At 33.6% G+C, this 72,089-nt stretch overlaps 3 protein-coding genes and 2 long non-coding RNA genes across 5 annotated transcripts; 3 read left to right on the top strand and 2 right to left on the bottom strand.

Moving 5' to 3' along the window:
- Positions 1-14,803: 14,803 nt before the first annotated feature.
- LOC140888196 (V-type proton ATPase 16 kDa proteolipid subunit-like) lies at positions 14,804-15,273 on the bottom strand. Its single transcript, XM_073295884.1, has 2 exons — positions 15,105-15,273; positions 14,804-14,940 (listed from the first exon to the last, which is right to left on the bottom strand). Exons 1-2 carry the CDS (start codon positions 15,271-15,273, stop codon positions 14,804-14,806), a joined length of 306 nt encoding a protein of 101 aa, XP_073151985.1.
- A 335-nt stretch (positions 15,274-15,608) lies between these two features.
- On the top strand, positions 15,609-18,713 carry LOC140893083 (uncharacterized). Its single transcript, XR_012153011.1, has 3 exons — positions 15,609-15,758; positions 15,847-15,997; positions 16,593-18,713. It is a non-coding gene; the product is annotated as an uncharacterized lncRNA (long non-coding RNA).
- A 14,281-nt stretch (positions 18,714-32,994) lies between these two features.
- LOC140892438 (uncharacterized) lies at positions 32,995-35,671 on the top strand. Its single transcript, XR_012152830.1, has 3 exons — positions 32,995-33,144; positions 33,233-33,383; positions 33,975-35,671. It is a non-coding gene; the product is annotated as an uncharacterized lncRNA (long non-coding RNA).
- Positions 35,672-45,808: 10,137 nt separating this feature from the next.
- Positions 45,809-48,279, top strand: LOC140888197 (uncharacterized). Its single transcript, XM_073295885.1, has 4 exons — positions 45,809-45,938; positions 46,326-46,489; positions 46,947-47,586; positions 47,645-48,279. Exons 1-4 carry the CDS (start codon positions 45,809-45,811, stop codon positions 48,277-48,279), a joined length of 1,569 nt encoding a protein of 522 aa, XP_073151986.1.
- A 21,590-nt stretch (positions 48,280-69,869) lies between these two features.
- Positions 69,870-70,445, bottom strand: LOC140888201 (uncharacterized). Its single transcript, XM_073295889.1, has one exon. The coding sequence runs from the start codon at positions 70,443-70,445 to the stop codon at positions 69,870-69,872; it is 576 nt and encodes a 191-aa protein (XP_073151990.1).
- Between the last annotated feature and the right edge of the window lie 1,644 nt (positions 70,446-72,089).

The following is a 72,089-nucleotide window of genomic DNA, read 5'->3' on the forward strand; positions in this document are numbered from 1 at the left end:
GAGTAATCCAGGAGATGAACACTGGAAAGCAATTGTCAGATTGCTAAGGTACTTAAGGTACACTCGTGACCATGGGCTGCACTATACCAGATATCCTGCTGTTATTGAAGGATACGGCGATGCAAACTAGATATCTGACATGAAAGACTCAAAATCTACAAGTGGATTTGTGTTCACTTTAGGAGGTGCAGCAATTGCATGGAAATCTTCTAAACAAACTGTAATAGTCAGATCCACGATGGAATCTGAGTTTATAGCACTTGATAAGTATGCTGAAGAGGCTGAATTGTTGCGTCTATTCTTAGAAGATGTTTCAGGATGGGTAAAACCTGTACCGGCTATTTGTATTCATTGTGATAGCCAATCTGCAATCGGAAGAGCACAAAGCAATATGTATAATGGTAAGTCTAGACATATACGTCGTAGACACAATATCATTCGACAACTACTCTCAACTGGAGTTATCTCTATTGACTATGTAAAGTCAAAGGATAATGTAGCGGATCCGTTAACCAAAGGGTTAAACAGAGAGTTAGTTGCAAAATCGTCAAAAGGAATGGGACTGAAGCCTAAAGAATAAATTGGTGCGAAGGAAAATCCAACCTAACCTGATTGGAGATCCCAAGAACTAGGTTCAATGGAAAAACCTAATCGCACTGGTTTGGTAGATCACTATGGGGTTTAATCCCAGTCTATTCTTATTTCAAAACAGTGAGTGTAGAGGATAAGAATATAGCTTTTAATGATTCTGATGAAATTAAACATAGAATCACCTATGTGATAGAGAAGTGGGGCCGCTTTGAAGGAATTGCAAGGCACAATTCTAGACCCTCTCACAGAACCAGGCAAGTGTTCGTATCAAGAAGATTCCTGTGTGAAGTATATCCTAATTTACATGAACGGATGTACAGTTCAAAGACATCGCGTCTACTGTCAACCAGTGAATTGCTATACTTTCACAAGGGAAGGTTCAAAGGGTAACACCTACCTATCCTATGCAGGATTTCAACTGTTGAACGTTATCACATCTATCTTAGTTTATCTTTCAATTTCCATTCATGTGGGAGATTGTTGAAATAATTGAATGGAATTTAATGTTGTAGGTCACCGCCTTCCTTGAATATATACATGTTCACACGTTTTTGCTACTCAAACAATTCATGGAACATGGCCCTCCATATTTATTATGCTCAACTAATTTGATAGAACAAATGTCTGGCTGCTATTTGAGCTGTTGTTTTCTTTTGTGCATGTGCATGTACCCAAATTTCTATATGATGGAAGTTTTATGTCTTAATATAAATATACGCCTTTGAACTCTCATCAGATTCATTGAAATATATTCTCTCTCGTTTCTAACTACTGCACTTCTGGTCCATCATAAGTTGTTGTGTTCTTGCTCATGCATGCTTCTCAATTTTATGCTCGTGCATGCTATACCTTGTCTCACCTCTGAGTTTGTTCTCTGTTTATTTCTGAGCTACTGATTTTCCTACTCTTGCTCGGATTTTGAGAGTTTACGTGATATCGTTACGGTACAATCTCAGTTCGCCGGTGTAGTACCTTCGTGCTAGGTGACTACAGGGTTTTATCGTTGTATCCTGGAAAACAGACGTCCTTCGTGATCCTCCGAGCACATCCGGGAGGGGACGAATCTGTTTTAAGGAAACTTTAATTTTACAGGCCTCGGTTATGTTATTCTTGATCTGAAGGAAATTCACGTAATAGTTTTGATCTACAAAAATCTCAAAGAAAAAAAAAATTGTTCATCACCATCTCCAATACATGACTTGTTCTCGATTTCTTCGACTTGATCTTCATTCCTATCTGGGGAAGAAAGTAAGGGGTGAGTGTTTTGGGAAACACTCAGCAAGTGGGGGCCGATCGATCATACAAAAAAATAGATACATGTATAATTATTTGAAAATTCATACTTGGATTACAAGCATAGCATAATTCAAAACATAATCATAATCATCTGATCATATCATGTCTCCTTATAGCATATCATAATCATCATAACAAAATCGACATGATTTAACATATTTTGACCAGACACTGAAATTTCTCTCATTATTCGTGACTAACTGATCAGTCTCCTATATGTAATCCCTCTAAAGGGTGAGGCCATTGGTCGGTTATTCTTACCCACCGCATCAGAGTCATAACATAACATAGTTTGGAAATTTCCTTCCCACTCCTAATTTGAGTCATAACATTGTCAAAACATACTCTTAACAAAGTTTCATCAAGAAAATAATTACATAACAAAATTCCAACGATTAACATGAACGATCGAAATTTTTCAAACATACGTAAGGTTTTAAAACAAAGCCCACTTACAGAATATGTTGGTGTAAGAATCAACCACTTAACAGATGAAGCTTGGATTGAAAACTTTGAGAAGCAAATATTTGAAAATTCTACTGTTTGCTTTCTCGAAAAATTGGCAGCTTATAAATTCTTTGGCTTTGCATTTAAATCCCTATTAACGGTTATTTAAATCATATTCCTAATATGATTGAAAAATTTGTTGGTTGATTTACCATTTTATATATGTAGATATTTAAACAAATTGTGTTTGGTTTTTTATAATTATCTATATTTGGCTACTGATTCACAATTAAGGGACAACCAAATCCTTGCAGCTCGACCTATTCAAGAGCAGATTCATAATGGTATCGGTTTATTTGAAATAAGAAATACAAATACAATACAATATAAAAATTAATATTATATTAATTCTTGCATCTACATTCGATTACATTTGTTGTTCTCGGTCCATTTGCTATGAAATTTATTTCAATTTATATTGACTAAAGAAAAATAACAGCCAGAAAAATTTAAAAAACTAACAAACTAATTTTTTCTTTGAGTATTCACAAACACAAATCACTTTTGTTGCTTGCATGTTCATTGTGTACTTGATTTATGTTATTGGTTTTATGATCACATCAAACCAATTTCAATTGTTTTTAATGAACATCATTTGAAATTTGTTAAATTTTTTATAAATGTGATTTAAAATTTGCTTATATAATATGAGTCCACTGAATTCTTTTATTTGATTTCAACTTTATTGTTAATATTGTTTAATTTAATGTTTTGACTTTATTTGAGATTATACATTCTTTCTGCATTATATGGTTTTGTTGGCAATTTCAATTTATGTAGATTTTGCATTATCATTGTATAATATGATATGTCAATCTCTATTTTTATGGGCAAGCTACAACTTTTTAATTTTCTCTATTTCGAGTTTATCATAAACTTTTTGACTCATGTATTCATGACACACGCAACGCGTGTGCTTTGCTTGCTAGTACTATATTAAACATGAGGGAGGTTTTGGTACGTTAGTATGGTCTCCCTCATGTTTTTTGCCCTTTGATGAGTTATGTAATTACAAAAATTTCATTTTCACTGTATTCTTTTGCATAAAAATGTTATTTCTTTTATTTCACTATATATTATTATTATTATTATTACAGTTTAAAAAATATAAATAGAAGTCACGCATCGCGTGCATCCGAATACTAATATAGATTAAAAATTGCTCCCACAATTCCACATATACATTTTACCTTCCAAAATAAATCCAATTATCACTTATTTTTTCCTAGAAACATTTCATCAATATTATTATTTTTTTCCTTTTCAGGTGCCATCGAAAAAGTTCACAAATTCCATAAAATATGATGACAACAACATACAGTTAACTAACTCACTTATCCATTATTTCCTTCAAATATCAATCTTAGGCAGTGGGTGACAACTTCTAGAAAGTAATTCTCAATTTTTTCTTAATACATTTTGAAAATTACTTTTTAAAAATCATCTCAAACACTATTTTATACAGCTGAAATACATCCAAAAGGGACTGAAATTCAATGAAAATGAAAGTGGTCACAGAGAACATGACCAAAGAAAATTAGTTTCAACAGTGTTGGGAATAGGAAGAAGATGACCTACAAAAAATTTGTAGTTTCATCAAATCAATTGGAAAACGTCTGGACAAAAATGCACATGATTATATGACGATCGAGAGGCCTAAAGATGATTGATAATTTATATCGAAAATTTTCGTTCATAATTTTTTTTTGAAATTATTTTTTTCGGATATAATTATGGTAAATAAAATCTATGTACCTAAACTCAGAAGTGGGAATTTAATCCATGGAGCCTCACTCTTGTCATTAGATTAAGAGATCCTCGGTCAAAATTTAAAAAACAACTAAATAAATAACTTATTGTTCAATATAAGATAAACTATTTATAATTAACCAATAGGGGTTCAAAACATGTTGCACAAATATTGTACGTACTTTAAATTCAAAAAATAAAGAGATGGCAAGTACTTAACACAGAAAATTAAATAATCTCTAACACTGACCAATACTAAATTTTTGTATAGACTAAACTTTAATGAAGAATTGTTGAAACAGGAAAGAGGAGGTGAGGTACTGATGGATGAAATGGATCGAATTGAAGGACAACGAATAATAAATTGGAAGAAGAATTATTTTATATCTTATTATATTATTAAATTAGAGACCCTCATTAACAAACTTTCAATTAATTGGTGAAACTTGATTTAAAATTACCATTATCTCCTAACTTAATTTTCAATAAAGGGGTAAATGTCATTTGTCACCCCTGTGAAAAGGTAAAAAAGCACAGAACATCCCGTGTAAAATAAATGATCATTCACAACCCTGTGTTTTTAAAATTAAAACATAAAACCCCTCACTTTTTTGCATGCATTTGCACGCGCTTTGAGTGCAAGTGTTATTGTTTTTAATGGATTTTAAAATACATAATTTACGAATGTGTCCTTGATTTGATGGATTCTCTTTCTTTTCTTTTTTTATTTTCTGTAATTTTTATTTTGAATTGTTTTTTAAACAGTATTTTCTATAATTTAAACAGAGAGTTTATGGATTTTCTTTTCCTTTTTTTCTTTCCTTTTGAAATGAAGAGGATGTGGGTTCACGTTGATGATTTTATCGAAAGCAAGCAATTTTTTTCCCAATTTGTAGAAAACATTTTAAAATTTAAAATATTTAGGAAATTCATAAAAACAAAAAATAAAATAATAATTTGTTTAAATCTTTGCATATATGTGGGTTTCACGTGGTATATTATATTCAAATCAAGCATTTTTTAAAAAATAAATTGTAGAAAACATTTTAAAATTTATAATCTTTATTACCGTAAAAAAAAATTTATAATCTTTAGGAAATTCATAAAAATATAAAATAAAATAATTTTTTAATATAACATATTAATGGGGCAAGTTTGTTTTAATTTTAAGAACACGGGTTGTGAATGATCATTTATTTTACACGGGGTGTTCTGTGCTCTTTTACCTTTTCACAGGGGTGATAAATGGCATTTTCCCTTCAATAAAATCAAAATTATTGGATAAAATAGTCATTTTATACGATTTTCTCTTTTTTAGCCATTAGATGCTCACTTTGTGCTCTTTGATATTCTTTTATTTACAAAAATGACATTCACTTTATAAGATATATATTTTTTTTTTGAATATTTGTTTAAGAAAATGTTATATTTTTATTATTTTTTAATTTTACAATTTATTATTTAATGTCTTTGTTAAAAAAACGAAATGTATGAGCACGCAACGCGTGCAGCGGAATACTAGTATATATATATAGATACTTACGAATGAATAGGGTTATAATCAGATAAATGTTTTTGTGAATATTTGTTAAAGAAAACGTTATATTTTTATTATTTTTTAATTTTACAATTTATTATTTAATGTCTTCGTTAAAAAAACGAAATGTATGAGCACGCAACGCGTGCAGCAAAATACTAGTATATATATATATATATACTTACGAATGAATAGGGTTATAGTTAGATAAATGTTTCACTAATTTATTTTGCTAGAAATAAATTCCAATGATCCCATCAAATCTTTCTTGAAAACTGTGCGTTTGGTGGGCAATTTATGTGCATGTGCATTAAAATCCATTAATTGAAAATATTTGTAGATTTTCAAAATATATATATGTAGATTAATTTATGGCTCGTACGGGAGTTTGCTAGCTCAATTAGAGCTGTTGCGGCTATAAACATTAGCTCTTCGTGAGCTCCAGAGGATTCTGCCGAGAAATTTGTGTTGTTCATTGTTGTTTTTACCCGCTTCTCATTTTCACAAATCAAATATCAAATAATTAAGAGGGTTCGAAAAAAAATTCATAAATATAAAGTTAACAAGAAACGTATATTATAAATTATATCAGAAATTAATGATAACCACTCTATGTGCAAAAACTGTGTGCATTGTATTCAACTTATGTGCATCAAATTAATAATCATATGACTACTTCTTTAAAAATCTGCTCCTTATACAAGAATAACTAATTTTATTCTTAAAATAATATGAAAATTCATTAGCATAAACAAATTATTTTATTACAAATATATATATATCATGCAAGAGTCGCTGGTACGAATGACAGATCGATCGTTCAACTTGACTTGAACTTGAAATGCATGCAGCATGCTAGAGTTGTCTCTAATTTTTTTTTTTTAAAAGGTCTAGTAATAAAAATATTTGTAGTTTTTGAAAAAGAAAAAAGAAATATATATATATATATATATATATATATATATATATATATTTATATTCTAACACGTATGTGCTTGTATAGTAAAAAAAAAATAGAACTTATAAATGTATAGAATTAATAAAGCAATAATTAAAATTAGATTACGAAAGAATGATTTTCCCAATTAAAAATGAATAATTCTCTATAAACATATAAATTATAAGTATCCCATTGACATATTCCAAATTATATAATCACATTCGCTATTATACATATGCCAATAATGTAATGTTAATTTTTTTTCCTTTAAGTACAACAATTAGAGTCAAATGGGATATCACCTTATATTTGAGCATTCTTAAAAAATAAACGTGTTGTTATTAGCTAATTTTCTGGGAATTAAAAATTTTAAATTTAATAAATTAGTAATTCATTGAAATCATAAAGAAATGCAAATATCTGCTTTAGCTACAAATTTTTAACAACCGTCTCTAAGCTTTGCAACAAAGAAAATTGAGACGAGATTGAAATTTGTTGCCAAACCATCGCTAGCTAATTTTAAATTAGCAACGGTTTCGACCGCCGCTTTTAAACCGTCTCTAAGCTTTACAAAAAAGAAAATAAAGACGAGATTGAAATTTGTTTGCTAAAATGTCGCTAATATATATTGATATTTTTAATTTAATTTACCTTGAATTGATGGTTGAAACTTCTAAAATCTTGTATCAGCTAAACTTCAATAAAAAAAACTGCTGAAACAAGAAAGAGGAGGTGATGAATGAAATTGATATTAGAATATTTTATACTCTTGTAATTATCTCTTATGATTTGTTTCCTTATTCATAGATCAGATTGTGATCTTTTTACTTGTATTTCATATCTAAGATTAGTTGGTTATTTTGTATTTATCTTTACAATATTCTAGGATTGTAAATTGTATTTATACCTCTTGAGTGATCAATAAAATTAGAGTAATTTTTACACAATTCTACATGGTATCAAAGCCACAAGGCTAAACGCTACAAATCAATATTTTTTCTCTACCACGCCCATGGCCACCACTGACTCCACCACAGCGCCGCCTCCTCCACCAACACACGACAAATCCCCTCCCTTAATTTCCTTCAATATTACTGCACAAGCACCATTGAAGCTTACCTCTACTAATTACTCTGCATGGCGTCTTCAATTTCAATCCCTCTTGATTGGCTATCTCCTCGGTTTCGTCGATGGCACCAAACCGTGCCCTCCTCCTATCATCACTCAAAACGAAGCCTCCATTCCCAACTGTTGCGTAATTTTGTGCCCGCAAGTGCACGCGTGGTGTCAAGTTTTAATATAGAGTAAGTAGAGTATCGTTTCCACGAGGATTGAAAATTTATATTCACACTAAATACTGTAATTAGAATAATCTCAAGTTTGTTTAGAAAATCAAAGTTTGAAATTCAATAAACTAAAATTAAATAAAATAAAGAATCCATAATTTCAATGATGGCTTTGGGTACACGATCCGAGACAGGTTCTAGATACAAGATATCACTCGATTTTCATTCATGTAAATCATATCAATTGATTATACCATCTATTCCAATTTATAGGCCAAGAACCCTTAATTTTTATTTACTGCATTTCTCGAGTGCCGAGTAAATGTTATTATTCTAATGCTAATTTCGATATCCCTATCAGAAATCAAAAAACAAAATAATTTAATCAAGTTCTATGGTTCTCTTTCAATGACCTCAAAGGAACTTGTAAGCCTCTCGAACTCTAAAAAAATCCTAGGTTGTGTTTTTCTATGATCCTATTCAAAATCGCCTCTCTCGAGTGCTAGATTTCAAATAAATATAACAATTCAATTGTTGATTAAGTAATTGAAAGATAATCAAAACAGGAATACACAAATAAATTGTTAAGAATAAATAATAGTAGGTAAAATAATAGTCAAAACATGAAACTCCAATCAAGATCCGTCAATCTCTAGAAACAACTAATAAGTTTATAATGAAATAAATAAACACATAGACATATTCAAAAATCTCATAATAAATCAAGGCAGATAATAAAAATCACAGTCCGTCCCCAGATGAATTTCCTCTGTCGTGTGATTTGATTATCCCTTGTCTTCGTTCCCACGTCTCAAATTCGTGTCCCAAGCCTACTTGAATGTGTAGTTATGTATGGTTCTCTTGTTTGGGTGCCACTTTTTCTCCTCTCGATTCTCTCCAAAACGTGCGGCTGATTTGTGCGGCTCCCCCTCTCCCTCGTTGTGTTCTCTCCTTTTATTGCTCCTCGAAGCCCGTCAAATAAAACCCGACAATCGAGTCTTTTAAATTTTCGAAATTCTGCACTTTCTATCTCGCAGCAGCAGCAGCGCTGGAGCACCTATTTAGGGCGCTGGGGCGCTGCTCGGCATAAAAAATTCTCGGAAATGAAACGTCGGGCGCTGGAGCGCCAGGTTTATGGCGTCGGGGCGCTGCAGCTTGTGTCCAGCGCGCAGCATTATTTAAAAAAATCAATACCAAAGTTCTAGCCATCGGATCAAGCTGAAATTTTGACATCAGCTTTAAAACATCCTAAACTTTATTATGAACGGTGAAGATCGGATTTGAATGTCTCAAAAATCCCAGTCAATTTCTGAAGTTGCTGCTCCATAATTCATCATTCCCCCTTCTTCTCAATACTTTTCTTCTAAATTTTTAATTCTTTCGTCTCACAAAAACAACAACAAATATGCATAAAATCCACTCGATACATGACAAAAGTCAAGTAAAATCATATATAAATTAAGTGCATAAATTGCACTTATCACCAACCTGGATTATTCACCATGGATTCGGCAGGACCAGCTGCTGCTCAACGCCATCATTGGCGCTCTCTCCCCCAACATCATCCCCTTCATCGCTTGTTCTCGCACGTCTCTTGACGCCTGGTCCATCCTTGACAAAACTTCTGCTGCCCCTAGCCGTGGCTGCATCATGCAACTTAAATCTCATCTTTCCAATCCGGTTAAGGGCTCCAAAACTATTCTGAGTATCTCCAAGGCATCAAAACCCATGTTGATGCGCTTGCACTCATGAACGTTGCAGTCGACATTGAGGATCTAACTCTCAAAATCCTCCATGGACTCGATGACAGCTACAAAGAGTTGTCACTTGCAATTCAAGATCGTGAGAGTTCAATCACCTTTGATGAACTCCATGAGAAACTGGTCAATTTTGAGGCACAACTTATGATCTGCAACTCTCTTCCTAGCAGCCCGGCCACCGCACTTGCCACCGCTCGCTCTGCCAAGTCCGCTGCCCCTGGCTTCTCATCGGGTTTCTCTCGGTTTTCTGCCCCTCAACGCCACCGTGAGCTCCAGCCCCATGGCATCCTCGTCCACCTGATGCATCTGCTCCTAAACCATATTTGGGGCGTTGCCAGTTATGTGGCGTCCAAGGTCACTCCGCCAAGCGGTGTCCAGATTTTCAATACATTCCATGGTATCCCTCGTCTCCAACCGCTTTCGCCCCTCCAGTCTACCATGGGCCGCAGGCTCACACTGCTTCTCGACCAGTTACTGCTTCGGTCTCTTCAGAGTGGGTTCTTGACTCGGGTGCCTCCCATCATGTTACTACTGACCTCGCCAATCTGTCTCTCCACTACCCATACGGCGGCTCTGACTCCATTGTCGTTGGCAATGGCTCTGGTTTGTTTATTTCACACATTGGCTCACTCACCTTGTCAACTTCGCTATTTTACTTTTCTCTACATAATGTCCTTTGTGTTCCCTCTATGGCTAAAAATCTAATATCTGTTGCCCAATTATGTCTAACCCATAATATTTCTATTATCTTTCTTCCTACTTGTTTCCAGGTGAAGGATATTAGCACGGGCGATCTGCTCCTCACGGGACCGTGTAAGAATGGCATCTACATCTGGCTCTCTTCCACCTCCAAAGCCTCATCTCCATTGGCCTTCTCCTCTGCCCTTGAGTTGATGCCCTTGTGGCACTCTCGCCTGGGCCATCCTTCGTCTAGCATTGTCAGTAATTTAGTGTCTTCTAGGGTTTTATCAGTGTCTCCTAGTTTGCTTGGTAATTTTCATTGTAATTCTTGCAACATTAATAAAAGTCATAAACTTCCCTTTTTTGAGTCCACTCTTATATCCACTGCTCCTCTTGAATTAATTTTCTCTGATTTTTGGACCTCCCCGGTCCTCTCTATGGATGGATACAAGTATTATGTTATTTTTGTGGATCACTTTACAAAATACATATGGTTATATCCTCTCCAACGCAAATCCGATGTCCTCTCTGTCTTCACTGGCTACAAATCCCTCGTTGAAAATAAGTTCAATCGTAAAATTATTACCCTCTACACCGACAATGGTGGCGAATTCCTGGCCCTCAAGTCATTCTTGGTGACTCATGGAATTTCCCATCTAACCACACCCCCACATACTCCTGAACACAATGGCTACTCTGAGTGTCGTCATCGACACATTGTCGAAATTGGTCTTACACTTCTTCATCAAGCATCCCTTCCCCTTAGCCTTTGGCCCTTTGCGTTTGCCACTGCCACCTATCTTATCAACCGCATGCCTAAGAAAAATCTAGAAATGATATACTCTTTCAAAAAGCTATTCCATCACCCTCCCAATCTTCTTAAGCTTCGTGTGTTTGGTTGTCTCTTTTATCCCTGGCTTCGCCCTTATACTCATCACAAATTAGATCCTAAATCACAACCCTGCATTTTCCTTGGGTATTCCCTCACCCAGAGTGCTTATATTTGTCTAGATGTCTCTTCTAACAAGTTTTTCATCTCCCGCCATGTTAGATTTTTTGAACAAATTTTACCTCCCTACCCTCCTACCGACACGTGTCCACCCTTCCCTGTTCCCTCCTCGGATCCTCCTATATTTCTTGTTCCTCAGTCAGTGGATGCCTCCTCTGACACTATCTTGGCTGATGACCAGCTGATCGCACGTACTGCTCCCTCATCACACGCCTCAAGATGCTCTTTACACACCGCCTCTAATATTTCTCTGGATTGTGAGCCCACATGTGTGACTGCTGCCGTCGGGGACCCTCGCTGGCGTGCCGCGATGTCCGATGAATTCGATGCGCTCTTACGCAATGGCACTTGGGATCTTTTCCCTTCTCATCACTCTCAAAATATTATTGGCTGCAAGTGGTTCTTCCACATTAAGCGCAAATATGATGGCTCTGTGGACCGTTTAAATGCACGTTTGGTTTCCAAGGGCTTTCATCAGCGTCCTGGCCTTGATTATCATGACACCTACATCCCTTTCGTCAAGCCTACAATTGTTCGTGTCATAATAAGTCTTGCAGTTCATCTTCGGTGGTCATTGCGTCAATTGGACGTAAATAATGTCTTCCTTCAGGGGACTCTTGACGAGGACGTGTTTATGGCACAAACTCCTGGTTTTATTGATCCCAACTTTCCGGATTATGTTTGCAAACTCCGCAAAGCTATTTATGGCCTCAAACAGGAGCCCCGCGCCTGGTATCAGGAACTGCGTGCTTATTTGCTTAAACTTGGATTTTTTAATTCTCGGTCTGATGCTTCTCTGTTTATTCTCCGCAGCCATGGTCACACTATATATTTTCTGGTGTATGTTGATGATTTAATTATTACTAGTGATAATGCTTCATTGATTCCATTATTGGGAAACTAACAAACAGGTTCTCTATCAAAGACTTGGGTTCTCTGTCTTTTTTTCTTGGAGTCAAAGTTATTCCCAATTCGAGTGGGCTCAATCCGTCTCAAAGGCAATATATCATTGATATTTTATCTCGCTTCAATATGCAACACTTCAAGCCTGTCCAGACTCCTCTTGCCACCAGCACTACTCTCTCGGTTAATGATGGGGCTCCACCTGCCGACGCCACCCTTTACCGTCAGGTCATTGGGAGTCTTCAGTATTTACTTCTCACTCGTCCTGACATTGCCTTCGTCTCAACCTCCTCTCTCAGTTTATGCATGCTCCATCTGAACATCATTGGGGTGCGGTTAAACGGTTACTTTGATATTTAAATGGGTCTCTTCATTATGGTCTTCACATTCGGTCACATGACTCTCTCTCTCTCGCTGCATGGTTATACTGACTCCGACTGGGCTGGCAATCCGGAAGATCGCTGTTCCACGGTTGCTTATGTTATATTTCTTGGATCGAATCCTATATCGTGGAGCTCTAAGAAGCAGCGATCGGTTTCTCGTTCATCCACTGAGGCCAAATATCGTGTCATTGCCTCCGGTGCTGCTGAACTATCTTGGCTAAGCTCTCTTCTTCTTGAGCTTGGAGTTTCTATCCCTGGAGTTCCGGTTCTTTACAGTGACAATATTGGCGCCACCTACTTATGTGTGAACCCTGTTTTTCATTCTCGTATGAAGCACATCGCTTTGGACTATCACTTTGTTCGAGAATTTGTGTAGGCTTCGAAGTTATGCATCTCGCATGTTTCTTCCGATGATCAGTTAGCTGATGCTCTTACCAAACCATTATCTGGATCCCGGCTTCGATCTCTGTCTTTCAAGATTGGTGTTTCTCCAGAACCTCCATCTTGAGGGGGCCTATTAGAATATTTTATACTCTTGTAATTATCTCTTATGATTTGTTTCCTTATTCATAGATCAGATTGTGATTTTTTTACTTGTATTTCATATCTAAGATTAGTTGGTTATTTTGTATTTATCTGTACAATATTCTACGATTGTAAATTGTATTTATACCTCTTGAATGATCAATAAAATTAGAGTCATTTTTACGCAATTCTACAATTGATCGAATTGAAGGGAAACAAAAGTTATATGAAGAATAAATTGGAGGAAGAATTATTATATAGAAATATTTACGAATGCATGGGGTTACAATTAGATAACGATAATTTCGTTAATTTCTTTTGCTAGAAATAAATTCTAGTGATCCCCTTTTATTTATCAAATATTTTTTCTTGGTAATTAATAACATTCAGAGTAATTAAAGCTGATTTCACTTTATAATAAATTTGAATGCATATAATCTAAATATTGCTAGATTTGTGGATAAGATAATGAAGAATATATAATATAAAGATAACAAATAAATATACTATGTTACTATCTTTGTAGAGTTGAGTCAAACATTAGAGTTTAGATAAAACAAATATATGTGTAATCAATTAATATTTTATTCTACGTATTTAGTTGTTATGGATGATTGTAACTCCTCTATTGATGATTAATAAATTGTTCGAAAGTTGGTTTTAAAAAAAATGGACAAATCTATATTTAGGAATTTTTCAATTTTAATCTTATCTCAAAATATAGTGATACATGTTTGGTGAATACCGAGATATTACAATAATGCAGTTAGATATTAATGTAATTCAAATTATTGTTTTAAATTCCAACGTAATTCAAATTTAATGCTTATATAAATATTATAAACATGGAATGATTTAATTTTAATGATGTTTAATCATTTACTACTCAATGGTATTTTTAATTAAATGATGGTTAGAATCAAACGCTTACCACTAGGTCAAAACCTATAGTTATTAGCCAAGGTTCAACTTTATTTTCTTATATTTGTGACAGCGCAGATGAGTTGGAAGAGGGGTGTCTGACTTAACAAATTCCTATGAGAAAATTAAATAATCTCTAGAGTTGCATAAAAAGAAATTAATGTATAATGACCAATCCAACACTGACCAATACTAATTAATGCTTAAACTATACTGCACGAATAGTGCACTTAAAAAATTACATCAAGAAAACTTATATAAAAATAATAATAAGAGTATCGATTTTAATGGAATGAGCATGGTCCAGCTAAAGTCGGAAGTTCACGTTGGGAGAGCTTTAAAAATGGGATGCCGGGTAATTGAATCTTCCACGTGGGATCACTAAAGTTTTCTTGGATTTCATCTTTAAACCCGTGAAAATAATAGTAATAAACATCGAAAGCTATAGTAATAAATTCACTTCCAATTCATGATCTAGTAACTTACTCGGTACACTGGAGGAAGTCATTGAAAATGCTAAAGATAAATAATGAAAAACAACTAATTCATAATTAGATACAAAAAACACATGAACAAATTTAAGGAAGAGTGGAAGGGAGCAGCCTATGAAACATTGATCAAATAGCAGATGGAAATCAATAACAAATCCACAATCTTTTGTCAGTGTTAATAAATTACAATGCCATGGATTCCAGGTAGGCTTGATACAGCAAAATCAGAGACAATATATCAATTTATCAATTACCAGTAAAAGGCCATTACTAACAATTGTCAAAGCCAACGACCACACACCCTCTGCATCCAAGATCTTATCAAATATCAAATTTTCAATAACAAAATCACGTTCATTCACTATCACATTTACACCAGTTCATCATAAAAAATTAGTCCCAGTGTCCCACTCTAATTAACTGAGAGTAGCACAGATCTCTAATCATTCACAAAAAACAGAGAAGCATAAAATTACATTAGAAAAAGAAAACTTTTTTATTTGGGGAAAAAATTTCACCTAACACCAGCATCTCCGACGATTCCGATGGCCATACCGGCAGCAATACCACAAGAGAGACCAGAAGAAAGGTGTGCATATCCATCAAAAAAGTAGTAGGACTTGGCCTTAGGGTTAATTCCAGTGCTAATGATAACGGCAATAATCAATCCATAAATACCCAAAACACCAGCCATCACTACAAGAATAATGGTGATAGACAACACCTAAAACACAACGGACAACGGTTTTTCATAAAACCGTTGTCTATGAGCTGTTTTTTAAAACCAAAGACAACGGTTGTTCAAAAACCGTTGTCTATTAGCTAATTTTTAGGGTCAAAGACAGCGGTTTTTTAAAACCGTTGTCTTTGATTAAAAAAACCCGCTTATAGACAACGGTTTCTTTGAGTTTTTTTAAAAAAAAATTTGGGAGATGAGTTTTTTAAAATAAATATTATTTATTTATTTTTTAAATAAATATTTATGTACTACATGTGTTTACGCATTCTCTCAACAAAATGAAACCCAGATCCCCAATCGTTCCCATCAAAGTTCAAACCCTAGCCCCATCCCAATTTCGCCAACATCTTCGTCGATACGTCGTCTGAGAAAGGGCAAGGTATCTAACATGTAGCCCAGCCATAGATGACCTCAACCATGGCTTGAATCGAGCTTCAAAGGTAAAGAACTACAGGATGGAAACCTTGTCGCGAACAGAAAATGCGATATTCGATTTGCGAATTCCATTCACTTCTTCTTGGATTTCAGGTTGAGTTGCTTCATTTTGAGCTTAGGATGGAATTCGACAGCAACTTTATCATTTTCCCGGACCTTTGTTTCTTCTCTGCGCACGCGAAGTTATCATTTTCCCGCGGCGTCGTGCTCCTTTTTTTTCTCTCAGTCGGTCACTAAGTTTCAGGTATTCCGATAATCTTTCTACTGTTTATTTCATATTTTTAATTGATTGTGCGTATGTCTTCTTAATTTTTCATCTTTTCTTTGCCAATTTTTTTTTGGATTAAATTAATTGGGTTTTCTTTTGCTGTTGGGGTTTTTGAAAATGAAACAAGATTAGCGATTTTATTTTTTTGTCCAAGTTTAAAAAAGTTCAATTTCAGAGCGTGTGCCAGCTTGAACCAGGTTCTTGTGATTTTTTCTTACGGTAATGCATTTCGCTGTTTTTTTCAATGTGTCTGTACGTGGAATTTGCTTCGAAGTTTATGATTTGGATTCACTGTTTCTTTTCTGGGTTCTTCAAGAATTAATCTGCAATTTAGAGTTGAATTTGAAGAGTAGCTGAAGGATTAGAGTGAGATTCCGGTCGTTTTGGCAAAGTAAATTAACAAAATGGAGTTGATACAATCAATATATATATATATATATATATATATATATAATATTAATCATTATGATGATCATGATACAATCACTATGAATGCATTGCTTGCCTACCTACATGGGTGTTTATTTACTTTTTTATAGACTAGTCGGTTTCTTGGTACCATTTTTGGCAGGATTTGAAATGATGTCGTATAGAGGTTTGAAGATGTCGAAAATAACAAGTTTGAGGCCTTGAAGTTGTTTCTGCTGCTGTGTTGCTCTGGAACAAATGACATTTACGAAGTTTGATCGCCGTTCGGGGACACGACGTTTACGAAGGTGTTCGTGGGAGGGCTGGCCTGGGAGACTCCCACGGACGTAATGCAGACTTATTTCAAGCACTTCTAAGTGGAGATTTAGAAGAAGAAATTTACATGAAACAACCTGAGGGTTTTCTGCACATGGGCAAGAAAATAAGGTTTGTAAATTGGTGAAGTCTTTGTATGGCTTAAAGCAAGCACCAAAACAATGACATGAAAAATTTGATAAAGTCATGATAGGAAGTGGATTTAAAATCAATGAATGTGATAAATGTGTATACGTTAAAGACACTGAAAATGGATATATCATTTTATGTCTTTACGTAGATGACATGCTTATCATCGGGAGTAATGATAAGATGATTCAATCCACTAAGAAATTGTTGAACTCAAAATTCGACATGAAAGATTTGGGATTATCCGAAGTCATCCTTGGAATTTAAATCCATAGAACATACGAAGGAATGGTTCTAAGTCAATCACATTATGTGGATAAAATTCTTTAGAAATTTAATAAGGATGATTCTGCATTGGCTAGAACCCCGATAGATACAAGCCAACATCTATCGAAGAATCGGGGTGAGAGTATCTCTCAATTAGAATACTCTCGAGTCATTGGAAGTCTGATGTACTTAATGAGTTGTACACGACCAGACATAACCTATGTTGTAAGCAAATTGAGCAGATTCACGAGTAATCCAGGAGATGAACACTGGAAAGCAATTGTCAGATTGCTAAGGTACTTAAGGTACACTCGTGACCATGGGTTGCACTATACCAGATATCCTGCTGTTATTGAAGGATACGGCGATGCAAACTAGATATCTGACATGAAAGACTCAAAATCTACAAGTGGATTTGTGTTCACTTTAGGAGGTGCAGCAATTGCATGGAAATCTTCTAAACAAACTGTAATAGTCAGATCCACGATGGAATCTGAGTTTATAGCACTTGATAAGTATGCTGAAGAGGCTGAATTGTTGCGTCTATTCTTAGAAGATGTTTCAGGATGGGTAAAACCTGTACCGGCTATTTGTATTCATTGTGATAGCCAATCTGCAATCGGAAGAGCACAAAGCAATATGTATAATGGTAAGTCTAGACATATACGTCGTAGACACAATACCATTCGACAACTACTCTCAACTGGAGTTATCTCTATTGACTATGTAAAGTCAAAGGATAATGTAGCGGATCCGTTAACCAAAGGGTTAAACAGAGAGTTAGTTGCAAAATCGTCAAAAGGAATGGGACTGAAGCCTAAAGAATAAATTGGTGCGAAGGAAAATCCAACCTAACCTGATTGGAGATCCCAAGAACTAGGTTCAATGGAAAAACCTAATCGCACTGGTTTGGTAGATCACTATGGGGTTTAATCCCAGTCTATTCTTATTTCAAAACAGTGAGTGTAGAGGATAAGAATATAGCTTTTAATGATTCTGATGAAATTAAACATAGAATCACCTATGTGATAGAGAAGTGGGGCCGCTTTGAAGGAATTGCAAGGCACAATTCTAGACCCTCTCACAGAACCAGGCAAGTGTTCGTATCAAGAAGATTCCTGTGTGAAGTATATCCTAATTTACATGAACGGATGTACAGTTCAAAGACATCGCGTCTACTGTCAACCAGTGAATTGCTATACTTTCACAAGGGAAGGTTCAAAGGGTAACACCTACCTATCCTATGCAGGATTTCAACTGTTGAACGTTATCACATCTATCTTAGTTTATCTTTCAATTTCCATTCATGTGGGAGATTGTTGAAATAATTGAATGGAATTTAATGTTGTAGGTCACCGCCTTCCTTGAATATATACATGTTCACACGTTTTTGCTACTCAAACAATTCATGGAACATGGCCCTCCATATTTATTATGCTCAACTAATTTGATAGAACAAATGTCTGGCTGCTATTTGAGCTGTCGTTTTCTTTTGTGCATGTGCATGTACCCAAATTTCTATATGATGGAAGTTTGATGTCTTAATATAAATATACGCCTTTGAACTCTCATCAGATTCATTGAAATATATTCTCTCTCGTTTCTAACTACTGCACTTCTGGTCCTTCATAAGTTGTTGTGTTCTTGCTCATGCATGCTTCTCAATTTTATGCTCGTGCATGCTATACCTTGTCTCACCTCTGAGTTTGTTCTCTGTTTATTTCTGAGCTACTGATTTTCCTACTCTTGCTCGGATTTTGAGAGTTTACGTGATATTGTTACGGTACAATCTCAGTTCGCCGGTGTAGTACCTTCGTGCTAGGTGACTACAGGGTTTTATCGTTGTATCCTGGAAAACAGACGTCCTTCGTGATCTCCGAGCACATCCGGGAGGGGACGAATCTGTTTTAAGGAAACTTTAATTTTACAGGCCTCGGTTATGTTATTCTTGATCTGAAGGAAATTCACGTAATAGTTTTGATCTACAAAAATCTCAAAGAAAAAAAAAATTGTTCATCACCATCTCCAATACATGACTTGTTCTCGATTTCTTCGACTTGATCTTCATTCCTATCTGGGGAAGAAAGTAAGGGGTGAGTGTTTTGGGAAACACTCAGCAAGTGGGGGCCGATCGATCATACAAAAAAATAGATACATGTATAATTATTTGAAAATTCATACTTGGATTACAAGCATAGCATAATTCAAAACATAATCATAATCATCTGATCATATCATGTCTCCTTATAGCATATCATAATCATCATAACAAAATCGACATGATTTAACATATTTTGACCAGACACTGAAATTTCTCTCATTATTCGTGACTAACTGATCAGTCTCCTATATGTAATCCCTCTAAAGGGTGAGGTCATTGGTCGGTTATTCTTACCCACCGCATCAGGGTCATAACATAACATAGTTTGGAAATTTCCTTCCCACTCCTAATTTGAGTCATAACATTGTCAAAACATACTCTTAACAAAGTTTCATCAAGAAAATAATTACATAACAAAATTCCAACGATTAACATGAACGATCGAGATTTTTCAAACATACGTAAGGTTTTAAAACAAAGCCCACTTACAGAATATGTTGGTGTAAGAATCAACCACTTAACAGATGAAGCTTGGATTGAAAACTTTGAGAAGCAAATATTTGAAAATTCTACTGTTTGCTTTCTCGAAAAATTGGCAGCTTATAAATTCTTTGGCTTTGCATTTAAATCCCTATTAACGGTTATTTAAATCATATTCCTAATATGATTGAAAAATTTGTTGGTTGATTTACCATTTTATATATGTAGATATTTAAACAAATTGTGTTTGGTTTTTTATAATTATCTATATTTGGCTACTGATTCACAATTAAGGGACAACCAAATCCTTGCAGCTCGACCTATTCAAGAGCAGATTCATAATGGTATCGGTTTATTTGAAATAAGAAATACAAATACAATACAATATAAAAATTAATATTATATTAATTCTTGCATCTACATTCGATTACATTTGTTGTTCTCGGTCCATTTGCTATGAAATTTATTTCAATTTATATTGACTAAAGAAAAATAACAGCCAGAAAAATTTAAAAAACTAACAAACTAATTTTTTCTTTGAGTATTCACAAACATAAATCACTTTTGTTGCTTGCATGTTCATTGTGTACTTGATTTATGTTATTGGTTTTATGATCACATCAAACCAATTTCAATTGTTTTTAATGAACATCATTTGAAATTTGTTAAATTTTTTATAAATGTGATTTAAAATTTGCTTATATAATATGAGTCCACTGAATTCTTTTATTTGATTTCAACTTTATTGTTAATATTGTTTAATTTAATGTTTTGACTTTATTTGAGATTATACATTCTTTCTGCATTATATGGTTTTGTTGGCAATTTCAATTTATGTAGATTTTGCATTATCATTGTATAATATGATATGTCAATCTCTATTTTTATGGGCAAGCTACAACTTTTTAATTTTCTCTATTTCGAGTTTATCATAAACTTTTTGACTCATGTATTCATGACACACGCAACGCGTGTGCTTTGCTTGCTAGTACTATATTAAACATGAGGGAGGTTTTGGTACGTTAGTATGGTCTCCCTCGTGTTTTTTGCCCTTTGATGAGTTATGTAATTACAAAAATTTCATTTTCACTGTATTCTTTTGCATAAAAATGTTATTTCTTTTATTTCACTATATATTATTATTATTATTATTACAGTTTAAAAAATATAAATAGAAGTCACGCATCGCGTGCATCCGGATACTAATATAGATTAAAAATTGCTCCCACAATTCCACATATACATTTTACCTTCCAAAATAAATCCAATTATCACTTATTTTTTCCTAGAAACATTTCATCAATATTATTATTTTTTTCCTTTCCATCGAAAAAGTTCACAAATTCCATAAAATATGATGACAACAACATACAGTTAACTAACTCACTTATCCATTATTTCCTTCAAATATCAATCTTAGGCAGTGGGTGACAACTTCTAGAAAGTAATTCTCAATTTTTCCTTAATACATTTTGAAAATTACTTTTTAAAAATCATCTCAAACACTATTTTATACAGCTGAAATACATCCAAAAGGGACTGAAATTCAATGAAAATGAAAGTGGTCACAGAGAACAATGACCAAAGAAAATTAGTTTCAATAGTGTTGGGAATAGGAAGAAGATGACCTACAAAAAATTTGTAGTTTCATCAAATCAATTGGAAAACGTCTGGACAAAAATGCACATGATTATATGACGATCGAGAGGCCTAAAGATGATTGATAATTTATATCGAAAATTTTCGTTCATAATTTTTTTTTGAAATTATTTTTTTCGGATATAATTATGGTAAATAAAATCTATCTACCTAAACTCAGAAGTGGGAATTTAATCCATGGAGCCTCACTCTTGTCATTAGATTAAGAGATCCTCGGTCAAAATTTAAAAAACAACTAAATAAATAACTTATTGTTCAATATAAGATAAACTATTTATAATTAACCAATAGGGGTTCAAAACATGTTGCACAAATATTGTACGTACTTTAAATTCAAAAAATAAAGAGATGGCAAGTACTTAACACAGAAAATTAAATAATCTCTAACACTGACCAATACTAAATTTTTGTATAGACTAAACTTTAATGAAGAATTCTTGAAACAAGAAAGAGGAGGTGAGGTACTGATGGATGAAATGGATCGAATTGAAGGACAACGAATAATAAATTGGAAGAAGAATTATTTTATATCTTATTATATTATTAAATTAGAGACCCTCATTAACAAACTTTCAATTAATTGGTGAAACTTGATTTAAAATTACCATTATCTCCTAACTTAATTTTCAATAAAGGGGTAAATGCCATTTGTCACCCCTGTGAAAAGGTAAAAAAGCACAGAACATTCCGTGTAAAATAAATGATCATTCACAACCCTGTGTTTTTAAAATTAAAACATAAAACCCCTCACTTTTTTGCACGCGCTTTGAGTGCAAGTGTTATTGTTTTTAATGGATTTTAAAATACATAATTTACGAATGAGTCCTTGATTTGATGGATTCTCTTTCTTTTCTTTTTTTATTTTCTGTAATTTTTATTTTGATTTGTTTTTTAAACAGTCTTTTCTATAATTTAAACAGAGAGTTTATGGATTTTCTTTTCCTTTTTTTCTTTCCTTTTGAAATGAAGAGGATGTGGGTTCACGTTGATGATTTTATCGAAAGCAAGCAATTTTTTTCCCAATTTGTAGAAAACATTTTAAAATTTAAAATATTTAGGAAATTCATAAAAACAAAAAATAAAATAATAATTTGTTTAAATCTTTGCATATATGTGGGTTTCACGTGGTATATTATATTCAAATCAAGCATTTTTTAAAAAATAAATTGTAGAAAACATTTTAAAATTTATAATCTTTATTACCGTAAAACAAAATTTATAATCTTTAGGAAATTCATAAAACTATAAAATAAAATAATTTTTTAATATAACATATTAATGGGGCAAGTTTGTTTTAATTTTAAGAACACGGGTTGTGAATGATCATTTATTTTACACGGGGTGTTCTGTGCTCTTTTACCTTTTCACAGGGGTGATAAGTGGCATTTTCCCTTCAATAAAACCAAAATTATTGGATAAAATAGTCATTTTATACGATTTTCTCTTTTTTAGCCATTAGATGCTCACTTTGTGCTCTTTGATATTCTTTTATTTACAAAAATGACATTCACTTTATAAGATATATATATTTTTTGTGAATATTTGTTTAAGAAAATGTTATATTTTTATTATTTTTTAATTTTACAATTTATTATTTAATGTCTTTGTTAAAAAAACGAAATGTATGAGCACGCAACGCGTGCAGCGAAATACTAGTATATATATATAGATACTTACGAATGAATAGGGTTATAATCAGATAAATGTTTTTGTGAATATTTGTTAAAGAAAACGTTATATCTTTATTATTTTTTAATTTTACAATTTATTATTTAATGTCTTCGTTAAAAAAACGAAATGTATGAGCACGCAACGCGTGCAGCAAAATACTAGTATATATATATATATAGATACTTACGAATGAATAGGGTTATAGTTAGATAAATGTTTCACTAATTTATTTTGCTAGAAATAAATTCCAATGATCCCATCAAATCTTTCTTGAAAACTGTGCGTTTGGTGGGCAATTTATGTGCATGTGCATTAAAATCCATTAATTGAAAATATTTGTAGATTTTCAAAAAATATATATGTAGATTAATTTATGGCTCGTACGGGAGTTTGCTAGTTCAATTAGAGCTGTTGCGGCTATAAACATTAGCTCTTCGTGAGCTCCAGAGATTTCTGCCGAGAAATTTGTGTTGTTCATTGTTGTTTTTACCCGCTTCTCATTTTCACAAATCAAATATCAAATAATTAAGAGGGTTCGAAAAAAAATTCATAAATATAAAGTTAACAAGAAACGTATATTATAAATTCTATCAGAAATTAATGATAACCACTCTATGTGCAAAAACTGTGTGCATTGTATTCAACTTATGTGCATCAAATTAATAATCATATGACTACTTCTTTAAAAATCTGCTCCTTATACAAGAATAACTAATTTTATTCTTAAAATAATATGAAAATTCATTAGCATAAACAAATTATTTTATTACAAATATATATATATCATGCAAGAGTCGCTGGTACGAATGACAGATCGATCGTTCAACTTGAACTTGAACTTGAAATGCATGCAGCATGCTAGAGTTGTCTCTAATTTTTTTTTTTTTAAAAAGGTCTAGTAATAAAAATATTTGTTGTTTTTGAAAAAGAAAAAAGAAATATATATATATATATATATATATATATTTATATTCTAACACGTATGTGCTTGTATAGTAAAAAAAAAATAGAACTTATAAATGTATAGAATTAATAAAGCAATAATTAAAATTAGATTACGAAAGAATGATTTTCCCAATTAAAAATGAATAATTCTCTATAAACATATAAATTATAAGTATCCCATTGACATATTCCAAATTATATAATCACATTCGCTATTATACATATGCCAACAATGTAATGTTAATTTTTTTTCCTTTAAGTACAACAATTAGAGTCAAATGGGATATCACCTTATATTTGAGCATTCTTAAAAAATAAACGTGTTGTTATTAGCTAATTTTCTGGGAATTAAAAATTTTAAATTTAATAAATTAGTAATTCATTGAAATCATAAAGAAATGCAAATATCTGCTTTAGCTACAAATTTTTAACAACCGTCTCTAAGCTTTGCAACAAAGAAAATTGAGACGAGATTGAAATTTGTTGCCAAACCATCGCTAGCTAATTTTAAATTAGCAACGGTTTCGACCGCCGCTTTTAAACCGTCTCTAAGCTTTACAAAAAAGAAAATAAAGACGAGATTGAAATTTGTTTGCTAAAATGTCGCTAATATATATTGATATTTTTAATTTAATTTACCTTGAATTGATGGTTGAAACTTCTAAAATCTTGTATCAGCTAAACTTCAATAAAAAAAACTGCTGAAACAAGAAAGAGGAGGTGATGAATGAAATTGATATTAGAATATTTTATACTCTTGTAATTATCTCTTATGATTTGTTTCCTTATTCATAGATCAGATTGTGATCTTTTTACTTGTATTTCATATCTAAGATTAGTTGGTTATTTTGTATTTATCTTTACAATATTCTAGGATTGTAAATTGTATTTATACCTCTTGAGTGATCAATAAAATTAGAGTAATTTTTACACAATTCTACATGGTATCAAAGCCACAAGGCTAAACGCTACAAATCAATATTTTTTCTCTACCACGCCCATGGCCACCACTGACTCCACCACAGCGCCGCCTCCTCCACCAACACACGACAAATCCCCTCCCTTAATTTCCTTCAATATTACTGCACAAGCACCATTGAAGCTTACCTCTACTAATTACTCTGCATGGCGTCTTCAATTTCAATCCCTCTTGATTGGCTACGATCTCCTCGGTTTCGTCGATGGCACCAAACCGTGCCCTCCTCCTATCATCACTCAAAACGAAGCCTCCATTCCCAACTGTTGCGTAATTTTGTGCCCGCAAGTGCACGCGTGGTGTCAAGTTTTAATATAGAGTAAGTAGAGTATCGTTCCCACGAGGATTGAAAATTTATATTCACACTAAATACTGTAATTAGAATAATCTCAAGTTTGTTTAGAAAATCAAAGTTTGAAATTCAATAAACTAAAATTAAATAAAATAAAGAATCCAGAATTTCAATGATGGCTTTGGGTACATGATCCGAGACAGGTTCTAGATACAAGATATCACTCGATTTTCATTCATGTAAATCATATCAATTGATTATACCATCTATTCCAATTTATAGGCCAAGAACCCTTAATTTTTATTTACTGCATCTCTCGAGTGCCGAGTAAATGTTATTATTCTAATGCTAATTTCGATATCCCTATCAGAAATCAAAAAACAAAATAATTTAATCAAGTTCTATGGTTCTCTTTCAATGACCTCAAAGGAACTTGTAAGCCTCTCGAACTCTAAAAAAATCCTAGGTTGTGTTTTTCTATGATCCTATTCAAAATCGCCTCTCTCGAGTGCTAGATTTCAAATAAATATAACAATTCAATTATTGATCAAGTAATTGAAAGATAATCAAAACAGGAATACACAAATAAATTGTTAAGAATAAATAATAGTAGGCAAAATAATAGTCAAAACATGAAACTCCAATCAAGATCCGTCAATCTCTAGAAACAACTAATAAGTTTATAATGAAATAAATAAACACATAGACATATTCAAAAATCTCATAATAAATCAAGGCAGATAATAAAAATCACAGTCCGTCCCCAGATGAATTTCCTCTGTCGTGTGATTTGATTATCCCTTGTCGTTCGTTCCCACGTCTCAAATTCGTGTCCCAAGCCTACTTGAATGTGTAGTTATGTGTGGTTCTCTTGTTTGGGTGCCGCTTTTTCTCCTCTCGATTCTCTCCAAAATGTGCGGCTGATTTGTGCGGCTCCCCCTCTCCCTCGTTGTGTTCTCTCCTTTTATTGCTCCTCGAAGCCCGTCAAATAAAACCCGACAATCGAGTCTTTTAAATTTCCGAAATTCTGCACTTTCTATCTCGCAGCAGCAGCAGCGCTGGAGCACCTATTTAGGGCGCTGGGGCGCTGCTCGGCATAAAAAATTCTCGGAAATGAAACGTCGGGCGCTGGAGCGCCAGTTTTATGGCGTCGGGGCGCTGCAGCTTGTGTCCAGCGCGCAGCATTATTTAAAAAAATCAATACCAAAGTTCTAGCCATCGGATCGAGCTGAAATTTTGACATCAGCTTTAAAACATCCTAAACTTTATTATGAACGGTGAAGATCGGATTTGAATGTCTCAAAAATCCCAGTCAATTTCTGAAGTTGCTGCTCCATAATTCATCATTCCCCCTTCTTCTCAATACTTTTCTTCTAAATTTTTAATTCTTTCATCTCACAAAAACAACAACAAATATGCATAAAATCCACTCGATACATGACAAAAGTCAAGTAAAATCATATATAAATTAAGTGCATAAATTGCACTTATCACCAACCTGGATTATTCACCATGGATTCGGCAGGACCAGCTGCTGCTCAACGCCATCATTGGCGCTCTCTCCCCCAACATCATCCCCTTCATCGCTTGTTCTCGCACGTCTCTTGACGCCTGGTCCATCCTTGACAAAACTTCTGCTGCCCCTAGCCGTGGCTGCATCATGCAACTTAAATCTCATCTTTCCAATCCGGTTAAGGGCTCCAAAACTATTCTGAGTATCTCCAAGGCATCAAAACCCATGTTGATGCGCTTGCACTCATGAACGTTGCAGTCGACATTGAGGATCTAACTCTCAAAATCCTCCATGGACTCGATGACAGCTACAAAGAGTTGTCACTTGCAATTCAAGATCGTGAGAGTTCAATCACCTTTGATGAACTCCATGAGAAACTGGTCAATTTTGAGGCACAACTTATGATCTGCAACTCTCTTCCTAGCAACCCGGCCACCGCACTTGCCACCGCTCGCTCTGCCAAGTCCGCTGCCCCTGGCTTCTCATCGGGTTTCTCTCGGTTTTCTGCCCCTCAACGCCACCGTGAGCTCCAGCCCCATGGCATCCTCGTCCACCTGATGCATCTGCTCCTAAACCATATTTGGGGCGTTGCCAGTTATGTGGCGTCCAAGGTCACTTCGCCAAGCGGTGTCCAGATTTTCAATACATTCCATGGTATCCCTCGTCTCCAACCGCTTTCGCCCCTCCAGTCTACCATGGGCCGCAGGCTCACACTGCTTCTCGACCAGTTACTGCTTCGGTCTCTTCAGAGTGGGTTCTTGACTCGGGTGCCTCCCATCATGTTACTACTGACCTCGCCAATCTGTCTCTCCACTACCCATACGGCGGCTCTGACTCCATTATCGTTGGCAATGGCTCTGGTTTGTTTATTTCACACATTGGCTCACTCACCTTGTCAACTTCGCTATTTTATTTTTCTCTACATAATGTCCTTTGTGTTCCCTCTATGGCTAAAAATCTAATATCTGTTGCCCAATTATGTCTAACCCATAATATTTCTATTATCTTTCTTCCTACTTGTTTCCAAGTGAAGGATATTAGCACGGGTGATCTGCTCCTCACGGGACCGTGTAAGAATGGCATCTACATCTGGCTCTCTTCCACCTCCAAAGCCTCATCTCCATTGGCCTTCTCCTCTGCCCTTGAGTTGATGCCCTTGTGGCACTCTCGCCTGGGCCATCCTTCGTCTAGCATTGTCAGTAATTTAGTGTCTTCTAGGGTTTTATCAGTGTCTCCTAGTTTGCTTGGTAATTTTCATTGTAATTCTTGCAACATTAATAAAAGTGATAAACTTCCCTTTTTTGAGTCCACTCTTATATCCACTGCTCCTCTTGAATTAATTTTCTCTGATTTTTGGACCTCCCCGGTCCTCTCTATGGATGGATACAAGTATTATGTTATTTTTGTGGATCACTTTACAAAATACATATGGTTATATCCTCTCCAACGCAAATCCGATGTCCTCTCTGTCTTCACTGGCTACAAATCCCTCGTTGAAAATAAGTTCAATCGTAAAATTATTACCCTCTACACCGACAATGGTGGCGAATTCCTGGCCCTCAAGTCATTCTTGGTGACTCATGGAATTTCCCATCTAACCACACCCCCACATACTCCTGAACACAATGGCTACTCTGAGTGTCGTCATCGACACATTGTCGAAATTGGTCTTACACTTCTTCATCAAGCATCCCTTCCCCTTAGCCTTTGGCCCTTTGCGTTTGCCACTGCCACCTATCTTATCAACCGCATGCCTAAGAAAAATCTAGAAATGATATACTCTTTCAAAAAGCTATTCCATCACCCTCCCAATCTTCTTAAGCTTCGTGTGTTTGGTTGTCTCTTTTATCCCTGGCTTCGCCCTTATACTCATCACAAATTAGATCCTAAATCACAACCCTGCATTTTCCTTGGGTATTCCCTCACCCAGAGTGCTTATATTTGTCTAGATGTCTCTTCTAACAAGTTTTTCATCTCCCGCCATGTTAGATTTTTTGAACAAATTTTACCTCCCTACCCTCCTACCGACACGTGTCCACCCTTCCCTGTTCCCTCCTCGGATCCTCCTATATTTCTTGTTCCTCAGTCAGTGGATGCCTCCTCTGACACTATCTTGGCTGATGACCAGCTGATCGCACGTACTGCTCCCTCATCACACGCCTCAAGATACTCTTTACACACCGCCTCTAATATTTCTCTGGATTGTGAGCCCACATGTGTGACTGCTGTCGTCGGGGACCCTCGCTGGCGTGCCGCGATGTCCGATGAATTCGATGCGCTCTTACGCAATGGCACTTGGGATCTTTTCCCTTCTCATCACTCTCAAAATATTATTGGCTGCAAGTGGTTCTTCCACATTAAGCGCAAATATGATGGCTCTGTGGACCGTTTAAATGCACGTTTGGTTTCCAAGGGCTTTCATCAGCGTCCTGGCCTTGATTATCATGACACCTACATCCCTTTCGTCAAGCCTACAATTGTTCGTGTCATAATAAGTCTTGCAGTTCATCTTCGGTGGTCATTGCGTCAATTGGACGTAAATAATGTCTTCCTTCAGGGGACTCTTGACGAGGACGTGTTTATGGCACAAACTCCTGGTTTTATTGATCCCAACTTTCCGGATTATGTTTGCAAACTCCGCAAAGCTATTTATGGCCTCAAACAGGAGCCCCGCGCCTGGTATCAGGAACTGCGTGCTTATTTGCTTAAACTTGGATTTTTTAATTCTCGGTCTGATGCTTCTCTGTTTATTCTCCGCAGCCATGGTCACACTATATATTTTCTGGTGTATGTTGATGATTTAATTATTACTAGTGATAATGCTTCATTGATTCCATTATTGGGAAACTAACAAACAGGTTCTCTATCAAAGACTTGGGTTCTCTGTCTTTTTTTCTTGGAGTCAAAGTTATTCCCAATTCGAGTGGGCTCAATCCGTCTCAAAGGCAATATATCATTGATATTTTATCTCGCTTCAATATGCAACACTTCAAGCCTGTCCAGACTCCTCTTGCCACCAGCACTACTCTCTCGGTTAATGATGGGGCTCCACCTGCCGACGCCACCCTTTACCGTCAGGTCATTGGGAGTCTTCAGTATTTACTTCTCACTCGTCCTGACATTGCCTTCGTCTCAACCTCCTCTCTCAGTTTATGCATGCTCCATCTGAACATCATTGGGGTGCGGTTAAACGGTTACTTCGATATTTAAATGGGTCTCTTCATTATGGTCTTCACATTCGGTCACATGACTCTCTCTCTCTCGCTGCATGGTTATACTGACTCCGACTGGGCTGGCAATCCGGAAGATCGCTGTTCCACGGTTGCTTATGTTATATTTCTTGGATCGAATCCTATATCGTGGAGCTCTAAGAAGCAGCGATCGGTTTCTCGTTCATCCACTGAGGCCAAATATCGTGTCATTGCCACCGGTGCTGCTGAACTATCTTGGCTAAGCTCTCTTCTTCTTGAGCTTGGAGTTTCTATCCCTGGAGTTCCGGTTCTTTACAGTGACAATATTGGCGCCACCTACTTATGTGTGAACCCTGTTTTTCATTCTCGTATGAAGCACATCACTTTGGACTATCACTTTGTTCGAGAATTTGTGTAGGCTTCGAAGTTACGCATCTCGCATGTTTCTTCCGATGATCAGTTAGCTGATGCTCTTACCAAACCATTATCTGGATCCCGGCTTCGATCTCTGTCTTTCAAGATTGGTGTTTCTCCAGAACCTCCATCTTGAGGGGCCCTATTAGAATATTTTATACTCTTGTAATTATCTCTTATGATTTGTTTCCTTATTCATAGATCAGATTGTGATTTTTTTACTTGTATTTCATATCTAAGATTAGTTGGTTATTTTGTATTTATCTGTACAATATTCTACGATTGTAAATTGTATTTATACCTCTTGAATGATCAATAAAATTAGAGTCATTTTTACGCAATTCTACAATTGATCAAATTGAAGGGAAACAAAAGTTATATGAAGAATAAATTGGAGGAAGAATTATTATATAGAAATATTTACGAATGCATGGGGTTACAATTAGATAACGATAATTTCGTTAATTTCTTTTGCTAGAAATAAATTCTAGTGATCCCCTTTTATTTATCAAATATTTTTTCTTGGTAATTAATAACATTCAGAGTAATTAAAGCTGATTTCACTTTATAATAAATTTGAATGCATATAATCTAAATATTGCTAGATTTGTGGATAAGATAATGAAGAATATATAATATAAAGATAACAAATAAATATACTATGTTACTATCTTTGTAGAGTTGAGTCAAACATTAGAGTTTAGATAAAACAAATATATGTGTAATCAATTAATATTTTATTCTACGTATTTAGTTGTTATGGATGATTGTAACTCCTCTATTGATGATTAATAAATTGTTCGAAAGTTGGTTTTAAAAAAAATGGACAAATCTATATTTAGGAATTTTTCAATTTTAATCTTATCTCAAAATATAGTGATACATGTTTGGTGAATACCGGGATATTACAATAATGCAGTTAGATATTAATGTAATTCAAATTATTGTTTTAAATTCCAACGTAATTCAAATTTAATGCTTATATAAATATTATAAACATGGAATGATTTAATTTTAATGATGTTTAATCATTTACTACTCAATGGTATTTTTAATTAAATGATGGTTAGAATCAAACGCTTACCACTAGGTCAAAACCTATAGTTATTAGCCAAGGTTCAACTTTATTTTCTTATATTTGTGACAGCGCAGATGAGTTGGAAGAGGGGTGTCTGACTTAACAAATTCCTATGAGAAAATTAAATAATCTCTAGAGTTGCATAAAAAGAAATTAATGTATAATGACCAATCCAACACTGACCAATACTAATTAATGCTTAAACTATACTGCACGAATAGTGCACTTAAAAAATTACATCAAGAAAACTTATATAAAAATAATAATAAGAGTATCGATTTTAATGGAATGAGCATGGTCCAGCTAAAGTCGGAAGTTCACGTTGGGAGAGCTTTAAAAATGGGATGCCGGGTAATTGAATCTTCCACGTGGGATCACTAAAGTTTTCTTGGATTTCATCTTTAAACCCGTGAAAATAATAGTAATAAACATCGAAAGCTATAGTAATAAATTCACTTCCAATTCATGATCTAGTAACTTACTCGGTACACTGGAGGAAGTCATTGAAAATGCTAAAGATAAATAATGAAAAACAACTAATTCATAATTAGATACAAAAAACACATGAACAAATTTAAGGAAGAGTGGAAGGGAGCAGCCTATGAAACATTGATCAAATAGCAGATGGAAATCAATAACAAATCCACAATCTTTTGTCAGTGTTAATAAATTACAATGCCATGGATTCCAGGTAGGCTTGATACAGCAAAATCAGAGACAATATATCAATTTATCAATTACCAGTAAAAGGCCATTACTAACAATTGTCAAAGCCAACGACCACACACCCTCTGCATCCAAGATCTTATCAAATATCAAATTTTCAATAACAAAATCACGTTCATTCACTATCACATTTACACCAGTTCATCATAAAAAATTAGTCCCAGTGTCCCACTCTAATTAACTGAGAGTAGCACAGATCTCTAATCATTCACAAAAAACAGAGAAGCATAAAATTACATTAGAAAAAGAAAACTTTTTTATTTGGGAAAAAATTTCACCTAACACCAGCATCTCCGACGATTCCGATGGCCATACCGGCAGCAATACCACAAGAGACCAGAAGAAAGGTGTGCATATCCATCAAAAAAGTAGTAGGACTTGGCCTTAGGGTTAATTCCAGTGCTAATGATAACGGCAATAATCAATCCATAAATACCCAAAACACCAGCCATCACTACAAGAATAATGGTGATAGACAACACCTAAAACACAACGGACAACGGTTTTTCATAAAACCGTTGTCTATGAGCTGTTTTTTAAAACCAAAGACAACGGTTGTTCAAAAACCGTTGTCTATTAGCTAATTTTTAGGGTCAAAGACAGCGGTTTTTTAAAACCGTTGTCTTTGATTAAAAAAACCCGCTTATAGACAACGGTTTCTTTGAGTTTTTTTAAAAAAAAATTTGGGAGATGAGTTTTTTAAAATAAATATTATTTATTTATTTTTTAAATAAATATTTATGTACTACATGTGTTTACGCATTCTCTCAACAAAATGAAACCCAGATCCCCAATCGTTCCCATCAAAGTTCAAACCCTAGCCCCATCCCAATTTCGCCAACATCTTCGTCGATACGTCGTCTGAGAAAGGGCAAGGTATCTAACATGTAGCCCAGCCATAGATGACCTCAACCATGGCTTGAATCGAGCTTCAAAGGTAAAGAACTACAGGATGGAAACCTTGTCGCGAACAGAAAATGCGATATTCGATTTGCGAATTCCATTCACTTCTTCTTGGATTTCAGGTTGAGTTGCTTCATTTTGAGCTTAGGATGGAATTCGACAGCAACTTTATCATTTTCCCGGACCTTTGTTTCTTCTCTGCGCACGCGAAGTTATCATTTTCCCGCGGCGTCGTGCTCCTTTTTTTTCTCTCAGTCGGTCACTAAGTTTCAGGTATTCCGATAATCTTTCTACTGTTTATTTCATATTTTTAATTGATTGTGCGTATGTCTTCTTAATTTTTCATCTTTTCTTTGCCAATTTTTTTTTGGATTAAATTAATTGGGTTTTCTTTTGCTGTTGGGGTTTTTGAAAATGAAACAAGATTAGCGATTTTATTTTTTTGTCCAAGTTTAAAAAAGTTCAATTTCAGAGCGTGTGCCAGCTTGAACCAGGTTCTTGTGATTTTTTCTTACGGTAATGCATTTCGCTGTTTTTTTCAATGTGTCTGTACGTGGAATTTGCTTCGAAGTTTATGATTTGGATTCACTGTTTCTTTTCTGGGTTCTTCAAGAATTAATCTGCAATTTAGAGTTGAATTTGAAGAGTAGCTGAAGGATTAGAGTGAGATTCCGGTCGTTTTGGCAAAGTAAATTAACAAAATGGAGTTGATACAATCAATATATATATATATATATATATATATAATATTAATCATTATGATGATCATGATACAATCACTATGAATGCATTGCTTGCCTACCTACATGGGTGTTTATTTACTTTTTTATAGACTAGTCGGTTTCTTGGTACCATTTTTGGCAGGATTTGAAATGATGTCGTATAGAGGTTTGAAGATGTCGAAAATAACAAGTTTGAGGCCTTGAAGTTGTTTCTGCTGCTGTGTTGCTCTGGAGTTGAGATTCTTGTTGAATGCTTGAGCATCAGTGTTGAGCCTGGATACACAGCCACTTTGGTGGAAACCGAATAGGGTTCTTGCTGCAGGGAGGCAGCCTATTGGTGGAAGTGAAGTCACCCCAATTCTTCTTGATCCTAGCCCATGTAAACTCTGTTCGTTGGTAACTAAACAACATTAACTTCTTTTTAAACAATTTAAAAAAACAGGGATGCTTCTATTCATATGAAATTGGCCAAGATTTTCATTTTGGTACATTAACTTATGTAATTTGGATTCAAACTCTTCACTTACGGATCCAGGGCTCATTTTTCATTGCCGGACAATTTTTATGTCTTAATTCATGGTATTAATATGCTATATATTTTTTCTTAAATTGATCGTCTTGTGGGCCATTGTTTATTGTTTGTTTTCACTTCTAGTGGTTGTTTTAGACCTTGTAGCAGCTAAGTGGAGCAGTATTCCCATTTTGTATCCCCACTTCATACATAACTTTTACCCGAGTTGTGTCTTGCTAGTTTCCAAATGTTCTTTTTGGGTTATTTTTCATTAATTTTTCCTCCCACTCTAATTTTGGTGCTGATTTGGTTCGAATTTTCAGATTTGGTTCGAATTTCCAGGTTGTTTATTTCAAAGTGGTAGTGTTTCTCCACATTAATGTTATATTTTTTCTTTTTGGTACTGTGGTACGTGGCAGCTTGAGAAACTTTGTTACTAAGATTTCTTCATAAATAACTTTTGCTTTATGTTTCTCTCTGGCCCTAAATATTTTTTAAACTTCTTGAGCACCTAATCTTTGAAATTTTATAGAACAACAATTTATGGTTTCAAAGAATGGAGAGTTCAGTGACAGTTGGAATTTTAATGTTTATTATATCTTATCGAGAAGCAAACTAGAGCAATTTTGTGACGGTAAAATAGATGGCTTGGATGCAGTGTGTTATTTAGTATTGTTTAGTTTTTTTATAACTGTTCGTGCTACCTATAATGAATTGTCACACAATTAATCTCTTGCTCTTTCTGTTTTAATTTATTTTATTGGATTATATTTTTCATGTTTCATATTTTGTTAATTATATCTTTTGTTACTTTCTACCACAATAATGTACAATTTGATAGTATTTTGTTTTTCTTAATTAGATCATTATCTAGACAAAGAGAAGTTGTAGGAGTTAATATTCGAATTTATCTTGGGTTGCGCTAGTCTCCATGGAATAGGAATTCCTTTTGTTATTTTTGCTTGTTTTTCGTAAGTTGTTGAGGAACCGAGTATTAGCTCAAAATGCAAGGGAGAGGAAGAAGGATCTCTTGATCGATTTGGAGGGAAAGGTGAAAGAGTTGGAGAGTAAGAATGCGAAGCTTGAATTAAATCTTTCCACTTGGAAAAATGAGAACCACTAACATGCTTAGACAGGTTAATTTTCATACTAGAATCGAGTTTACTTTGATAATGGGGTCAGTGGATTCATCAAGTTATGTTCATCTGCAACCATTGTCCATTCGTTAAACATTTGAAGAAAGATATTGTAAAGCTTTCAAACTTTTACATGAAGGCAAGTTAATTATGGTTCCTTAATTTTTTGTTTCTCTTTTGTTGCATCATTACAGCAGTTCCACTATATGTGTACACACACATGCACATATGCTCGCACTTTCAGATATAAAACACTCTATACATTTGTTGCAGCACTTTCACATATAATATACTATCTCATATTTTTTAGATTCCTTTGTATCTACCATACCCGCATTTTCATACATTTTTCATTTTTTTATGTTATTTATTTCAGCTTTTTTTTCCTTCAAAAGTAACGCAAAATAAAAATAAAAATATATAACTTATTTCCTTGTCATTTAATCGAAGTAGCTAGCTTAAAATAATAATTTCCATGCTTTGGAACTTGGTAGTGCAAGAGAACAAATATTAACCTCTGCAAATTGAACATTTGTGTGATAAAATAACATGACTGCTTCCATAAAATAAATGTTATTATATATATGGATCACATTTACTGCTCAGGAGTTAGATAATGTTTATATATTCATTATGGGATAGAATTTATATTACCAGATAACTTGTCATTTGAAGAAGCTGAAGTATAGCGTGTATAACATTATAAATTTCGTGCACATTTTCTTTTTTTAGAGGCGCATTTTGAACTTCTATAATTTTACCCAGCTCCATAACATGTTCCCAAGCTTGGAAGTTGGAACACGCCGATGTCCACGGGTTTGGAGTTTTCTTGCTGTCCGGAATAATTTCGTAGAGTTATATTCCGACCAACCAAAAAAAGAGATTATACACTTGTAAGTGAAGCTAAAGTCTTGAAAGTCGTTCTCATCTATTTCAATAATATATTTTCTTTGTTATCCTTTCGAAATTTCTGATTCAACATAGCTTTGTAGCCATTTTAACAAGAACCAACTTTCAGGCCAAATCCCAGAACAACTTTTTAGCTCATCTATGTCATTAATCCACTTGTAAGTCACCAAACAAAGTACTCTCGCTCTCGTCTTCTCCTTTGTTTTGGATAGTTTTAAAAAAATTGACAGATTGTTTGATGGAAACAAATTCGAAGGGAACATTCCATCCACCCTAGGATTGGTTCAATCACTTGAGGTTCTGTGAGTAAACTCTAGTCTTACAAAGATTTCCTAGTTATTGAATAATAGCATCTTTAAATCGGAACCATTTTCTTACTTTTGTGGATTTGATACTAATGTGTGCCAGTCGTCTTGACCGCAAAATTGACGTGTTTGGCCTATTTATTTCAGATGATTCTTTCATATCCCCATATTATAAAATCATTTCTAAAGTTTATCTCATTTGCATCTACATCGATCACTATCTCGATGGTATTTTCATTGCTTATAGACGATATTTTCATCGGCTTATTATTTTTTCTTTTGATTTTCTTCTTCTCGTTTCTTTTTTAGTTGGCAGTAAATTGAGTTCAATGACAAGTCGTTCGTGGTGGATTTGAAGAAGGGAGATTAAAGAAGTCTATGGTTCTTGTTCTCTAGCCGATTCTTTGTTTATTAGTATAGCTCTATTTTCTAGTGTGCATGGAACTAGAATTTTCAAATTTTAATTTTTTAATTTTGAGTCATTTGTAATGCTAAATATTTTATAATAAGTTTTATTTTCGAATTTTGTGTAATTTATAATATTGGATAAATTGTATATAATTTTTTTTTATTTTATAGTTGAAAAAAGACAAGGGTGAAAAAACGTTGTCTATTGCATATTTAAAACCGATGTTAAAAGCAATGTTGTTAAAAGTCCGGTCAAAGACAACGGTTTTTCACCGTTGTATTTTGAGCAAACGACAACGGTGAAAAACCGTTGTATTTGACCGGGCTTTTAACAACATGGCTTTTAACATCGGTTTTAGACCCTCCTTTAACAACGTTTTTTAACCCTTGTCTATTATCTTTTTTGTTGTAGTGCATAACCACCGGAACGATAGACTTCATCACCAGCTCCGGCAGCATGACACCCATCGACGCCACGCCGATGCCGCTCTTCGTCGTACCACACGCCTTTAGGGTTCTATCATTTTCAACTCAATCCAATAAACTGAATCCAATTAGGGTTCTAAAAACTTTCCAAATTCTCAATTCGGCACCCAAGAAAGGGGGATAACATAGAAAAAGAAGCAACAATTGGATTACCAGCGATACTGAGAGCAATGATGGCAACAACGAAAAATAGAAACTGGATCCTCTTCTTCTGAACAATTGTCATCTGTGCCATAAAAATTCCTTTGTGAAAGGCTCCCAACAAAGCCCAATTCAAAGAACATCCATGGGTGGAAAATGTCTAAATAACTCATTTACTTTAAAAAGCAACTAAAATATAAGACTACACATTTAGTATAACTTTTATTCTTCGTTTTGCCTTTGAAAAAAAAATATAGGTTATCCATCAATAAATTAATAGTGATTATTGGATTTGCGTGTATACGTATAATTTTTGAAAATCAGGAAAAGGAAAAAAAAAAAAAAAAAAAAAACAAGAAACAAACACACACAACACAAGTGCCCAAAAATACTCACCTTTGATTCGTGAGCCTATGAGACAGGAGGAGAGTTTCAAGGGACCAAATACCAATTAATGCAATCACGCGTTAGGAGAAATTATCATAAAAAAATCAGGGTGGTGCATGACATTCTCGAAGATCTCATCTTAGCCTCGTCATTTTAAAAAAATAACAAACAAAGAGAAATGCAGAAAATAAAAATGGAATTAATTCTCCGCTACTGAATCTGCCGTGAGATTAACTCCTTTTCGCAAGGGTCATCTTACCAATTTCAGTCTCTACGATGAGGCACATAATCAAATCAATAATATAAATTCAAATGAACCAAGAACCCAAAATTTCATAACCTTAATTTTCAAATATACCTCAAATCTTCAAAATCGAGTTCCCAAGTATTAAACAACCTTCCTCTTAGGCTGAACTTTGATCGACGACGAAAATGGAGTGAAAATCGCACGGCTGAAGAAAATGGGGTCAACGAGGGTGGCGATTAAAGTGGGCAAAATCGGTAGTAAAAGATAACCCTTGTCGAGAGCTTTCCAAATCTACTCTCGGATCTAAATTTCGAGCACCGACGGCGGAGATATGGCCGGTCAAAGGTGGCGGTTTTGGTCGAAGAAAAGAATGGAAGAAATCGGCTGAGAAATTGTGGAGAAGATGAGATGTGAAAAAATGAACTTTATCATATATTTTTTTAAAAAATAATCAAAGACAACGGTTTAAAAAAACCGTTGTGATAGATACATAAAAGCAAGCTTATAGATCGTAGATAAAAAAAAATGCGCTCATACACAACGGTTTGTAAAAACCGTTGTCGTAGATATTAAAAAAACCGCTAATAGACAACGGTTTTTAAAAACCGTTGTCTTTTACCCCTCAAAGACAACGGTTTTTTAAAAACGTTGTCTTTTATTAAGAAAAAAGATCAAAGACAACGGTTTTCATTAAAACCGTTGTGAAAGAGTAAATGACAACGGTTTTGGCAAAAATCCGTTGTCTTTGTAGTGTTGTCTATTACCATATTTGTTGTAGTGAGTTATTAGCCAAGGTTCAACTTTATTTTCTTATATTTGTGACAGCGCAGATGAGTTGGAAGGGGGGTGTCTGACTTAACAAATTCCTATGAGAAAATTAAATAATCTCTAGAGTTGCATAAAAAGAAATTAATGTATAAAGACCAATCCAACACTGACCAATACTAATTAATGCTTAAACTATACTGCACGAATAGTGCACTTAAAAAATTACATCAAGAAAACTTATATAAAAAAAATAATAAGAGTATCGATTTTAATGGAATGAGCATGGTCCAGCTAAAGTCGGAAGTTCACGTTGGGAGAGCTTTAAAAATGGGATGCCGGGTAATTGAATCTTCCACGTGGGATCACTAAAGTTTTCTTGGATTTCATCTTTAAACCCGTGAAAATAATAGTAATAAACATCGAAAGCTATAGCCGGCTGAGCCCAAAGAAGTGCACTTGGGATGTCATGGCTTCGCGCGCCACCTCCGCCGCCCAGGGGATCAGCAGAGTGTAGACCACGCACGTAATGGGTTGGTCTTGCTCCGACGAAGTTTGGATGACATCTTTCATGGTTTTCACGCGATTCCCGTCGTTGTGCAGCTCATACCCGTTCACCGTGCCGTCTGAAAATGTGACGAATTTGAGGGTCTTTTTGGCTTCGGAGCAGGCAGGAGGCTGGACCATGCTCCGCCGTGCGTGCATATTAAAGATGTTAATAGTAGGCGACCAGGTTGAATAGTTGCAACACATATATAAGCGAAATGAATCTATGGCCAATTGCTTAATATGGTGTTTGGGGGGGGGGGGGGGGGGGGGGGTGGTTTAGCCTTAAAAAAAGTGAGAATTGGGATGGAGAAATAACTTGAGTAAAAGTTCATACAATCACACTTATACATACATACATATATATCTTATATCTTCATTGACAAATAATCCTAGATTTGTCACAAGCTATAACGCTCCAAAAAACTTATAATTATATCAAAACCGACGCCATCTATTTCAAACCTGACTGAAATAACATTTGAAAAAACAACTAAAACATATATCTTTTCCGCCAATCATGTTGGACATGTACTCGTTTGACATGGGAATAGAGAGATTTCTTCTTCGTTTTTGAGTCATTTTGCAAACCATGACTCGATTGATTTTGTTCATAGAATGTGTTTTTTCTCCTTTAAAAAAAATAATATTGTGATGATAAGTATGTTTATAACGTGGTGTTGGTGGTATCCACTATATATATCAATGTTAGATATTTGCGAATACGTTGAACTAAAACTAAAATTTGAATGATTTACTGGCCTAAAAATGAAATTGTGATTTGACATACACATATAACATATTCCCTTGGGAGGTACTGACATCAACCAACCTCACCAACAGATGTGCTCCCAACAAAGCAGCAGCCCACCAAACATGAAATTCTAGTGCCCTCTAATATATCTTTTGAGTGTGAAGTCAGTTACGTTGTATGATGTGATTTCTCATAGCTTGACTTACTATGTGCGGCACCAGTTCATTACTAATATAGTAAAAAACATAAAAAAAAATATTTATAATCCTTTTGTTTGTATATCATATCATAAAAGAAAAAAAGAGCAATGAATAGTAAAAATTCATAAGAACCATACAAATCTTTACAAATATGATGGTAATATTCATTTGCAACTAACCCTAAAAAAAAATATAATTCTTACGTTGTAAAAGTTACCGAATCACATTGGGCCGATCTATGGCTAATGGTGTGTTTTCTTAAACCAGGAAAAAAAAAAAAAGCCAAGCCAAGCCAAGCCAAGCCCAGGCTGGATAAAGTGGCTGATTTCTAACCAAAAAAATCTGATCTTACGTTATTTTTCACTCCGTAACCTAAATCCTTCGTCATTTTGCCCGGCTTTCAACTACAGAACCCTTATTTTTCTCGAGTATGCGTGTTTTATTTTTCCTGTGATTGTTTTCGTTAATTTTTTCTAAATCATGAGGTTTTATAAAAACATATGTATACATAATTACTAACGAACTTATTATTTAGAATAAAATGTTATTTTCAAATTCATGGTGAACATATTTTCCTAAAAATATTTTTAAAAATAAAAAATGAACTTGAAATGTTATTAATATTTATTAAGTATCGAACTAATGTGCATTGAGTAAAAATAAATATGTTTGCGTTATTGGAAATTTCAAATAGAAACTAAATTGAAATTAAGTAAATTGGGTGATCTAAAAAGAAGATTAGTGTGATACTCGTGACCTAATTTTAAATACAAGTAAACAAAATTAAGATTGCATTACTTTATATTTAAATTGGCACTTTTGCTTAAACATATATAGTTTACGTTTTGTTTTTATGTATATATATATTTTTTAGATGAAAATTATAATTATTTTCTTAAATGATATAATTATTGATTGGATATTTAATTAGACATTATATCTCATTTAATCAATAAGACATAACTTCTTTTAGAATTCTAAGAGCCCCTATCATAACCAACGTCCTATCATTATTTCATCAGTCTATATCCATAAAATCACATTCCTATTTGATTCTACCTTTATTTTAAAAATCTTTATTTTTTAAATTAGATTATCAATTGATTTCAGATTAATAGATAATATGTCTTAGTTGATTTTATCCAAATTATTTTTATTTTTCGGTCAATTATAATACGTACATGTTCTCTAACGTATTATAATTATTAAATAGCTAGGTAATTAATTGGTCTTTAATAATTTTTATTTAATTAAAAGTACATCTTTGAAATTCCTAACTCTAACTAGGAATGAACCCACGTTCAAGGCTTCATTCTTGTCCATTAAATTATATTCTTTCTTCAAAAGTGTAGGAAACCCATTTGCTTTTGTAGATTAACGTTTTTTATATAATGTAATGTAATGTAATTACTATTGTAACTATTTTTCATAAATTACTATCAATATGAAGAATAAATTCCCCTAATTAATTTGCTAACCTTTCATGTCCCTTGTCTTGTGTATATAAATCTCCAATTACATTCATAACAATCCAAGTAATTTTTCATTCTCTACTTAATCCAAAATTCATCCTCCCTCAAGAATTCCTAATTTGTTGTTGTCACCTTGTTTCTCTAGTTGACAACACAACATAGCTACCGCCTAATTTTATTTCCTTCCATACTAGTGTATGCTCATTCTTTTTATTAGATTAGAGTAGTGACATAAAGATTGAAGACGATAAAAAATAATCATCTTTCAAGTTGAGACATTTGGTATTATGTATTGGTGAATATTTAAGGTTTCTTGAGGTAGATAATTCTTAAGTTATGCCGTGAAGTTGAGGTAGAGGATGATTCACAATAGTCTTCCACTATATGAATATGAGATCGAGGTAAGTGGGCTTCTAACTTTCTTTTGTGTGATATAAGTTTCTACACTTATATTTATTTTTGCGTGTGAGTTAAGTTTTATAACATAAATACTTATACTTTTGAAAATTCGATCGGCATGATAATATTCGTTTCTCTTTGATATATTTTATTTGTTGGCTATTCGTGATATTATTTGAAGCATGTTAGAATTATTTGGAAATATTTGAGATGCACTGTTAATAGTCGATTTAGAAATGATTAAGAAATTTCCGACGATTTAAATTTGATTTGACACAAATTTAATTTTATATGATGCCTACAAACGCATCAATTAAAAGACTTCTACTCCTCGGTCACTAACTCACTATGCAAATAAACAACACTTCAATTCTCGATCATATAATTTTTTTTAATAAAAAAATTGCCATCCATGTAGCTTATAATGAATAGCTCGGTTTTGTGCATCTCAGAGCTGATTTTTCTTCATGGAAATTTGGTTGTTTTTGTGACATGGCAGAGGCGGACCCAGGATTTTCGTTCCGAAGAACTGGATTTTACATTAAAATATTTATTGATAAAAAATTTTGACAAGTCAAGTTACAAGTTTCATTGTGTTATCTTTTATTTTCTTATTTTCTATGTTTTAATCGTTACACAACTCAAAAGATAAATATTCAATCATTTATAAATTTTTACGCAATTCTTTTTTTTAAAGTTTAATTATTAAAATATAATAAAATGTTTTCAATAAAGTTAATGAATAGTAATATTACCCATTATGATTTAATTTTTTCTACCCAATCCAAACGGGCCACGGGTTGAGGCGGGCATGCCCGAGGCGGGACGGGCCAGCCCGCCAGTTTTTTTTAAAAAAATAAAAATTTCAATTTTTTTAAAAAATTATGGCATAAAAGTACTCATTTTAAATATTAATTTTTTGAAAATTTATAACTATTATTTAATTTGTTTTAATATTTTACAATATTATTTTTTATAATTAAATATCTACTTATATTATTTATACTACTTGGATATGTGATTTTTTTATACAAAATATAATAGTTAACATCAAAATTTTATATGTTTATTTGATTGTGATATTTATTATTTATTATCGTGTACAATTGTTAATATTTTTTTTTCCAAATCCAAATACTAGTGTTATTATTTTTATTTTTTATTTTTATTTAATTTTTGACGGGTTTGGCCCACCTAGCCCGCAACCCGCGGCAAGGTGGGTTGGGTTGGGTTTTAGCGGCCCGTTTGAAGGCGGGACTAAACGGGCCAACCCAAACAGGTCGCGGGTTGTGGCGGATTGGGGCGGGCCGGCCCGTTTGACATCTCTACTCTTGGTGACTGGTGTGCATGCTCCGGAGGTTTTTGCCGAGGAATTTGTGCTGCTAATTGTTTAATTTTCATCACAAAGATAAAATATCAAATAAAAGGGTTTGAAAAAAAATTCATAAATTTAAGTTAATGGGAAAATATAAATACAATGAGAAAATAATGATATTCACTCGATGTGCGCAAATTGTGTGCATTTTGTTCGACTTATGTGCATCAAATAATCATTTAACTACTTTAAAAAAATCTAGACCTTATACGGGTGTTCAAACATGGATTCCACAAGTTGAAGGATTCTGTGCATGACGTGAATGAGAGTCGGGGACGACGCCCCTTTCTGGGTTTCGCCGCGCCGCCCCGTTTTTTTAATGCTTTTGATTCATCTCACTTGCTTCCTATTCTTTTAACATGTAATAACTCTTATTTTTCAGTTTGGATTTGTGTTCTTTATGTCTCTATTAGGTGGGATCGATATTGTTCATTTTAAATTTAACGAATTCTTTTGGTGGGATTCAAAAAATCTTAAGTTCTTTGAATAAAATACTTTTCTTTCTTTTTATTTTTCCCTCGAGTTCTTTGGATGGTTTTTTGTTCTGTCGCACACAATCAAGTAATCTAATCGAACATAGGTAAAAACATCTTAAATTCTTGTAGTTGAGAGAATATAAGCTGAAATGCATGCCGATATAGTTCATTTAATCTCCGATAATGCAACAAAAATTCAAAATTTTGAATTGAACATCCATGTTTTCATATTATAAGTTTGAAAATCATTTGATTTTCCAGAATGATTCAAGGTTGCTGCCGCAAATTTTCCAGAATGATGTTGTCTCGTCTTTCTGGTCAAAACAGCAGCTCCATTAGGTTCGATGTATCTTATGTTTTTGAATGATGAAAACTATATAACAATCCGGCCAAGTTCCAACACAAAATCCAATCCATTCATATGGTAGTAGGCATGAAGCCATGTTTACATTTTGTAATTTGTTCCTTGTCCGAAACAGAGCAAGTTATGCCAATCAATTTCGATTTTTATATTCACAATTTACATTATCCTTACACGTAAATATACAATGCAAGAATGTATGTATACACTGCCAAATGCCAATCACAGTGAATAAATAATACTATATACACAAGTAAACAAACAAATCCCATTTGAACTAAAGAATATCATATCCCAGTCAGAACCCTTTCCAGGCAGCAAGAACTTCAGTGAACAATTCACCAATCAGTTCTCTATCAGCACACTGCACAAACGCATTCAAATCATCCCCAATATCAAATAGAAATTACTTAGTTTATTTTAGAAATAATATTTAAAAAATTAATTTGAGAAATCTTAATTAGTGAAATAAACATTAAGTTTCCTGCCCCACGGTACCTCGACGTGTCCCTCTTTTATTCTTGTTATTAGTTTGTTATTATCCATGTTCATTCGTGTTTATGTATTTCCATTTCCAATATCATTTTTCCATCAATATGTTAACATGTCATGTGCATTGCAGTTCTTAATTTAGCTTAAAGGGGAACATTTTGAATTTTATCGGAGCTGTAGGAACTTTACACGAGGTATATTAATTGAAATTATTTTTTGTGATGCACTAATTTAATGTGCAAGATGATTTTATGTTGTTTATCCTTCTTTTTCTTGTACATTCTATGTAAACATATGCAAATCGAATAATTATTTATAAAGTACAGAAATGTATGTCCTCTGCTTTGTGTCCAAAAATCTGTTCGGGCCCTTTTTTCTCTGTTGGCCTAGTTTATTTGGAGTATTACCATGTTATCATCAATGTTAATTAAGAAAATTGGAGATATATGCTACTACTTATTCACTACAAGAATTCGGATAAATAAATTGATTATGATTTTTTTGTTATTATTCTTTACTTGAGATTGTTTTAATATCTTGTTGTATGATGTAAAATTTTTTGAAGGTAGGTGTTGTCTTATTTCTGGCTGCTTGGTTATATCTAAAATGGACAAAGATTGGATGTCTAAGCATAGATTATCAACTGAATATGATATTGGAGTAGAGTCTTTCTTGAAATTTACATTGCAAAATGCCGACGATCCTGATGCAATCCCTTGCCCTTGTGCAAAATGTGGTAATATAAAGAAGAGAAATGTCAAAACTATAAGGGCAGATTTGTACTGTAACGGGATAGATTTGACATATCATACATGGATATGGCATGGGGAAAGATAAACGAGTAAAAGCTCAATGAAGTATGATGATAGAGCTGGGAAAGTTGAACACAAAGATTTTGCTGAAGAACCAATAGATATGGTACATGGTGTATATGATAGTTATTCTGAGAATCCAGATCAATTCACTAAGCTACTAGAAGATGCTGAGAAACCTTTATATCCAGGATGCACTAAATTCACAAAGTTATCTGCAATTGTGAAACTATTTAACTTCAAGGCAAAATATAGTTGAAGTGATAAAAGTTTCACTGATCTGCTTCTTCTGTTTGGAGAAATGCTTTCAGGTAAAAATGAATTGCCTTTGTCATTGTATGATGCAAAGAAAAGCTTACGTGCATTAGGAATGTATTATGTTAGAATTCATGCTTGCCCTAATGATTGTATCTTATACCGAAAGGAGTATGAAGATTTTATCAATTGCCCTACTTGTGGGATGTCAAGGTGGAAGGTGGGTAACAAGTCTAAAGTAAAATAAGGAGTTCCGGCAAAGGTCTTGTGGTATTTCCCACCTATTCCAAGATTTCAAAGAATGTTTCGGAATAAGACGATATCCAAAGAGTTAACTTGGCACTCTGATGAAAGAATTCGTTATGGATACTTGCGGCATCCAGCTGATGCACCGTCTTGGAAATTAGTTGATCGCAAGTGGCCAGACTTTGCATCAAAGAGAAGAAATATTAGATTGGCTATATCAGCTGACGGGGTCAATCCCCATAGTTTGATGAGTTATGCATATAGTTGTTGGCCAATTTTAATGATCACATACAATCTTTCGCCATGGTTGTGTATGAAGAGAAAATTTGTGATGCTTACTTTGTTGATATCTGGACCTAGACAGCCGGGAAATGATATTGATGTGTACTTGGCACCTCTGATTGATGACCTAAAATGCTTATGGGATACAGGTGTTGAAGCATATGATGCATATCGAGAAGAAAGTTTTTCTCTTAATTAAAGCTGTCTTACTATGGATAATCAATGATTTCCCTGCATATGGGAACATGTCGGGTTGTGTTGTGAAAGGATATCATGCATGTCCTATTTGTGCAGAAGAAACATACTCAATAAGGTTGAAGCATAGTAGAAAAATTTCATATACATGGCATAGAAGGTTTCTACCTTTAAGTCATCCTTATCGAAGACAAAAGAAGTCATTCGATGGGAACCAAGAGTTTAATCCAGCACCAAATCCATTGAGTGGCCATGAAGTTTTGGAAAGAGTTGAAAGAATTAATTATCGACCCGAAAAACTTACTGGAAAGCTTCAGTCAAAGAAGGATGATGGAAAACCATGCTGGAAAAAGAAATCAATATTCTTTGAACTTGAGTATTGGAAACATTTGCATGTTCGTCATATTCTTGATGTGATGCACATTGAAAAAAATGATTATGAAAGTCTCATCTGCACATTACTTGACGTTCCGGGAAAAACAAAGGATGGAGTGGCATCAAGATTGGACCTTTTGGAAATGAATATGAGGACTGAATTGGCACCAAATGTGGGAGAGAAAAGGACATTTTTGCCACCAGCCTGTTATACACTAAGTAAGGATGAAAAAAAAAAGTTTTTGCAACTCTTTGGCTGGAATAAGGGTCCCCACAGGCTACTCATCCAATTTTAAAAACCTTGTGTCGATGAAGGACTTGAAACTGGTTGGTCTTAAGTCACATGACTACCACACTTTAATGCAACAATTGCTTCCTGTGGCCATCCGCGGCATTTTGCCAAAAAATGTCAGGGATGTTGTGACTCGGTTGTGTTTCTTCTTCAATGAGTTATATAAGAAAGTAATTAATGTCCCAAAATTGGATGAGCTGCAAAGAGAGATTGTGATGGTATTGTGTTTTCTTGAAAAATATTTTCCCCCTTCCTTTTTTGATATAATGATTCATTTAACTGTTCATCTTGTGAGGGAGATAAAATTGTGTGGACCGGTATGGCCTAGACACATGTACCCATTCGAAAGACACATGAAGATTTTGAAAAGTTATGTGCGCAATCGCAATCGGCCTGAAGGGTGCATGGCAGAAAGTTATATTGCTGAAGAGGCTGTCGAATTTTGCTCAGACTATTTGTCTAATATCCACACAATTGGGATACCATCAACGCATCATGAAGGAGAACTTACTAAGCCTTTATCGGGAGCAGTGGTCCACTCTATAAGTGAAAATGAATTGCAGCAAGCACATCGTTACGTATTGGCAAATGACGTTGAGATTGATCCTTATATCGAGTAATATATCCTACTTATGCCTTTATGCGTTTTGATTACATTCTATTTCATTTACTAGAAAAATTTTCTTTAGGAAACACATGTTGGAGTTGAATGAAAGATTTCCTAATAAAGCTAGGTCGAAGAAGTGGTTACAAGATGAGCATAACCGAACTTTTATCATCTGGTTGCGTGATAGCGTAAGTTATATAAATACTATATGTTGACATAATTGTAACTCTTGATGCATTAAAAATATAACTTTTTATTCTTTTTGTTAAATATAGGTTGCACGGATAGTTGACTATTCCACACATAAAATATCAGAAAGATTGAAATGGATAGCACGTGGTCCTAGCACACAAGTGTTAAAGTATTCTAGTTACATGATTAGTGTGGTCACTTACGCTACAAAAGAGCGTGATGATATTCGAGTTTCTCAAAACTCTGGAGTAAGCTTGGTCGCAAAGACAATGCAAGTTGAGAGTGCAAAGGATAAAAATCCAGTTGTGTCTGATATGGTTTTTTATGGAGTTATTGAAGAAATATGGGAACTAGATTATTGCGCGTGTTGTATTGTTATTGTAAGAATGTTCTTCGTGATGGCAAGAATTTACCACTGCGTTTGGATCATGGGATATTTGGAGATGATTATGAGTTGAATTTGCACATTGACGACATCAGTCCTTTATATCACTTCGAGCCACTTTCAGGAAATTGTGTAGTTGCTTACATGTGGTAAGTCTTTCAGCAACTTAAAATTTTTTTCGTAGCTTAGTAATTAGTGTATAAGATGTATAACTTTAATTGGTATCATATTCAGTATAATGATTTTTGTTTATTCGAAATAATAGGCATCTTTACAAAAGGTTGGTGAAAGAAAAGAAAGACGATAAGTTCATATTTGTAAATCCACACAGCATTCCATGTTTGCAGAAAACTACACAAGACAAAACCAGCAAAATTGAAATGTTGAATCTGAGAGCGAGTGTTTTAGCAGATAGACTGAGTGATGCATCGGTAAATCAATTGGTTTTGATGCCAAGTAGTCTCGGGTAAGCCAGAATTACGTGCAATACCATTTTCTATTGTATTTTTGAAAATTTATTGAATTTTGTGCAGTACTAATTATGTGATTGTGTGTAGTTGTCATTAGATTCTTACCGTCATTGAACCTTACAAAGAGGCTGTCTATTTTCTTGATTCTCTAAGTCATCGCATTCACGACGAAGATTGGAAATATGTGGTGGAAATGTGAGTTCATATTTCTTTTTCTTAAGCATTTGATTTAGTTGTGATTGTTGAATTCTCTTAGCCATATCATACATCAACTTTGATCAATGTACGTTATATACGTATGGCATTGAGATTGTTTAATTCAAATAAGGGAAGAAAAGGAAGAAAAAGTGTGCAATGGGATGTAATACAGGCATGTATATATAATTTTATACCGAGCTGATTTTATTTTATTGGTATATTTCTCATTAATAATTTTACTTTTTTATGATAGGCTCCTAGACAACCAGACGTGAAACAATGCGGTTATTACGTAATGAGATTTATGAAACAGATTACTGAACAAGTGTCAAATATTGGGAGGGATTCAATACGATCAATAGTACTATGATCTCTCTCTTAAACAATTTGAATATTATATATATTTATTTCATTTTAGGAATTCATTAATGGTTGGTTTTAATACTATACCTCATGTGAGTGTTTCCAGTTCACGAAAGCAGAGTACACTATGGAAGAAATTGATGAGGTGCGCTCCGAGATGGCTGAATGCATACAAGATCATATTTATGATTAGGTATATATATGGCTTTCATAATTTTGCGTTTTTAACCATCGGTGTTTGATCATTGGTATATCCAAAAATATAATAGATGGTTGGATGTAGATTTAGATTTCTTTCTAATCTATTTATTGGTCCTTTGTTAGTGATTATTGGTGGTATTTAATCGAGTTCAGGGCATTGATATATCCAAAAATTCCGATTTGAGTGGATCTTGAAAAAGGTTCTATTTAAAGGTTGCTTATTCAAAAAACCGATTCGATCTTTTGTTGGTTTAGAATTTGGAACTTTTTCCGATCTAGTAATTTACTGTTCTTTGGTTTTGGTATAAGAATCAGGTTAATATTACTACCTTTTAGCATTGATTAATTGTCCCTTGATTGTGAATAATCAATTTCTCTTGATACAAAAAAACCATGGCAGCAGCTTTTGATGCATATAGTACTTGTACTTTTCACGTTTTATCCATAAATTTTCTAAGAGAAGAGCTTATATATGCAAGCACTTGCAACCTCTTACGAAAACTGCTCCCTCTTCTAAAATATTTCTAATGTTTTTCCTTTTGATACAACTTAATCTTCTTGCTCGTCTTTCCTTTCTGGGTGTTTAGATATTTTTACATAATCCTTATATTATTGGACTCCGTCTTTAGTTCCATAGTTTTGTTGATATTATAATTACGTTTCTTACTTTTGCATTTGTTTATTTTATATTGTAGGTCTGTCCAAAGAGAAAAAAGGTTTGGATGGAGAGGGGATAAAGATGTTAGTGGGGGAATTGCTTGTGGATGCTTTTGTGATGTCTTGTTCCAGAAAATATTTGACAATGGAAATACAAGGCTTGTAGCACATTAATTTTATCTAAATTGATGTTTTGAACTTAATTTACTCGAAACTAGATAGATTATGATCAATTTTTAAGAATTGTAAGTTGTTTTGTTCAACTAATGCGCATTTTATGATGTTTTAAATATGAGAGCAATTAGTTTTTGTAAATTGATTGTTTATTTAGACTAAAATACAATGGTTTTAATTTTGATAAAAAAAACTGGTGGCTAATTAGACTAAACACAACGGTTTTTTTTCTTTCTAAAAAAACGTTGTCTATGTTGATCAAAGACAACGATTTTAAAACGTTGTAAACACACTAAAAGACAACGGTTAAAAAACGTTGTGAAACTGTTGTCTATTACGATCAAAGACCAGGGTGGAAACTGTTGTAAAACCGATGTTGTTTTTGATATAAGATATCATTTTATTTTCAATAATACAACGCTTATACACCGTTGTGGTTTAACATCTTAGACAACGGTTTTTCATCGTTGTCTATGACCGTGTTTTTAACAGCATAACCATTAACATCGGTTTTAAATCCCCCTTTAACAACGGTTTTTCATCCTTGTCTTTTAGCGTTTTTGTTGTAGTGACAACATTAATAATTTTAAAAGTATATAGTAACTAACTTATTTGTAAAAGAACAACAAAATTAATTAGCATAAAAAAAACTAATTTATTAAAAAAATTATGTATATATGTATGCATCACATTATAAAATGGATAGTACGAATTAAAGATCGTTCGGAGTACTATGAATTTTCTTCAGTCAGTAAATTATTAGCAAGGATTTTTTGTTTGCATGTGCGTGTCTTATATAAAAGTTGAAATATTAGAGTTGTCTCTACATGTTTTTTTTTTCTTCATGTTATAAAAATATTTGCACTTTTTGAAATAATATATATTATAACATGAATTTGCTTATATGGTTAAAAAAATCAGAACTTATAAATGCATGGAATTAATAAAGAAATAAAATTAGATTACGAAAGAAAGATTTTTCCAATTTTAAATGAATAATTCACTAACCATATAAATAAGTATCCCCTTGACTCATTTCAAATAGGGATGAAACGAACCGAACTGTTCGCGAGCTATTTGGAGCTCGGCTCGTGAAAAAGCTCGTTCGGGCTCGTTCGTTAAGCTTATCGAACCGAGCCCGAGCTTAATTTTGAGATCGGCAATTTTCACGAGCCGAGCTTGAGATTAAGGATGTTCGGCTCGTTAGCTCGCGAACATGTTCGTTAATAGGCTTGGAAGCTCGAGCTCGGCTCGTTTAGGTGGCTCGTGGGCTCGAGCTCGGCTCGTTTAGTGGCTAGTTAGCTCGGCTCGTTTAGTGTGTTAGCTTTGGATTCATGCTTTGATAGTAGGTTCAGTCTACATGTAGTTTATTAATCCAGTTGAATGAGCTTGTTTCATGCAAAATTTTAGTGTGCACTACAAAGAAACTTGTTGTGCTTTGTCTTGTCTTCCATTTGGTGCTGGAATCACTTAATTTGATAAACATATAGATTAGATATGATTTTTCTGCTGAAACATGTCAAAACTATATCATGTATTTATTTTTGCGAAGATGCTTATTGTTTTTGAAATTCTGGGAGATTTAAGCTAGGAACTTGTAAATGTGATAAACATAAATGGCAGTTTATTTATTTGAATTTTGGGATAAATCGGTTTGAAATCTCGGTTTGGTATTCAAATGGAAGTAATATAACTTTTTTATTTAACACAAAAAATCACTTTTTGGAGACGTTTTTTTTTTTAAAATTATGTTTGTCATTTTTATTTTATTTTTCTAAAATAAAATTAAAATGTGATTAACATAAATGGAAGTCTGTTTATTTGAATTTTGGGATAAATTGGTTTGGAATTTCGGTTTGGTGTTCAAATGGAAGTTATAGAACTTTTTTATTTAACACAAAAAGTCACTTTTTGGAGACGTTTCTTTTTTAAAAAATTATGTTTGTCATTTTTATTTTATTTAAGAAAAATTTAATTTTAGGCTTCACGAGCTCGAAAATGAGCTCGAGCCCACTTAACGAGCCAGAATACGAGAATGCTTTACTAGCCTGCTAAACGAGCTAACGAGCTTGAAAACGAGCTCATTTAACGATCCAAACTCGAGTCAGGCTCGTTTAATACGATAAATGAGCCGAGCTCGAGCCGAGCCCGAGCCGAGCCCGAGCCTACATAAGTAGTAAACGAGCCGAGCCGAGCTTTATGATAAAATCTCGGTTCGGGCTCGAGCCGAGCCCAAGCCCCCACAAATACCAAACGAGCCGAGCCTGAGCCTGATATTGTTCAGCTTGGCTCGTCTCGTTTACATCCCTAATTTTAAATTATATAATCCCATATTCTATATATATATATATATATGGCAATAATATAATGTTAATTTTCTTCTCTAAAAAAATTAGAGTCAAATGAGATACCGCCTTACATTTGAGTATTCTTGAAAAATAAATTTACAACTATAAGCTAATTGTCTATAATTTAAAAATGTTAAATTTAATTGTTAGAGATCATATATCCGAGTTTTGGTGTTTGACAAACATAATTTTACACATCAACTATTGAAAGCAGTAGTTGCGAAACAGAAGCAGGGGCATAACAAAAGAGCATAATATCATAAAGAGTAGAAGCAGGAGTGTAGTAAATGAAGAAGAGAAGCAGAAGCAGAAGAAGCAGAGCAGATGCTCTCCAGTAACCTGTCAAGCTATTTACCTATGGACCAAAGTCTCCCGTACACTGATACATTTAGAATTGTACAAACCGCAGAAGTGTACTCTCTTACAATAAACTAAAGGATAAAAAACGGCTACAAACCAACGGATGTATTTGAATCTAAGATGACCGTTACCTTATACCTATAAATTTGGAACCACAGCAAGTGAAAGAACTATGCGGCACATATGAACTCACAATCATTCATATTATGCCTTAGAACAACTGAACACTTTCAGTTGTTCACATACAGAGAAGTTTCAAGCTTACATTGCATATCATATCAAGAGCCGAAGAACACTCGGCACACGTTTAAGTTATATCAGATCTTTTAGGATCATATTGTGTTAAGTGTAATGTTGTAAACTTGTTATTCATACAATTGAGGTACTACAAACCTCTGTAACCTAATTTCAGCCGAGGGCTGAAAGTAATAGTAAAGTAGGAGTCTCACTTGTAGGCAGTAGAGTAAGTCCTAGTTGAGGTGGGTTGTTTAGTTAAAGTCTTCTAATGATACCTTTTGGAAACAGAAGAATGAGTGACGTAAGAGCAGTTGAGTCTCCGAACATCCAAAAACAAATTCATGTGTTGATTATTTTCTGTTGAACACAGACACATTTAGTATAGTTATTTGATGCAAGTTCAATCTCTCAGTTGACCTTATTCCGCACAATTCTGTATTTGTTGGTTAATTTTTTTGGAGATTTAAAGTAATGAGGTTCAGTGGCTCACACTACTGAACTCATTACTAAATCAGTAGGCGACTGATTCAGCTAACCAGTAGCAGTAGTAACTCACTACTAGCTAAACTACAGTAGGGTTCTAACCCAGTAGGAACTTGATTTAGTCTATGCAGTCCAATCTCGATCCTAACATTAATGAATTAATAATTCATTAACATCATTAAGAAATGCAGATATCTGTCTTAACTATGAAATTTTAAAACTCTTGCTAAGCTTTGTGACAAAAAAATAAAATGAGATTGAAATTTGTTGACAAACCACCGATAATTTCAAATTGTGGAGGATCTAGCTAGACATTTAATTTAGTATATGTTTCATAAGTATTAATTTAAAACAAGAATCTTGTAATTTTCCATAGATTAAATTAAGTAAACAACGTTAAATGTTAATAATAATCTGGATTTATCGACATGATTTCAATTTAAAGAAAATTATTTCTTCGGGATAAATAAATAATAATAATAATCATTAATGGTTAATATATTTCTTATATATATAATGTTAAACTATAATTCAGAAACAACAAAAAATTAATTAAAATATATTGATTTTTATACACCTTAAATTATATAATTGTCCAGAATCAATTGATTTTAACAAAAAAAAAAAATTTATACCCTAAATCAAAATATCACATATCATTAATTCGATGGAACATACCCCCACAAAAAAAAAACCACGAAAATTTTTATAATTAAACAAGGAGAGTAACAAAAAAAGAATCTATATTGAGATTATTTAATAGGCAACTTGTAGATAACTCCCTAAATCAAACATAAGTTTCAATTTACTCCCTATATTTGTCTTTCCGAAAATGTCCTTGTCTTTATTTTAATCATTATTATTTCTTGAATTATCAAATGTGAAATCGGATTCAAAATCTGATTCACTTGATTCATCAAGATAATAAATATTTTCATCGTCGGATGAAAATTCAATTGTTTCTACTGGATAGAATCCAATAGTATATATTTCTTCAAGAAGTTTAACTTTATTTTTCTTTTCGTTTCATTTTGGATATTCATTTGCATAATGACCTTCTTCATTGCACAACCAACATGTGCAGTTCTTTCCTTTATCTTTTGGGCAAGGTGGTTTTTTGTTATCAAATTTTTTATAAAATTTTCTTTTATAAGGTTTTCTGAAGAAATTCCTTTTAAATTTCTTTTTTTTATAGGAAATAAATTTTCTATTAAAAGATTTATAAGGTTTATTAAATTTATTCTGTTTCTGTCGTTTTAAATGTTTGTGTGATGTTTTGCAACCGTATTCCTTTACTGTGAATTCCATTTTGTCACAACAAAGTTTATTGTTTTGTTTGTAAGATCTGAATATTCTTTTATTTAATGTTACTTCATGACATTTCTTTGTTATAACATCTTTAATGAATTTAATAGCTCCTCCTAGTGTTTTGGCATAAGCGCTAGTTAAGAATTCATCTTTACTATTTATTGGTATATTAGGTATTTTATTAAAAATACTTAATTTATAATGTTTTTTTTATCAGCTTCTATTAACTGATAATAGTTTATTTCATAATCACATATAAATTCTTCTAGATAACATAAATTGCATAGTTTAATATTATCTAGAATAAAAATTGCTCTATTTTGTTCTATGTTCTTAGCTACCAGATTAGCATCATTATTAGAAACTCCTAAAAATTCTTGGTACATGGCATCAACAAATAGTTCGAAATATCGATGTCCTGTCATTCCTTGTGGTAGATTAGTAATTACTAGGTTTTCAGCCCAAGTTCTTACTGCTCCTACCAATGTCATTTTTTATCATCCCATGAGTTAAAACTTGAATATTCTCACTTTTGTCTAATAATGGTGTTAATTGAATTTGAACTGATAGTTCATTTGCCCAATGATCTATCTTTGATTTTCTTTCTTTGGCTGTTGAACAACCTAAATCTAAGATATTCTGTTTCACAAATCCTGATGTTTTTGATTCTCTAAGAATATCTCTAACATCTTTATAAGATCCAGAGTATTGGTCTCTGTTATATTTAAATTCTTCATCATCTCTTCCACCACTACCTTCTACATTCGTTCGTAGATTTAATCGTGGTCTAGAATCATCTTCAGATTCTGATTCTGAAATATCCATATCTCTGTATTGTTCTGATTCCTGATGTGAATGATATAATTCTTCTGTATTTACTCCCATTTGTTCAAAATCAGATGAGTCTGTTTCACTAAACATCTCCATACTTATGTTTGCCATAACTAAGGGGATTTCTATACCATGATTCAATTTTGAATGGTGGTTCTTCTTCCATTTTTCTTTTTCCTTTATCTATTGGAAGAACTTTTTAAGATAGTTTAATATTTCATTATTATGTCTTTCCTGTTCAATTATTAATCTAGTCGTTGCTAAATCAATATATTCTTTGAAATTCTTCTCTAATTCTTGTATTGATAGATTGATCTTATTGATATTATTTTCTAAATCTCCTAGATCTTTTTCTAATTTTATTAAGGACTTCATTGCGATGAGGTTGATTCATTAACAATAGCTTGTTTAATTTTAAGAATATTTTGATTCATAGTTCCAATCTTTTCAAGAATATCTTCATCATTTCTAGCAAATGATAATGATCTTCTTGGTACAGACTGTTTTGTGATTTGGAGGTCATCTGAACTCCATTTTTTATAGGCATTTATTTCTTCAATAAATGCTTTTCGAGGGTGTTCAATTCTTGTAATATTTTCAAACATTCTTTCAACAGAAATAGTTGGTTTTGTTGAAATTATTCCTGTTTGAGAATTATTACTTATTGCTAAACCGACAACATAGTTTATATTGATCGGATGGTTTCCTGTTAACATAAGATTATTTCTATAAAAGTAATAATCTAATGCTAAAACGTCATTTATGTTTTTATCAAAAAGAGATATATTGTATTGTGGATAAATACAAAAAATTTCATCTTTTTGTAACATAAGTTTCCTTCAATTTTTCCAAGGATAGAATCCTCAAAATTACGTATCCTTTTGTCACGAACTGTGATTTCAATTGGTGTATCTATTCCTTCTCGGTAGTGAGCTGATACTATTATTTCGATTCCTCCAATGTGAACATATTTCAGTTCAGATCGTTCTTTTTCACTGGATTTTGCCATGATGGTATCAATATCTTGAGTTGTTAATAACTTCAGAGTATTAGACCTTGATTCGTTATTTATTTTATAAGATCGTTCCTTTGTACGAATCGAATAATAAATTAAATTTTTTCTAGGATTAATAAAATTTGAAATCTTGCTTAATATTCCTGGTTGGTCTATTAGATTTGTTTTTGAATTAGAAAACCTTGTTTTCTGTATCTCAGCAAACTTATTCTGATTAAATATAATATTCAAATTATACTCTTGGTTCTCTTCAGATTCATCAATCTGACTATTTTGATTTAGAATTGTTACTTCTGTCATTTTAACATATGATATAACTTCTTAATTTTCGTAAGGCTATTAAAAGCCTTTTTGTTGAATCTATCTGTTCTAATAAATTCTGAAAATTTTCGAAACTATCAATTGAAGATTGACAGTTTTTAAGATGTTTCAAATTGTTTTCACAATTTTCTATATCAAAATTTATATTTTGAGAATATAAATTAAAGATATTCATTTTTGTATTTTCATACATTTTCCATTTAGTAAAAATTGTTACTTTATTATTTTGTTTTTCTTGATCGGATTTCGATAACAAAGTTTGTTCTTATTCATAATATATTGTTATGTCTTCAATTTCATCGTTTTCAGAAATTTGAATTATCATTTTCCAGTTGCTTGAAAAATGTTCTTTTTTATGATTTTTGAAATAAAAGGTTTGGAGATCTTTTATTTTATTCCATAATTGATCTATTTGACGTAAATCTTTTAGTAAGATTATTTTATCAAATAAATTTTTAATCTCAATATCTAAAGTTAATTCAGGCATTAATAATCTGCTTTATTTAACCGCTCTGACACCAGGTTGCGGAATTCTTCAAATTCTTATGAATTTTCTCATTCATGGCTTTACAGATCTGATTCATTTATAACAGATAAATGTTTTCAGATTAGTTTGGTTCCATTCATAGGTTATAATTACAAATTTTAGTTGATAAATTGATTCGAATATGGTTAAATCAGAAGTATTTAAATGATATTCATGAAATTTATCATATTCATGATCATCTTCTATTTCAAACCAGTTTTTTATTATCAATCTTCCATTTCTTATAAAGGATGATGACATGATTAATGTATTTTGACTATTTCTTTAAATTAAGGGCTGCAGGAGATTTAGGAAGGTTACCTTGTTTGAATGAATCTTGGTTTTGAGCAGAGGCCAAATCCTTGCTTTCCCTTAACGATCACTTGATCAACTGGTACTTGCTCTATGGATCTCCAGGTTTACTCTAACCATGAATCTTCAATGGTTGGTTTCCAACCTTATTCTCCTTACGCCCTGCTTGTTTAGTTATTAGCCATAAGACTTATTTTTGTTTCTGATTTTATGTTTCTTAGTTTCTGATAGTTTTCATACGTCTTGTATGAACCAGATTGTAAGAAACTTGAGAAGAGAGAGATACTCAAACTTCACTTATTCATTTACAACACAAACATCTCCTTTTATAGGCGTGGAGAAACGCATACAGTAATAAAAATAAAGGAAGAGGGGGACCATACTACATAATGGAAAACAGCTCATTTTACATCTGAGTGGATGCCTTTCACATGTGGTGTGGTCCACGATTTCATTTTTTTTTTACATTGTGTCACTTTCTGAATCACTGGTACATTCGGACCATTTCTTTATTGGTTTGTCTTCTTTGACAGCTGGTTTGTCCTCTTTGACAGATGTTTCTTCTGTCTGAATGGGTTGGCAATGTCCACATTTGTGAGTGGAAATCATTGTTCTTAGTTTTTGACATAGCATTTGTTGGGTTTCTTGGGTCATGTCAACTCTTGCTTCATAGATTGGAGCTTCGAATTGAACTAACATGGCTTGTTCTTTCTTTTGGATTGTCTCCTTGTGTCCAGTGGTTAATAAAATTTTACTGGTTGCAAAATTTATTTTAACCTTTGAGTTTCCATCAATCTTTCCTGTCTTTGAGATCATGTCAATCAATGTCTTTATTCTTATCTCAGGAAGTGTTGAGATATCCATTACTGGTTTCTCTTCATTTGATCCTTCGAATAAGAACTTGTCTTTTTGTTTTCGACATTGAATATATACCATTGGTTGATAGAATTTGTTATCATCCCAATCTGGAAGGGTTGAGTGAATAATCAATGTTAATACTGGATCGTCCTTAAAGACTGCTTTCTTGAACTGGATGATACTATTTCTCAACTGATATGAAAATAGTTCTATTTCTTGATTGTTGGGACTGACTTCCAATCCACTTAATAATCCATTTGAAAAGAATCTTGCGACTTCATGCGCTGGAGCACCTTGCAGTGTTCTTGCTCTTGATATGCTCTGTGTGTCACAAGTTTGTAGCAAGATTCTGCAGATGGTTTGGCTATTCTTAAATAGTTTAGTGTTTCAAAGAATTCAGTCTTGAGTTTTTCTGGAAAATTTGTTTTTTCAAAAATTGGTTTTTGTGGTCGTAGATTGACCATCTTTCTTTCTCTTGCTTCAAGGGCACTTTTAAACGTCCTTTCCTTTTTTTCATTTTTCTCGGTGTTGGCTGTGACCACCGGTTCTTTCTTCTTTTCTTTTTCTTGGTTATCAGTGTTGGCTGTGACCACTGACTGTTTTTCATTCATCTCCATTATTTTGTTAAATGGAGTTGCTAACTTGATTGGAGTTTTTGGTGAGGATGATGATGATGATGTTGTCATCTTTTCTTTAATCCTCTGAATTTTTTCTTTTATATTCTTTTTTCTTTGTTGAAAAATCTGAATTTCTTCATCTATGTCAATCAATTGTTCTTCTAATTGATTTAATTGTTCCATCCTGCACAATAAAACATATATATATATATATCTGGTTAGAAATTTAACTCTTTTTCGTGAGTAACTCGGATAGTTTTATTATGCGTATCATTGCATTTATGAAATTCTTTTGCAAGAATTGAATCATTCTTCATAAATGAGATTGATTGTCTTTACTCATAGAGTAATTCATGTTTCTGAATATAAATCTCATTTCATCAATTTATATTTCCCATGCTTTCTGAGGCATGTTCGGATGACTGAAAGTCATAAAATAATTCATGTCTCTGAATATAAATCTCATTTCATCAATTTATATTCTCCATGCTTTCTAAGGCATGTTCGGATGACTCGTGGTCATTTTCTGGATCACTTAGGATCTCTTTTGTTATTCCGTTACTACGGATGGTATAATTTGGATGAAGTTCTCTGGTTAATGCGTCGGGTAATGAATTATCCATTCCTTTGACATGTTGGATCTCGAACTGATAATGGTTCAATTCCAATTGCCATCTAATTAACCTTGTTGCATTTCTCCTTGCATTTCTTGATATTTTTCTTGTCTTGAAATATGTTAAATTCATATTATTTGTTCTTACTAAAAATGGTTTAGGAATAAGATAAATTTCATAAGTCCTAATTGTGAATTTTAAAGCTAATAATTCTTTTTCATTTGAATGATAATTTAATTGTGCACCTTGAAAAGTTCCTGATGTATAATTGCATAATTCTTCATTTTTTCTAGTAGCTGTTTTAGTAAGTTCTTCTAAATTTCTTTCTCCTGTATAAGCTTTTAAACATGCTCCCCAGTATTCATCTGAAGCGTCTGTTTCAATTATTATTATATCTTTATTGGAAGGAAAATATAACTCAGAAAGATTACTAATTATTTTCTTTTTAATAGTATCTATATAATTAGTATCATCTTTAGACCATTTCCACTTGTAGTCTTGTTTAAGTTTTACCTGAAGAGGTTTTCTGATTTCTGCAAGTTTCTTAATGTAATTTCCAGAATAAGTTAATAATCCTAAAAATCTTCTTAATTGATCTTTATCCTTGATTTCACTAGGAAAATCGTGAATTTTCTTAAGTATATGCTGTTGTAAACAATGTTTTCCATCTTCTATTTGTAATCCTAAATAATTTATTTTTGTTTTAAACAATTGTGATTTCTTTTCAGAAAGTATAATTCCATCTTTATGACAAATATCTAATACTGTCATGAGGTCTTTATAATGTTGATCTAGTGTTTTTGAATAAATTAATATGTCATCTATATAAACACAACAAAAATCTACATATGATTTAAAAGATTCATCCATATATCTTTGAAAGATACCTGGTGCTTGTTTAAGTCCGAAAGGTAATACAGTCCATTGATACTGTCCTTTTGGACAACTGAATGATGTAAGTAATTGTGTTTGTGGTTCTAGCTGAATTTGCCAGAATCCTGATTTACAATTTAAACTGGAGAAATATTTCATTCCTCCTATATAAGATAGTAAATCATTTTTGTTTGGGATGTAATATCTATCCATAATTGTTGCATTATTTATTTTTCGATAATCAATTACCATTCTTTTCTTATCAGTGTCTTTCTTACTGACATAAAAGGCTGGTGAAGAGTGTGGACTCTTGCTTGGGATGATTATCTTAAGTTTTAGTAATTCTTGAACCTTTTTTTCGAATATTTTTACATCATCCATGTTGCATCTTCTTGGTGCTTCACGGATTGTGATATTAGGGTCTTTAAGTTTTATTGAAGCAATGAATTATTTTCTTTTCTTAATTTTGTCTTGAGGATTTTCAGAACAAATATCATGAAATTTCTTCATGATTTCTTTTTCACGATTAATTGTTAAAATATTTTCTATTTTTAGTTCTATTGGATTTGTATTTCGTTTATGAAAATTCTTTGTAAATCCTTCATTTCCTACACGAAATGCTGTTCGTATTTTAGGAATATAAATCATTGATGATCCTTTGTTTAAAGTTATGTGATTTTCAAATTGTGTAAAAGGAAGATATTCTCTTAAAAAGTTATTTCCTATTATAATGTCCATTCCTGATTCTATTTGGTATATAATGGGTATTACAAATTTTGTTTTCTCAATTTCTATTTTTAATTTTTCTGCTACTGTATCAAGCATGATTATTGATCCATCTCCTATTCAAACTTTTAATCCTTTATCATATTTCTTCCAATAATGATTTGGAAGTATATGTTTGCTTCCTAAACACATACTTGCTCCTGTATTAACATAAGCATGTATATGATATGGTTTATGTTCTTTGATTTTAATTTAAATTTTTATATATATACTATTTGGATTGGTTTTGTTTTTATTATTATCCATTCTCTCATTTTTTTTTAAGAATAAGGGTATAATTGGTATTTATAAACAAAAGTTTCTCTCTCTAGGGAGTTGAAAGTAAGTTTTATTTATGTAGGGATTTATAAATAAGTTATAAATTGGTTTAGGGAGTGATTGGCAATTAACCCTTATTTAATTTAATTTACCTTGATTGTGATGGTTGAAACTTCTAAAATCTTGTATAAACTAAACTTTAATGAAGAATTGTTGAAACAAGAAAGAGAAGGTGCATGATGAATGAAACTGATGGAATTGAAGGACAACGAAAATTATAATGGAAAATAAATTGGAGGAAGAATTATTATATAGAAGTACTTACGAATAATTAATGGGGTTACAATTATATAAAGATAATTGCATTAATTTCGATCTTTTTTGCAAGAAATAAATTCTAGTGATCCCCTTTTATTTATCAAATAATTTTTTTTGATAATTAATTACATTAGGAGTAACTAAAGCTAATTGAATTTTATGAAAAAGTTAAATATGTTTATGTGTGGTGTGTACACATGCATATATATATTGAAGTTGTATGACCAGTAAAAAAAAAATCTAGAAGCATTGCTTGGTTTGTAGATGAGATAATGAAGGATACATGATATAAGGATAAAAATCAATATTATACTTGGATAAGATATGGTGCACGTCACTAATTGTTTGTAGAACTTGAGCCAAGCATTGGACAAAGTAAGGATGATTGTTGGAGTGCAATAATTTTTCACGCTGAGTAGAGCGATCAAACCATAGCGCAGGGCTGTTATGCGGTTTAAAAGATTTCAGTTGCACAATTACCACAAACTATAATTTTTAGTAAATTAATTACCTGCCCAACCGCTCAATCTTGCAACCGTATCTCACACCAGATTTAGCATTGAAAATTGCGGTGGTCTACTGCCCTTGAACATATGGTGGTATCTAACTGTGACAGGGTTAACCATGGAGCTCTCTTAATAGAGCAACTGCTGAGTTGGTGTCATCTGAGGCAGTATATAAGAAGGGTTAAGTAGGGTTTGCGTACCTCCGAGTTTATTCTTCATGGAAATTTGCTTGTTTTCGAGACATGGAGATCACGATGGTGTCGCACGCCTCCTAAAGCTCGGGGTTCATGTAGGATTTCACCAGTTCGAGTAAAGATGTTGCGGCCCTAAAAAATTTTGGTTTTTGGTGTGTTCTGGATGTTTCTACCGAGGAATTTGTGCTGCTCATTTTCGTTCTTGGTCGCTATTTGATATTCCGAGAAAGTTAACAAGCAACACACACAAGAACAATAATCCCAGATAAGAACACACAACTCAGATCACACACCAACTCACGGGAAATAAAAATAAATGATGCAAGTATTTACGTGGTTCGGCAAGGAATTTGCCTACGTCCACGGGAGAGCAACACAACACTTTTATTAATCACCAACAGAACAAACCAACAATCAATAGAGCTTATTACAGAGATAGACCAGAAAACTCTTAAAGCTAGATACGGACACGATTCAAGCTATTGATACTTGAATCTTCCCGTCACAATCTACGCCCAAGTTTTTCCCTCCGAAATCTCTCCTTCTTCTCTCTCAATATATTCTGAAGAATTTCATTTTCTGTTATGTTCGTTGCGGCCATCTTCCATCTGCTTATATAGAAAATTACACCTACTTTCATCTTGGGCTTTAGGTCAACAGTAACTTACGGCCCAATTATAAATTCAACATGGTCCAACCCGATAAGCCTTCATTCATCAGTCTGATCTTCTCTTGTACTTCGATCTGCCTGCAAGATTCCAGCTTTACGAAAACTCCATCTGACTTCTAACCAAGTCACAATACTCGAGCAATCTATCTGCATGAACTCATCCGAAGACTCATCTGACCATCACATCGATCTGATCCCAGTATTCGATCTGGACCATGAACTCATCTGAACACCGAGCTCATCTGATCTGTACTATTCGATCCGATCTCTTCTCTATTCCCATTCAATCTGATACAAGCATACTTCAACAATCTCCACCTTGATTCTTTCAGGTTGAATGCTGCTCTCCATCTTATCCGCCTTGGCTAATTTCCAATCACCGCATTAACTAAGTCCAAACATTTCTTGAACTTAGCATACGACAGTGACTTCGTCATAACATCTGCAGGATTTTCTTATGATGCTATCTTCACAAGGATCACATCTCCTTTTTCAATCACATCTCTGACGAAATTCATCTTCACATCTATGTGTTTCGATCGTTTATGATATACTTGGTGTTTCGTCAAGTGTGTTGCACTTTGGTTGTCATAGTGTACTACAACTTGATCTTGTTTTACACCCAACTCCGCTATCATCCCTTTTAACCACAATCCTTCCTTTATGGCCTCAGTCACAGCTATGAATTATACCTCAGTGGTAGAAAGGGCAACCACTGATTGTAAATTTGACTTCCAAGTGATCGTTGTGCCATAAAAGGTGAACACATAACCAGTCAACGACTTTCTCGTGTCTAAGTACCCAGCAAAAACTGAATCCACATATCCAACTATCGGATCAATCCCATATTGCTGTTTTTTCAAACTTCAACCCCAGCCCAGTTGTGTTTTGGAGATATTGGAGAATCCACTTTAGAGCTTCCCAATGATATGTACCCGGATTTGCCATAAATCTTGACACAACACTGATTGCGTATGCCAGATCAGGCCTACTACACACCATTCCATATATGAGACTCCCCACTCCACTAGCATATTGAATACCAGCCATCTTCTTCTTGTCTTCCTCATTTTCAGGTGATTGACTCGCAGATAGCTTCAAATGCTATCCCAGAGGGGTCAAGACAGATTTTGCTTGATTCATGTTATACCGCAGAATAACCTTCTTCAAATAGTTCTTCTGACTCAGATGAATCTCCTGCCTTTTCCTGTTTCTCACTATGTCCATGCCCAAAATTCTCTTCGCTTCACCCAGATCTTTCATCTCAAACTCTGAGTTGAGTTGTTGTTTCAAGGATGATATCTTTGTCTTACTTTTACTTGCGATCAAGATATCATCAACATAAATCAGTAGGTACAAGATAACCTGCCCATCATCCTTCTTTAGATAAACACATCTGTCATATTGGCTTCTCACAAAACCAATACCAATCATGAACTCATCAAACCTCTTGTTCCACTGCCTCAGACTCTGCTTTAGCCCATACAATGATTTTCTCAGTAAGAAGACTTTGTTCTGGGTTTTATGATGTATGAAGCCCTTTGGTTGTTCAATATAAATGGTTTCTTCCAGGTCACCATGTAGAAATGTAGTTTTCACATCCATCTGCTCAAGCTCCAAGCTGAGCTGGTTCACCAGTGCTAACATAATCCGGATGGAACAATGTTTGACCATTGGAGAATATACTTCATTAAAATCTATTCTTTCTACTTGACCAAAACCCTTTGCAACCAATCTTACTTTATACTTGATTTGATCTGTACCAGGAGTTCCTTCTTTCTGTTTATAGATCCACTTGCATTCCAATGTCTTTTGATGCTTCGATCTGTCTACTAACGTCCAGGTTTGATTCTTCTCGAGTGAGTTCATCTCTTCATTCATAGCTTCAATCCACTTGTTTTTCTGTTTACTCGCCATAGATTCATCATATGTATTCGGCTCTGAATACTCCACCTCCTCAGCTACTGTAAGTGCATACTAAGCCAGCCAGATCATCTTCACCAAACCTCTTAGGAGCTCGGATCTCCCTTCTGGTTCTGTCCTCTGCAAGATTATAGGTACTAAAGTCCTCTTTTGGATCACTCGCTGTCATATCATTATCTTTCATCTCATCTGACTCTTCATCTGGCACAGAAGACTCCACCTCAATCGGTAGTTTATCATTCACACTGATCTGACTGTCCTTTCCATCTGTATTCATTTTATATCCAAGTTTGGATTCATCAAACTTCACATCCCTGGTGTTGAAGCAATTTGGACCTCTTGACTCCAGGTTCCAAACCTTATAACCCTTCACACCATCTGGATACCCAATGAATATACATCTGACTGCCCTTGCTTCCAACTTGTCTTATTTTAGATGAGCATATGCAAGACATCCGAATACCCTTAAGTTTGAGTAGCCTGTAGGTGTTCTACTCTACTTCTCCATTGGTGTCTTGAAACCAATCACACTGGATGGACACCTATTGACCAAATAGCACGCAGTAGATAATGCTTCTCCCCAGAAGGACTTAGGAAGAGAAGCATTGATTAACATACATCTGACCCTTTCCAGAAGAGTTCTGTTCATTCTCTCTGCCAGGCCATTTTGTTGTGGCGTTCCTGCCACTGTTATGTGTCTGGTAATGTCTTTCTTCTTACATAGCTTGACAAACTTATCTGATAAGTATTCTAGCCCATTATCTGTTCTTAGGTGTTTAACTCTTTTATCACTCTTGTTCTCAACTGCCAGCAACCATTCTCTAAACTTGTCATATGCTTCATCCTTAGTCTTTAAGATGAATATTCATACTCTCCTTGAGTAATCATCTATCAAAGACATGAAGTATCTGCCTTCTCCATGAGTTTCTGTCCGAGAAAGACCCCATAGATCTGAATGAATGTAGGCCAATGGTTGCTCAGTTGTGTGACTTCCTTGACCAAACGATACTCTTTTTGATTTCTCAAGAGCACAGCTATCACACAACTCCAGTGATTCGATCTTATCTCCACCTAACAGACCCTATTTAAACAGATAATGTAATCCTTTCTCACTTACATGTCCAAGCCTCAAATGCCATAGCTTGGTTCTGTCCTGTTGTTCCTGAATACTTGTTGTAATTTAATAATCGTTTCACCTTGTAGTACATATAAGAGGTTTCTTTTGACAGCCTTCATAACAACCAGATATCCTTTAGACACTGAGATACTTCCTGCTCCTGATCTGAATGAGTATCCTTGAGCATCAAGTGTTCCCAATGATATCAAGTTTCTCTTCAACTCGGGCACATACCTCACCTTGGTGAGTACTCTGTCGATCCCATCATGCATCCTTATTCTGATGTTTCCAGAGCCCTTTATCCTGCATGATTGATTATTCCCCAACAGTACCATGCCCTGATCTGATTCCTCCAATTTTTCAAACCAAGATCTTATAGGACACATGTGAAAGGAGCATCATGAATCCAGTATCCACTCGTGGTTTTGATCACCTTTAGAAACCACCAATACTTCTGTTGAGTCATATCCATCTGTAGCTACGGCCAGAGTACTATCATCTTTGGGTTTTTTCTGTTGCTTCCCTTTCCTTTCCGGACAATCTCTTCGCAGATGTCAAACCTTCTTACAAGCATAACACTTCATATTACCCAATTTTCTATTCTAGTATCTCCCTTGACTCTTTGATCTAGATTTTGGCCTGTATTTCCCACTGGATGTCCTCTTATCACTTCTGCCTCTCGCCATAAGACCTTCTCCATGTGATTCAGTATTTGTGTTTTACTTTCTCTGAAGTTCCTTGGATTGAATAGCAGACATAACTTCTTCCAGTGTTATCGTCTGTTCTCTTCCATATAGCAAAGCATCTCTAAAATTTTCATATACTTTTGGAAGAGAATTCAGAAGTATCAAAGCCCGATCTTAATCCTTAAGCTTTACTTCAATATTCTCCAAGTCATACAATATTTTTGTGAATTCTTCGATCTGGTCTTCAAGGTTCTTATCCTTAATCACAAAAGAATACAACCTCTGTTTCATGTACAGACGGTTAGCCAGGGATTTTGTCATGTATAAATTTTCGAGTTTAAGCCACACCGCCGCTGCAGTTCTTCTCTGGCCACCTCCCGAAGAGGTCTATCTCCCAGACAGAGAATAATCGCACTATGTGCTTTCTCGAGCAATTCATCCTTGTTCTTTATCTCATCAGACATCTCCTCATTTTTCTTAAGAGCTTCCACCAATCCTTGTTGTATCAGGATTGCCCGCATCTTAATTCTTCAGAGCGAGAAATCGTTCTTGCCCGTGAACTTCTCAATATCAAACTTCATTGATCCCACCATCTTTGCTTAGTTTCCCACAGACGGCGCCACTTGTTAGGAATCAATCTGAAGATTTGGTATTCCGAGAAAGTTAACAAGCAACACGCACAAGAACAATAATCCCAGATAATAACACACAACTCAGATCACACACCAACTCACGTGAAATCAAAATAAACGACGCAAGTATTTACGTGGTTCGGCAAGAAATTTCCTACGTCCACGGGAGAGCAACACAACACTTTTATTAATCACCAACAGAACAAACCAAGCTCAATCAACAGAGCTTATTACAGAGATAGACCAGAAAACTCTTAATGCTAGATACAGACACGGTTCAAGCTATTGATACTTGAATCTTCCCGTCACAATCTACGCCCAAGTTTTTCTCTCCGAAATCTCTCTTTCTTCTCTCTCAATATATTCTGAAGAATTTGATTTTCTGTTATGTTCGTTGCGGCCATCTTCCATCTGCTTATATAGAGAATTACACCAACTTTCATCTTGGGCTTTAGGTCAACAGTAACTTACGGCCCAATTATAAAGTCAGCATGGTCCCACTCGATAAGCCTTCATTCATCAGTCTGATCTGCTCTTGTACTTCGATCTGCATCGATCTGCCTGCAAGCTTTCAGCTTTACGAAAACTCCATCTGAATTCTAACCAAGACACAATACTCGAGCAATCTATCTGCATGAACTCATCCGAAGACTCATCTGACCATCACATCGATCTGATCTCAGTATTCGATCTAGGCCATGAACTCATCTGAACACCGAGCTCATCTGATCTGTACTATTCGATATGATCTCTTCTCTATTCTCATTCAATCTGATAGAAGCATACTTCAACATATTGAATGAAAGAAATAAATTAAAGTTCATGGGAAGATCATAAATTCGATGTTTGAAACTGTGCGCTTGGTGTGCAACTTATGTGCACGTTCGTCTAAATCCATTAATCGAAAATATTTAATTTGTAGATGTTCAAAAAATAAAAAAAGGAAAAAAAATATAATATATCTATATATGTATATACGAAAGTAAGATTTTCTCAATTTATAATTACATAATGGACTATCGATAAGTTAATATCCCTTCCGTTTACTCAGAAGCGTTACCTTTAATTAATTCATCGTGTTTGCAAAATTGCAACTAATAGGAATGTGTTACGTTTATATATGGATAATTGCAAAAACAAACCAAATAAAATTAATTATAATTCTTCTATTCATCTATCTCTGTGCAAATAAATCCAAACTTTCAATTCTTTATCATATTGCACACAATTATCACTCTCGTAGCTCAACCTATTCAGAGCTCCGCGAACGATCTTCATGAGAGTCTCCTCCTCAATATCGTCCACTAAATACTGCGAGTCTCGAACCAAAGCACAGATATCGGCCCTAGTTCCCGCCCCACCAGCCAATCTTGCGACCGCGTCTCGCACCAGGTTTAGCATCGAAAACTGTGGGGGTCGATTGGCTTTGAACAAATGGTGGTCTCGTACTTTTGCCAGGTTGTTGCTTTTTTGGAGCTTTTTTATTGGAGGAACTGTGGATTTGGTGCCATCTGAGGCAGTATATACGAAAGGTTGATTAGGATTTGCATATCTACGAGCTTCTTCTTCATGAAATTTTGGTTTTTTTTGGGACATGGAGATTATTGTGTTGCACGCCTCCTCGAGCTCCGGGCTTATATGGTAGTTTGCAAGTTCGATTAAAGCTATTGCAACTGTAAAAGTTAGATCTTGGTGTTTTCTGGAGGTTTCTTCCGAGGAGTTTGCGAGGAAATTTGTGTTGCTCATTGTTGTTCTTGGTCCCTTCCCATATAAAAATATCAAATAAAGGGTTAAAAAATAAAATACGTACATAAATTTAAGTTCACGAGAAAATTTTATCGGAAAATAATGATAAGCATTCATGTGCGAAAAGTGTGCATTGTGTGCAATTTATGTGCATCAAGTAATGTAATGTTAATTTATTGTTTTACAAATAGGAGATCGCCTTACATTTGAGTTTTCTTGAAAAATACACATAATGTTATTAGCTAATTTTCTGAATTTTAAAATGTTAAATTTAATGAATTAATAATTCATTAAAATCATAAAGAAATGCAGGTATATTTTTTAATTAAGATATTTTAAAAACCATCGCTAAGCTATTTTAAAAATAGTCGCTAAGCTTTGTGATAAAGGAAATACGGATGAGATTGAAATTTTTCGCTAAACCATCGTCTAATTTCAAACTGGCGACGGTTTTGAACGTCTCTAATTATTGTTTTTCCTTATGTGGATCTAGTTCGACATTTAATTTACTCATGTTTTCTAAGTTTTAATGAAAAAATGAAATCAAATCTTGTAATTCTCCATAGATTAAATTAATTCAATACCGTTAACGATTAACACATATCTGAATTTATCGATTTCAATTCAAAGAAAACCAGATGTCAAATTTTTTGCGATAAATTAAATAAAGTAATTATTAATGGTTAATACTCCTTTAATAGTAATTCAAGTATTTTGAAATACAATCCACGAATCGGATAAAAATAATAAAAATAAAGGCTATATTTGAATCTATTCATTTTTTTACTTCCTAAATTATATGATTGTCTGGAATCAATTAATTTTAAGAAAAATATTTTTACACCCTAAACCACAACATCACAATTCATTAATTCGATCGATGAAGCATACCCCCACCAAAAAAACTGCGAAAGTTTATATTTATTATAAAAAAAGAGTGTAAAAAATTAAATATATATTGAGATTATTTAATTTAATTTTACCTTGAATTTGATGATTGAAACTTCTGAAATCTTGTATCAACTAAACTTTAACGAAGAACTGTTGAAACGAAAAAAAAAGGTGATGAATGAATGAAATAGGTCGAATTGAAGGGCAAAGAATATGAAGAATAAATTTGAGGAAGATTTATTATATAGAATTACATATGAAGGAATGAGATGATAAATATATAAATATTTCATGAATTTCTTTTACTAGAAAATAAATGCTACTAACCCCCTTTTATTTATCAAATATTTTCTTTTGTATTTAATGATATTTGGAGTAAAGGGAATTTCATTTTATGATAAAGTTGAATACATGAATTTGTATCATTAAAAATATAATCTAACCATATACTTGAATTGTATATAAAAGTTTTAATATACTATTAAAAATTTAGACAATTCTGTAATGTGAATGCTAGCTATCTCAAAATATAGTACATGGCTAGTGTTTGATGAATTTAATAAATTGAAAGTAGGATTACAAGTTTACAACAATGCAGTTACTTATTAACGTAATTCAAATATATATTTTTCTTATCAACGTAATTTGATTTTATTTTTTTGAGTAAAACGTAATTCATGTTTAATGCATATATTATATATATGTATTCGTAATTCTATTTTATTTTATCTTTCAAGTTTTTTTTTCTTTTTT

The sequence above is a fragment of the Henckelia pumila genome, chromosome 3, assembly GCF_033568475.1.
Source record: "Henckelia pumila isolate YLH828 chromosome 3, ASM3356847v2, whole genome shotgun sequence".
NCBI lineage: Eukaryota > Viridiplantae > Streptophyta > Magnoliopsida > Lamiales > Gesneriaceae > Henckelia > Henckelia pumila.

Bases quoted from the DNA above. Each gene is read 5' to 3' on its own strand.
- LOC140888196 (XM_073295884.1), bottom strand. From the start codon at position 15,273: ATGGCTGGTGTTTTGGGTATTTATGGATTGATTATTGCCGTTATCATT. The intron at 14,941-15,104 runs GTGTTAGGTGAA...TAAATGTGATAG, and splicing joins CGGAATCGTCGGAGATGCTG to TGAATGAACGTGATTTTGTT.
- LOC140888197 (XM_073295885.1), top strand. From the start codon at position 45,809: ATGGACAAAGATTGGATGTCTAAGCATAGATTATCAACTGAATATGAT. The intron at 46,490-46,946 runs GTGGGTAACAAG...TATGGGATACAG, and splicing joins GTGGGATGTCAAGGTGGAAG to GTGTTGAAGCATATGATGCA. The intron at 47,587-47,644 runs GTAAGGATGAAA...GGGTCCCCACAG, and splicing joins ACCAGCCTGTTATACACTAA to GCTACTCATCCAATTTTAAA.
- LOC140888201 (XM_073295889.1), bottom strand. From the start codon at position 70,445: ATGAGCAACACAAATTTCCTCGCAAACTCCTCGGAAGAAACCTCCAGA.